The sequence below is a fragment of the Mesoplodon mirus genome (genome assembly GCF_964341445.2).
Source record: "Mesoplodon mirus genome assembly, chromosome: 12".
NCBI lineage: Eukaryota > Metazoa > Chordata > Mammalia > Artiodactyla > Ziphiidae > Mesoplodon > Mesoplodon mirus.
This window is the reverse complement of record NC_138988.1, coordinates 85,349,935-85,421,849: the sequence shown is the minus strand read 5'-3', so window position 1 is coordinate 85,421,849 and position 71,915 is coordinate 85,349,935. Positions and strand designations below refer to the sequence as shown.

At 40.8% G+C, this 71,915-nt stretch overlaps 2 protein-coding genes, 1 long non-coding RNA gene and 1 pseudogene across 10 annotated transcripts; 2 read left to right on the top strand and 2 right to left on the bottom strand.

The window, feature by feature from the left end:
- Window positions 1-13,032: 13,032 nt before the first annotated feature.
- On the bottom strand, window positions 13,033-15,292 carry LOC309813236. Its single transcript, XR_014295459.1, has 3 exons — window positions 15,217-15,292; window positions 14,254-14,332; window positions 13,033-13,306 (listed from the first exon to the last, which is right to left on the bottom strand). It is a non-coding gene; the product is annotated as an uncharacterized lncRNA (long non-coding RNA).
- A 152-nt stretch (window positions 15,293-15,444) lies between these two features.
- Window positions 15,445-18,837, top strand: ABT1 (activator of basal transcription 1). Its single transcript, XM_082637865.1, has 3 exons — window positions 15,445-15,689; window positions 16,369-16,574; window positions 16,731-18,837. Exons 1-3 carry the CDS (start codon window positions 15,449-15,451, stop codon window positions 17,109-17,111), a joined length of 828 nt encoding a protein of 275 aa, XP_082493991.1. The 5' UTR covers window positions 15,445-15,448; the 3' UTR covers window positions 17,112-18,837.
- A 12,758-nt stretch (window positions 18,838-31,595) lies between these two features.
- On the bottom strand, window positions 31,596-46,535 carry ZNF322 (zinc finger protein 322). Of its 7 annotated transcripts, none has more exons than XM_082639330.1 (4): window positions 46,250-46,535; window positions 45,563-45,645; window positions 45,340-45,428; window positions 31,596-35,974 (listed from the first exon to the last, which is right to left on the bottom strand). In XM_082639330.1, exon 4 carries the CDS (start codon window positions 35,790-35,792, stop codon window positions 34,584-34,586), a length of 1,209 nt encoding a protein of 402 aa, XP_082495456.1. In that variant the 5' UTR covers window positions 35,793-35,974; window positions 45,340-45,428; window positions 45,563-45,645; window positions 46,250-46,535; the 3' UTR covers window positions 31,596-34,583. The 7 variants fall into 7 exon arrangements, 6 of the variants coding, with proteins under 6 accessions (XP_082495456.1, XP_082495458.1, XP_082495457.1 ...); XR_014295589.1 differs by lacking the exon at window positions 31,596-35,974 and adding an exon at window positions 40,513-41,249; XM_082639332.1 differs by lacking the exon at window positions 45,340-45,428.
- LOC309814023 (casein kinase II subunit alpha-like) lies at window positions 38,194-40,339 on the top strand (annotated as a pseudogene). The gene has a single exon. The product of its transcript is annotated as a casein kinase II subunit alpha-like (transcript).
- Window positions 46,536-71,915: the final 25,380 nt, after the last annotated feature.

Sequence of the window (71,915 nt, the reverse complement as noted above, 5' to 3'; positions counted from 1 at the left end):
GAAACTTTCCCAGGATCCATTAATGAACGGCTAGCTGAGGTAACTGGTCTGAAAACACTCAAAGGGGAGGAGGGGGTATTGTTGCTGAGCCATGGTACTGAAAAGTAGGACAAATGTTGGGAAAAGGAGGAAGCCTTGTTTGGTGTAGGCGAATCCAGCAGCTCAGATGCACCATACTATTCCTATTATCAGAACATCAAGAACGAGAAAAGTTTCTTGTAAAAGCTTCTAAAAAACGGTGAATGCAAGTGGCCGGTTAGCTCAGTTGGTTAGAGCGTGGTGCTAATAACGCCAAGGTCGCGGGTTCGATCCCCGTACGGGCCACAGTCGCTTTTTGACCACCACTGTAATTTAACCGCAAAATACTTTTACTTTCCATCCGAACTGTCCAATGACAGTCCTACGAGACAGCCTGCGGTACCTCCACAAAAGACATTTTGCCACTTTGCACAAGTCCAAACCATCCTAGGGAGTCCAGAGCACACGTCTCTGAGCAAGACAGATTGCTCAAAATTTTGTCCAAGAGAAGCAGAAAAGCTGCAAGACACCTTAGGAGTTATTAAGTTCATTAGAAGGAAAAACTGTCACCAGTGTGTTTAGTGGCCAAACACTGCCTTCGAAATAGTCTGAAAACATACTGAGGTGCGGGGCAAGTGTGAAAAGGCAGTGTTCATGATCTCCAATTGCTCAGTTGAGGATTTCTATTCGGTTAGATCATCCCTCACATGAAGGGAGGACTCCCATATTGGGAAAAGTGTTTTCTTGTTACTTTGATTTTTTTAGGTAAGAAAGGACTAAGCCCTTTTCCAGAATCTACTTTGCCGTCTGTCACTAACCAGTTGGTCCACGTTGACCGACACCAGCGGACCCTCTGTTTCGTCCACTTCTCGATGTTACGCCTCTTGAATCAGTCTCATTTTCCACCAAAACCGACTTTCTGAACACTAATTATGTATCCCCTTGTTCCTTGTACAACGAATTTTCTTTATTCATTCACGACCTCAGAACTTTATATCCCGTTGAGTGAATTTTCACTATTTTCCGTGGAAAATACTGAGATCAAGCCAAGAGGAGTTAGGGAGCTTGTCAAAAATGCAGCTTATTGGGCCTCACCTCCAGCGACTTTGACTCAGTAGATTTGAGGAAGACTACAGGTTTCTTTATTTTAAATAAACGCCGCGGTTGTTTCTTACAAAGGATGGATCAGCGATCTCTGAGAAATAAGGCTTTATACAGACCAATCTTCGAAGGATTCGGTTGCGGGGAAATCCAGGGAACTTCTGAGCCAAGTCGATCTGGTTTTAAAACTAGGAAGGGAGGGTAGCAGGGAGACAGAAACAAAGAGAAACAGAGGCGGAAAAAAAATATTGTATATCCAAGTACAAAAAAAAAAAAAAAAAAAAAAAAAAACCGGAGAAATATTTAGGAGAAGTAAATATTTAATCTGTTTAGAAAAACCTATATGACAGGTGGCTCGTTGGTCTAGGGGTATGATTCTCGCTTAGGGTGCGAGAGGTCCCGGGTTCAAATCCCGGACGAGCCCAGGTTTTCCTGTCTACACCCGCTATGGAATTTCTTATTAAACTCACTCAAAAGAAATTGGTACATCTGCTGTTAAATTAAACTGCTATATTTTCATGTAGAAATGTGTAGGCTGTATATGCACTTGATTCCTATAAGTAACTAGATAACTCTTCTAATTAAGAGAGACGTACTTTTCAGTTTTGGCTCTTACTCAGTTTTCCATCAGCTCTAAATAGACTCTTGCAAAGGCAAAGGTTTCTGGTTATTCTAGAATTTCGACTCCACGGTTGTGGTCATATGAAATGTATAGGAAACAACATTGTAAAGCAACTATATTCCAATAAAAGTTAATTTTTAAAAATCCAGGTAATAAACATTATATTTTTAAAATTAAAAAAAGTATAGGAAGACGATGGTCATATCTCAATTCAATGTCATCCATCATTCATTCATCACATCAAAAAATGGGTTCAAATGGAAAAATCAAATATTGACCTATAGAGCTGGGGTGCTGGAAACCTTTTTACAAGTTATTTCGGCTTTCCTCGTTGCGTATTCCTCCATCATTCAGGAATAGGGGCTCTGCTTCATTATTGAGAAGGGGCACTTTTTCTCTCTTCCAGGAGCGTACTGTTGGTACACTCTTTAAACAGATATTTGTTTAGCATCTATTATAATCAATGAGCTTTTGCAGTCTGTGGTAAACAAAATACACAAAAATCACTGGATCCTATATTCCAGTGGTTGTCAAATATTTTATATTAAAATGCAATTGCAACACCCCTTCCCGCCTCCCTTTTTTGTGTGTGCAAGCCCTGATTGTGGAGAAGGACAACAAATGAACAAGAACAAGCGGCCTGAAAAGGAGGGAGAAAACCTCAGGGAATTCCTTTAGGACCACATTTACACAGCGTGGCAAGAGGGGCCAGAGTTGACAGGTGATAGAAACAGGAGAGGAATGTCTCAGTGGGTTACAGAGAAGGCCCAGTGCAGTGTTTTGGTTCGAGGACCTGACCTTTGGGACTGAGCTTGGAGCCACATTGGCAACCAGGCCTGGAGCTCTGGGAATGCCAGAGTTGGGCTCACCCTTAGAGCATTCAGAGATTCCGACTCTTGGATTCCGGAAGCATTTTGTGGTCTATCAAGACATGTTGGTGAGAATGAGGCGAAGAGGGAAGATGTAGTGAAAGCGAATGGAATGCATGCCAATAATTTCAGATAATGCTTACATTCTTTGCGTTTCATGTCATCTTATATAACAAAAACAGTAAAAAAAAATCTAGAGTCCTATTAATCCCTGTCAGTCCAAGGAGAATTTTATAGTCTCTTAATTCACTGAGGGAAAACCTGTTTTTCAGGGTGCCCGGCTAGCTCAGTCGGTAGAGCATGAGACTCTTAATCTCAGGGTCGTGGGTTCGAGCCCCACGTTGGGCGAGTAGTCCTTCAACCTTTTGCTCTCAGCTACATTTCTGCACCTTCTTCCAATCTCCAAAACAAAGTGCCTCACCGTTGTCAAACGAGAAATTTTAGAAAGTACTGAATTGTGGAATCCCGGTGACCAGCTGTGGTTTACTGGCTCTGTTGAACTATTCCAGCCAGCTCTGTGATTCCTGCAGCGTTAAGCTTCGTCGCCCCCTGGCGGCAACGCACTTCTCCGGCTTATTAGAGCTTTTGTTTGGATAACTAGAGATACATGGTCTCTGGTAGGGCATTTAGGCTCCTGGGATGATTCTGAAGCACTATCCCCACCGAAAAGGGTTTAGGATGCAGGGATGTTGGAAAAGGTAGTGTGAAGGTGGAGACGATCCAAACAAAGGAAACAGTTTGATGGGCAGAGGCTCAGAAGCAGCAGTGTCCATGGAGAGTTTTGAGAATGGTGACTACTTTCTGGCCCAAGCAAGTGTCATTATGTAATAACGGGAGACAGATTTTCTATTACCACTACCTCATACACCCTTTCAGCTCCTGATCAACCACACCTAAACACCACAATGGACCTCCTTTTAGATAGTGCTATTTCCAACCTTTCTTCCCTTCCTTCGGCAAGTAAAAGAACCACCCAACCCACAACAGGTTGCAACTGCCTACAAAATAAAATCTAAAAGACTTAAGCCTGTTTTTTATAGTCCAAATTGCATTTCTGCCATTCTCTCTTGAATGGGAGTGTGAAGGATAGTCAAGAATAACTTTAAAGTCAGAATACCAGCTTTATAAATTTATACTAAGAAAAAAAACTAAGTGGCCCAGTGTGTTTTTATTTGCCCTCAAATTTGGGAAGGCAAAATTCATACGAAAGGTTGCCTAGTGTATAATCAGAGCAAAACGAGTTAGATGTTAACAATATTTATGTCGCTTTGAAAACCTGATAATGCTGTCTACGCCCATTGAGACCAAGAGTCCCAGAACTATCAATATTGTATTGAAAGAATGCCCACTTCTGAGCATGCTGGAGACAGGACAATTTACCACTCTCCATCCTCCCCCATCCAAACCTTCCTTTTTTCTTTACTCAGGAACCTGAATATTGTTAATATATCCCTTGCTCCATGTGATGTTATATTCAGTTTTAAAACTATTCCGTATTTTACCTATTTAGATGAATAGCACCTATGGTTGGGTACATGAAATCACATGTTTTAAACTAGGTAGACTCCCTACAACTTGGAAGTATTGTCAGTACATACACGATGAAACCGAGAATCATGAGTCAACTTAAAATGGATGGACAAGAAACAACTTTCCTAGAAGAGTACACTGAGCCTTGACTGTTTTCCAGGTCTCAAGACATCTTTCAAATTAATTGATGAACGTATTTTCGTTAAGCACCTTTTCCCTGTTGGATACTTAAAATGAAAACATGCATATAACATGGGCCGTGCCTTCAAGAAGGCTGTCATTTACTTACTGGGTGAATGTAACTGACTCAAGTGAAAATTAAATTCTCAGTTGTATTTTAACTGTCTAGCATTAGGAAATGAAGGCGCTTGGAGTGACTGTTTTAAAAAATAGGTGATGGTGACAGAAACAGAGTTAAGAAATTACCAGTGTTTATCCAGTAAAATCAAGGGAACAGAGGCCCTGTATCTGACTCATATGAATATTCTACTTACTAGAGAGAACAGTCATTGAAGATTTACAGACTACATGTTGTGGGTATTAAGCCCTAAGTCTTATTGTAAAGCCTGAACTCTTGATCACCCAGCAGCCTCAGCTTAATGTTTTGGTTCCCTGGTATGATGAAAACTATAAAGGGATGTCCTAGATAGAGGAACAAGTATTGCTGGTGTTAATAAGCCACATGTCCTGTTGTCAATTAACTTAATGGATTTCTGGTTTGTAAACATTTTTTAGTTGCTTGGAACAGACTGCTTTTTCCCATTCTTATGGCCCTTTGGCTATATTGTTAAAGTTGAGTTGACATACTTAAAAATTGCATTTCTGAACTCAAGGCCTGTGCCAACATCTCCAAGGCCAAGGCCATCTTGAGCTTGGTCCTGAGCACGGTCCTGAACACAAGCTAACATAGACATAACACTTCAACTGCAAAGGAGTCCTTGATTAAAGGTGGTTAAAAAGGGCACAGGTTGGGGGCTGGTGTCTTAGTCTGCTTGGGCTACCAGAACAAAATACCACAGACTGCGTGGCTTAAACTGAAAAATTTTATTTTCTTGCAGTTCTAGAGGCTGAGGAATCCATGATTAAGGCACTAGCTGATTCAATTTCTGGTGAAGCTCTCTTCTTGGCTTGTAGAGGGCTGCATTCTTGCCACATCCTCAGTGGAAGAAAGAGGGAGTGAGCTTCCAGATGTCTCTTCTTTTAAGAACACCAATCCAAACTTAATTACTTCCTTACTCCAAATACTGCCACACTGGGGGGTGGGTGTTAAGGTTTCAACATATAAGTTTGGGGGGGACAATATTCAGTCTACAGTGGGGGGACAAAAAAAGCAAAACACACTACGACATTTTGGAATTCAGGAATTTGACACAGTAAGCTCTCACATATTTGTTGAAAGAATAACTTAGTTGCATTGCCTTTAGGATACTTAATAATCTTTTATATAGATAACATTGTTTAATAAATCTTATCAAATTAACTAAAAAAAAAAACTTAGTGGCTTTTCCTTAGGACAGATAATCTGAAAGCAGAGTCCACAGACTCTCTATTCATAACTAGAGCTTGACTGATACTGGACTGAGCCAGATATGAAAGAAAAGCCAGGTCAGTAATTTGGAGGCTGCCTACAAAAACATGTTAGCCTACAGTTAGGTCTGAACTTGGGAGGACAGTCTCTGGAAGAAAAGCAAAGGCAGACACAACTACAATTTTGTGAATACACAGGTCTGTTCAGAGGTTATCAACGGCAAATTGTATAGTCAGGTGTGCTTCAGGAAGTCTTGGTAGTTGAGAAGAGTAAACAAGAGACAGAAGTCAGGGGCTTAATCCTGTTCCAGAGCAAACTTGGAAAGCTGGGGTCATAGGTAAAGGAAAAAGGAAGTATTCTACACAAGAGTATTATCTGCACCAGCAGCCCAAGGTGACAATAGCTCAGGCATTCCAGAAACAAGCCAGTATTATTTTTTGAACATGAAATAAAGAGGAAAATATATGTATGCCAGAACATATTTTCATAATCAGCTGATTCCAGAGTTCAGAGTCCTAGGACTTTCTCTAAAAGCTAAATGTTTACATTAGTAGAATACACTTTTATTATATAGTATGGTCTAAACTACCAACAAGAGAGGTCCCATTAACTTAAATACCAAGCGTTTTGAGTCAGAGCCTTCAAAGCTAAAAATCTTTACTTCCATGATTGACTCAAACTTACTGTTTGAGCTTTTCAATTTGACACCTTTTGGGGACAGAGTTTATCTTATTTGCCTTTGTGTGTTCCCAGCACTTAGCATGGTGATTGGAATAGTCAGTGCTCAATGCATGTTTGTTAATATTAAAGGTCACTGTTGTGTATATGTTACCGAGTTCAAGTTCGCACTGCTTGCCGCATGACAGGTCAATAAATTGAGAGACAAGTTTTGGGGGCACGGAATAGTGACTTTATTCGGAAAGCCAGGCATCAGATAACATAGTGATTTAGCGTCCCGGAGTACAATCTTATCAGGGGCTGGACGCTAGTTTCTTTTATAGTACAGAGAGAGGGAGGGGATGAGGAAGTAAAGTAAAAAGGCCTTAAGTCTTGCAAAATACCTCCGGGTTTAGGACATCCTTGGGGAGGAGAGGCGTTAATTTCTGCTTTTCTGCAGCCATTCACAGGTGCGCAGGGTCAGAGTGTTTCCCTGTGGGCTGAACAAAGGCACTTTAACATTCAGGCAGAGGGGCAGGGTTCCCCGAGGCAGGCCATTATGTATGCCTATAGCTATAGACCGAACAAAAGCAATGAAAAGCAAAGGTCAAAGTAAAAGAAACAGATCCAACATTGCAGTCAGATTTTGCTCTTCCCTGTTACAGTATTGGGGCAAGGCCGGCGGACCGAGAAGATGGAAGACCAACGTCCTCAAGAACCATCTTGCCTGGGTTTGGATGCTAGTTTCTTTTATGGAAAAAAGAGGGGGAGGTGAGGAGATAAAGTAAAAAAGGCGATAAGTTGTTGCAAATATTTCCGGGTTCTGGCCAGGCACGGGAGGGGATATGTTAATTTCTTCTTTCCTGCAGCCTTTCACAGGGAGGGTAGGTCAGGATGTTTCCCAGGAAGCTAAGCAAGGGTATTTTTAGCTTAACCCCTGAGGCATGGGAGGCAGGGTTCCAAGAGACGGGCCATTATGTATACTTGAAGGCTTAGGCAACGTCCCTCTAGTGATTAATTTATAGCAAAACTAATAGAATGCAAAGGTTAAAGAAAAAGAAACATATCCAGTATGGAGTCATATTTGTTCTTCCCTATTGTGGTAGGATTCGAAATTCATCTCCCACCTGCATGTAAGAATACTGAGGAAGGCGGAAAAGAAAGGAACACCAAAACTTTCCTGCTTCTTATATTTTCACAGTTATATTTTATTGTGTAAATATATGGAAAAGAAGGCTAGATATATATGGAAGAACCAGACGTGATTCTTGACCTACAAGAATTCAAGTTATTCACATACACACACACTCCTCAGAATCCCTCAAATCTGCTGCTTGTTCTTTTCTCAAGGCTCCATAAGGCCTGTCTAGCTTTCTCTCTGTCTGAATCTTCTATAATGTGGAGTGGGAGAAAAGGAAGGAAGGAATGGATCCTTTTTGTAAAAGCGTATTTTTACAAAATGGATAGTACTAAATACATTTATAAAATAGGATAACTTAGTCAATTGGGGTTGGGGAGGAGATAAAATTTTATATTTAATTTATTCAGACTAGCCTCCTCAAAACAGATGTTTCATGAAGACTTGAGGAGCTAAATGGCTAAATTAAGTGATTAGCAACTTGCTTTTAATTCCAATTCAGAAAAAGAAAATCTTGTGCCATAGAGGAGTGAACACTGGTTTCAATGTTCCACTTGCACAAGGGGGATCGTTTGTCCTATGTGTATGGCTCCACTGTATGACAATGTAATGATTTTTAGTGGAACGTGAAGAACAAAGATTCCTGATGTCGGTTGCCACCTCAAGTGGATTTCACTTACATGAGAGTAATAGCCATTCTGAGCTTCAGACTGTCACAGAAAATTAGACTAGACTTACATTTTGTAAAATTAGTGTTTGAATGACATTACTTTCTACCTTGTTAAGATAATTTTAAAAATATTTTAGCGTCCCATCGACAGTTTTTTTCTGAGTTTAGAATTAGTGTGTTCGTCTGGTTTATCTACAGGGACTAAGTGTCAATTAAGAACGTCTTAGTATGGTTTTGAAGAGTTTAACCCTGTGCTTGTTTTCTTCCTCCTCCTCCTTCTGTTAATTATCTGTTAAAATTGCAGATTAAAGTACTTCAAATTCTATCTAAGATTGCTTATTTAAATTCATTCATCACAGTAAAAGACACTCATTGGTAAATTTTTGTCAGTTCCTCATACCTCATTATTTTATTTTCTTTTTTGCAAACCAGTGGGTGCTACCGTTTTCTCCTTGGTCCAGGGCAGTGGTCCTGTGAAGGAGTGCTGGGTTACAAAAAAACGTGGAGGCCACTCGAGCAGACCTAATCAACAGCACTGGTGAATAAAACAAGAAGCAGCAATGGCTCTCCAACCTCACGCAGAGATGGCATGCTCTGTGGGGGAAGCAGCCGCTGTGATTCCTTCGATAGCTCAGTTGGTAGAGCGGAGGACTGTAGTTAGTAACCCGTCACTTAGGTATCCTTAGGTCGCTGGTTCGAATCCGGCTCGAAGGAGTTCACGTTTTCTGTGTGGGTTTTTTTCACCCTCACCCTTAAAAATGTCTATCTCAGGTATATATATCCTTGCTGTGCATCTTTTTAAGACTAATCTCAGTGTGCAACGAATCTAATTTTTTAAATTATTATTCTCCGTAATAATTACTAATACGCGATCAAACTTCAGGCCCATAGTTCATAAAGGTCCCGTGCCGCAAAGAAGTCCCGAGACCCAACCAGACGGATCAGAGGTGGGCCCCTAAGTAAGGGATCCAGTGACAAGTCTCCGCCACCCTACCCGGCATCCCAAGACTAGGGGAGGGGCGGCCTGCTAGGAACATAGCTTACCAACGGTTAGTAACTGGTTGGGCACGGGCGCCCTCTCGTGGTATTAGAGTCCTGAGTCTCTCCGAAGGTTTTTTTCGTTTTTTTCCCAGGTGGACGCGCAACTACTGGCAGTCGCCCACAGACCCTGGGGCACTACTCCCCCTTCTCCGTTTAATTATGTAAAGATGATTCTCAACCCTGGCGCAGAAAAGTGGGTGGATGTCAGAATCACCTGGGACTATTTAACAAAGCGCCTTTAGTTGCGCCACTTTGAAGGTGGGACCCAGGCATTGGTAGTTTTAAAAGCTCCCAGGTGATTTTAATGTGTTGCAAGGTTTGAGAACCACTGCAGAAGAGAAAAAATTTAGAATTAAAAATAATAGACAAGGGGAAAATTGATAGAATTTTCTACCCACTTTGGTCTAAACTGGTAGCTCCCTTGCTCTTTGAAAGCGACTCGAGGGCAAAAGAGTAAACAAGAAAAATTGTCCAATTTTCAAAGATAACATGGGCCTTGGTTGCAAATTTTATTAGATAGTCCTGGACTGAGCTCCTCACCAACGCACCATAGATTCCAACCCAAACAAGTTCTCCACTGCAATTTCCCTCCCATAATTGGGCCATATTCTGCAATATTCCAGTATCAATTGGCAGTAGAGGCCCTACCATCCCCGTAGAAACAGCCAGATGACTCCAAAAGAGGACGAGTGAATGTAAAAAAACCAAACCTCAAACATACCTACATATTTTTGACTCTTCAAAATTTCATTAAGAAATGGAAATTATTTGTTCCAGTTGTAAGAACTTGAGGTGGCCCTCAATAGGTCATACATGTGGGAAATAGATTCTGAGAATAAAAATATAATATTAATGCATAAATAATTGAAGTGTAGATTTGTAAATCCACCTGGCAGAGACCAATATTCAAATCTTCAAAAGGCTAGAGAAATCTCAAAGAACCCAACCTTCCCTATCCTCTCACACTGGAGACAAGGGAGAGGCCATCAATTAGGAAGTGGACCCTTATGTGGTAACGTTGTAGCAAGGTGTTTATTTACAGAAGCATGGAAATAAAGGCCAAAGAATAGGCGGAACATAAAGCTGGAGAATACGGGCATCGATCCCGCTACCTCTCGCATGCTAAGCGAGCGCTCTACCACTTGAGCTAATTCCCCCCCGCTGCTAAATTCTCCTGCCTCCCATACTTTAATATCCGAATGTAATTCAGAACTCGCGGCCACCTTACTTTCTAGCTGGCGTTAGACAATAGGACGTAGTACGTGTTATCAAACAGCCCCTGGGGCGCCACCTATAATCTGTTCTACGGTGCTGGATCCTGTTGAGAAGAAAGACTGCAGAGTGCAGGTGGACCAGGGCGTGGAATCCATAGAAACACCTGTCTTCGAAATTGGGCAAGAGTTTAACACTGGAATCATATCTACGGAAACCGGGGACCGGAAGGAAATTGTAGGTACATCCAGGAGGGCAAATCAAGTTTCTCAGGCAATGAGACTTGGCTTTTGGCCATCCCAATAGTTCCTGCCAATCCCCGCACTCCTAAATTTTCCACCAATTGATTCTGCTAGCACCAGAAACATTCTCCAGAGTTCCTACAAATGTCCCCTAAGATCTGCTTTCTGTCTGGCTTTTCTTATCGACAAAAACCACCGTCGGTGGACACAAGGTCACGAGGGGGCGTGCGTCCCAGTTAATTTCTCCCTTCATTCTGGCTTCGTAGTCCCGATTTCGATCAAGGGTGTACAAGTTATTTTTCTAAGACAAACACTAATAGGAGAAGTGAATATAATCATGGCTGCATGCTTAGATCTGGATTCCTTGCAAAAAAACGAAAGTAGTAGTTGCCTCTTTTTCTTCTGGGCCTGTGGAGTACTAGGTACCAGGTACTGTGCTAGGTGCTCGGTACTTCACAGAGCTAGTTCTTTACAGGAGAACTCTTGAGCATTGCCAGAGACCCATCACTTGCAGGAAAGCCATGTGAAGACCCTTCCCATCAACTGGTTCTTTGTCTGAAATTCCATCGTTAGAAACTTTTTTTGGGGGGGGTTAATGTTATTTTCTAGTGTCAATGAAATTGGGACAAGGTGATGAAATGGAGATGAAACATTTTACTTAAGAAAGTTACTCTATGTCCCTATGCTGTGCAGGCACGCTGCGCAGGCCTTTCCAGGACCCTTTTAATGCCCTTAATGCTTGCTCTTCTCTTTTCTTTTTCATTGCAGTCAGGGCTGACAAAAAAGTGAATAACTTTCTGTGGGAAGAAATCCTCCACCTTCCTGCACCCCCTCCATTTGAGACAAGAGTTCAAAACTCAGATGTTCTAAGTGGGTGTGTAGAAACACACCATTCATCTCAAAACTTGGCTCAAGGTCAGCCTTGCCTTGATTCTCTCCACCGTCTGGGTGTTCTCTCCTTACTTCTCCTTGGACAGAATTTACCCAGCTACGGAAGTCAGTTTGGCCTCCACTCATTTTTTTTTCTCCATTTATTTTCCATGATTCTATTAGGGGTGCAAGTGTGGAACTGGAGTGAAAGAAAGTGGACTAATTCCATAGCTCAGATCCATGGATTAAGCTTTGGGATGACTGACTGAACTGGGAGCAACTGGGGGCTTTCAACCATGAGCTGGGAGTTCTAGTTTCCAATAACATTGGATTAGGTATTAAAATTTCAACAGCTTAGCTTGCACAGAGGTAAAATGAAGATCAAAAATATATCTTAAAATTCACATGGAAGTTTTCCCAGTTGTTAAACTACTGACTCAATTTTAAGCTCACTGTTCTGGACTGCATTGTGTTCTTCCAAAATCCAAATGTGACTGTATTCAAAATTGGAAAGTAATTAAGGTTAATGCAGTCCTTAGGGTGGGGTCCTGATCCCATAGGATTACTATTATCATAATGGGAAACATCAGAGGGTTCTCTCAAGTCAGGAAGAGAGCTCTCACTGGGAATTAAATGGCTGTCATCTTGATCTTGGACATCCCAGCCTCCAGAACTGTGGAGAAAATAAATTTCTGTTATTTAAGCCACCCAGTCTGTGGTATTTTGTCACATCAGCCAGAGCAGACTAAGACACTTATCCTCTTTAATCTACCTTGTGATAAAGGAGGTAGGACTCTGTAAACCACACTGCTGATTTACTACTTGGCTCCATATTAGGCTTTGCCAAAAAGGAAGCTAGAGGGAGAATGCAAGGCTGGAGGAGGAAGAGGAAAGGTGGACTTGTCTTTTCTGTTTCCTTTCGGAGAGCTTCCTATTCCTCTAAGTATCATCCCAGGAAGACTTCTGCATCCCAAGAGACGACAATTCTGTAGCAGCAATTGAATCCAGCACCATGCTGAAATTTTACACTTGTTGGCATCTCTGCTATTTTCCACCTTGTATTCAAGGCACAGATAGGAGGACACTTGACAGTGAAAGAGAAACTCCACGTCCTACAATCTCTCTTCTCCCACTGCTAATTCTCTATTAGGTCAGGAACACTGAAAGTTGCTAGATGATATTTTCTTAGTTTGTCATGGAAAGGGATTTAATTACTGAGTTCAATATTGACTATGTCCTCTCAGTACCCCTAATAGAATGCATTGGCAATTGCCATTTGAAAAAAAAAAAATGGATTTTTTTTAACAATATCATTTTGTAGAAATAAGCACAGATATTTTATAGAGAAATACACTTAATCTTTTCCTTAAGCATATTTCCAAAGAAAGCCTTTTCTCTCCAGATAATTTAGTGTATTCTTCATTTGTGTCTATTTCTGCTTTAGGCACAAGTGTAAGGCAATCTCTGTTGAACCTTGATGTTTGATGATTTTCTTTGAAAAAAGAATATATTTGCATTTAAATTTTTTAGGGGTTTTTGTTTCACTTTAATTGCTCCACAATAATTATGCAATATAATATGAACCACCCAAATTATTTATCCAAGTAAGAAAATTCACACACACACTCCACATATTTCATCATTAGAGCTAGGAATACACACGATTTCCCATTAGATTTTCAGAAAGGAGAATCACAATGATACAAAAATGCACTGGATATTGCTCTGTTCACAACTTTGGGATCCTCTTCAACCCAAATGTCTGTGTTTGCGTAATTATATCATTTATCGAGCCAACCTAGACACTTCTGAGAGAAAAAGGAGAAAGTAATTAGAGGGGACAGCAGGAAATCGGGCGTAATACAGGGAATTCACCCCAGGTATATAATACTTAGGGAGGAGGACATGGGATACCGGTAGGGTTCTTGTTTTGAGATATACACAGAACAATATCCTAACGTCTTAAATGTACAACTCAATGGATTTTACATGTTTATTAAACCCAGGAAACCAACTACCCAGATCATGACATAGAACCCATTCAGTGTCTTAAAAGACTGCTTAAATTTGATTATACTTTCAAAAGTGAATATGAATATTATCAAAGTGGAAACCATCTGGATAGACATTAGGATAGGGATTCTAAAACAAGAGCCATAAGAGGCCCTTCGATAGCTCAGTTGGTAGAGCGGAGGACTGTAGCTGAGAACATCTAGATATCCTTAGGTCGCTGGTTCGAATCCGGCTCGAAGGACAAGAATTTTGAAAATTGTAGACCGAAACAAATCAAACATACACATAGAGTGAGTGAACTCCTTCAGGTCCAAAAGAATAAACTGGACAGTAACTCCGTTTCAAGATAATAGCTCCCTCTTCAACCCATTTAGGAAAACCCTTTCATTTATGGCTCACTTCTGATTGAGAGAGGAGGTGCTAAGCTGATGAAACAGCAGGAGTGTCAAGGGTGATGGTCCTATCTGTATTGTATCCAAGGGAGCAGGATAATGAATTAAAGCACAACTCCTTATTGTTCAAGGGCATTAATTTTTTAGTATACTCCTATAATCACTACCCATATCAGTTTTAGAATATTTCTAGCACCTTCCATGTTTGCTTCTAGTTTTGAAATAAACTTATAGTCAGTCAAAACAAAACTACAGGATTGAGGTAAAGATTATTTAAAGTAGTCTAAAACTATTCAAAGGCCCTTCGATAGCTCAGCTGGTAGAGCGGAGGACTGTAGATGTCTAATTACCGGTCATCCTTAGGTCGCTGGTTCGAATCCGGCTCGAAGGACTTCCCCTTTTTGAAAGGTGGTCATTGACACTGCAGGCCTGGACATGATAGAAAAATTGAACAGTGAACAGTCATTTGTGCTCATATCTTGTAGAAATGAGTGTATAAACAAACAAGCGATCCTCAAGTACGCCCAGGAGCCCGTCAACAAAGGTTGCTTCAGCGAGACAGAAGGTGAGTCAGAGTGTCCTCTTGTGGTGACCATTTCTTCGGTACCTTTAATTCAAAATAACGAGTACGCCATTGAGGCATATTTTTGGGTGGCCTACCCTGGACCCCAACACTGTGAAAACAAGTCCTGGAGAGAATAAAGCTCGCGGTACAGGCAGTCGCCTAAATCAGGGCCACGTATACATTTGACAATAGGTATTTGTAACATAAGTATAAATACGAATCCATGCATCAACACAAATGTAAAACAGGCGCCAAATAAGTTTTAAAAAGAAATAATTGTCAAACATTAAAAATTTTTAGACATTTTATTCACAAAATCAAAATTTAAATTAATATTTTAAACTAAAATTTTTTTAACTAAATGAAAAGGTCACAGATGAAATTTTCAAAAATTAAATCTCAACTAAATTTCCAAAACTTATATTTACAAACTTAAATTACATTTTCACATTTTCAAAACTTCAATTTAAAATATTTAAATCTCTAAGTTAAATTTTGAAAAATTAAAATTTCAAACTTAATTAATTAAAAAATTGAAATTTAAGTAAGCTTTAAAAGTTGAGTCATCCCCCAACCTGAGTCTCACCCGAGTCCATTGGGTAAAATGCTATTTTGACCGCTGGAACACAAAGAAACCTCCCCTCACTCCCAAAATAGTTCTCCAAAATTTCCGGAAGAGCCTGCCTCATCCCGTCCTTTTGCATCTCACCGAGGAGTGCTATAGGGTAAGTTATACTTGCGGCTCTACCTCTCCGGTTCTGCCTCTTCAGCTCAAGTTCTCTCACGCTTTGAATCTCCCGGCAGACGCGGGGCCCACTTCCGCCCTCTTCTCTAGGCCTAGACTCGCGGGCACCGCCCAATCTTGTCCTTTCCTTTGTCGTCACCCGGACCGACACCGCCCCCTCGACACAGGCCGTCGCACACGGTGCGCGTCAGAGGCGCGGCGCTTTACGGCTGCCCTGCTTTACCTATCCGCAAGCATGGAGGCAGAGGGATCCGAGAAGGGAGCCGCTGAGCTGGAGCCTCTGGAAGGGAGTGACCAGAAATCAGAGGCAGAGGAGGAACAGGAGGAATCCGAAGGGGCGGCTGGCGACAGCAAGAAACGGGTAGTGCCAGGTATTGTGTACCTGGGCCACATACCGCCCCGCTTTAGGCCTTTGCACGTACGGAACCTTCTCAGCGCCTACGGCGAGGTCGGGCGCGTTTTTTTCCAGCCGGAAGGTAAGTGCTCAGGCCTTAGCGGTGAGGGTAGGAGGGTGATGCTCGCTGGCAGTGAGCACGCAATGCGTGTTCTGTTGCCTCAGCTGCCTTGGTCCGAGGCGCTGACGGATCCGGGGACCCGCGTCCGGCTTCTTTGATAAATCGGTAGCGTGCATGTCTCTTAGGAGGCGGCGATGGGATGTGGATAGCGCAGTATATACCTCGCTGAGCCTTAGTTCTCGGATAGCTAATTATTGGATTTTAATTTCGGCTCCGCCCACCCTTCTTTCCTGAGCCGAATTTACCAGTTTGTTAAATGGGTACAGCCTGAATTAAAATCTCAGTGGTTTTTCCACAAAACCGAACGTATCTCTTTGTCATCGCGGCCCAGGTCAAGAGAAGGTTTATGATCGGTCGCCCCCAGCTCGCATACAGACAGTAATTGGAATTGGGGTTGGGGGCTTGTGCGGGTTTTAAAGAGAGCGTTTAGGGCAGACCTGATAAAGGAGTTAACATTTGAGGAAAGGATTGAGTTAGACAAGGGGAAAAGGGTGGACTTTGCAGTTATCCGCTTCCGGGCAAAGACCTGGAGGTGGGACTCTGGCCTGAGGGAAGGTTTGGAGAATTCAGCGAATGGGAGGTGCAGTTGAGTGGGTGCTGTATTGGCCTCCTTGACCACTGCTCTGTCTTTGCTTCGCAGACGGGTTCGTGAGGCGCAAGAAGAAGGCAGCGGCAGCCCCCGCTGCGGGAGGAAAAAAGCAGTCCAAGTACAGCAAGGACTACACCGAGGGCTGGGTGGAGTTCCGGGACAAGCGAGTAGCCAAGCGTGTGGCGGCCAGTCTTCACAACACGCCCATGGGCTCCCGCAGGCGCAGCCCCTTCCGTTATGACCTGTGGAACCTCAGGGTGAGGGGATCGGCTTGTCTGCCGCATCGCTCAGCCTTCCGTCTTCCCAGCTCCAGCCGGCGCACCCCTGTCACCTCTTGTTGGCCCTGGCCCCCCCATCTCCTCTCCATCCCAGATCTGCCCTACTCAGATCTTTTCTTGTTTTCCCTTCCGCAGTACCTGCACCGTTTTACCTGGTCCCACCTCAGCGAGCATCTTGCTTTTGAGCGCCAGGTACGCAGGCAGCGCCTGAGGGCTGAGGTTGCCCAGGCCAAGCGTGAGACTGACTTCTATCTTCGAAGTGTGGAGCGTGGACAGCGTTTCCTTGCCACTGATGGGGACTCTACCCGCCCGAACGTCTCCTGGGCCTTTGCCCAGCGTCCTACTGAGCAGGAGCTGAGGGCCCGGAAGGCAGCTCGGCCAGGAGGACGTGAACGGGCTCGCCTGGCTAACGCTCAGGACCAGGCCCGCTCCAACAGAGGGCTTCTTGCCAAGATCTTTGGATCCCCCACCCCCTCAGAGAGCATGGAGGACTCCTTACTGGTCAGGAACTCTTGAGGGGCAGGGAGGCTCCTTCCACCTCCTAGCCCAGCCCAGTGTCCTATCTACCTGATAATGACTACCCAGGCAGACATTTTATTGTGTTTCTCAAACCAGGAGTGAGTGCTCAGACATAAAAGTTTTGAAGGCCTCTCCTCCCCCCTCCAACTGCTGTACATGCTTCACTGAGGCACTTAGTTCTTACTAGCATGATTATGACTACTGCACACGTCTGTTTTGCCTTGTTTGATTCTTGGCTACCTGCCTCCTGCCCACTGGGGCCCTCTAAAAATCCTGCTTTCTGGCCCCAGGAAGAGCTTTTACTTTGAACTAGACTGATAATGGCTAGTCCAGACAGCTGTTTACCCACCACATTACTGGGCATCAGCAACATCCTTTTTATTTAGAAAAGATTAATAGGGACAGGGGTTAATGGGTTAGAGTGGCTTGGGAGCCACCTTCCAAATGTATTTATAGAAAAGAAAAAAATATATATATATATATATATTTTATATGTCTTTGTAGTTTATGTGGGGTGGGGATGGTCATTGGATAAGTTCCAACTTCTATGTCCCATTCACTCACCTTCACTCCATCTCCTGGTCTCAGACCCTCCCACTCCCCTGGAAGTCAACCTGGACCCTTTTCTATGTATCTAATCAATTTCTTAGGCCATGTTATTAATAGTTACCTAATTCAGCGTTTACTAACTCCCTGTATGAGGATATAGAGTGACAGTGGTTCACATGGCCCTTGGTGTAAGTCTTATAGACCAGGGGTCCGCAACCCTTGGGCCTCGGACCGGTATTGGCAGCACAGCAGGAGGTGAGCGGTGGGCAAGCGAGCGAAGCTTCATGTGCCACTCCGCATCACTCGCATTGCCGCCTGAAGCATTCCCGCACCCCACCCGGCCCCTGTTCATGGAAAAATTGTCTTTCACGGAACCGGTCCCTGGTGCCAAAAAGGTTGGGGACCGCTGTTACAGACCACTTAAAAAAAGATAAATGTCTAAGAAATAAATGCATAGAAGTACTACAGGCATTATGGTAGATGTGTATAAGGGGTAGAGTGGGGCCATGGGAAGGCATGGGTGACTCTATCTGGGAAGGGAAGCAATGCTCTCAATGTGGAGCTGATTTCTGATCAGAGGCTTCTGACATGGGTCAGTTTTCACCAAGTTTTTCAGATCATTCCTGAAAAGTGAACAGAAGTCTGAAAGAGCCTAGTGTATTCCTATAACTGAAAACAAAGCTCCACGCATGGAGTGTTGGGTTCAAACCATTGTAAAGGTAGGCAAAGCCTAGGAGGTGTACACATGATGTCCCTCTGGTGCACTTATACATGTTGTCTACGCTTAGACGAGAAAGTTCATAAGCAACATGCAAAGCACCTCTGGAGGTGACAAAGAATCTGTGTAAACCACTAAGGGGAACTGAAAACTGAGGTGTTAACAATAAACAGAAAAATCTACACACAGCCTCATAATAGATTAAAACTCTGGTCAGTACCAGGCTTTTAAACTTACAGGAGGTGTTAGAGTGATAATAATAAATAATTTGAGTTTTGCTTATGCTGTGTTTGTTTTTTGTTTTTTCCCTTCACTGTCATCAGTATAATTATCCATGTGTTCTTTGGATGAAGTGGATTCATCCACTTTGGCTCTAAAATAACTTAGCCATGTTAAGATCTCAGTTTGAGAGGTGCAGTTTATTTGGGAGAATAAAAATGACCATACAATAAAAAATTATGGTCTGCTTGGTGTAACATTTCTCACAATCCATACTCCTCATACCCAGCACACAAACACATCTGTGTAATGTTATACCCTCATCTTAGGAACTTGGTATTGTTTGTGTTCATTTCTTGTGAGTTTGTTCCAAGTGGATTCCTAAGGTCATGATGTCTTCCAAGCGAACCAGGAAGATTGAGTTTCAGAATTTGACAAGTTGTTGTATTCATTTATTCAAAGTTCTGAGTGCCCATTGTCACCTTTGCTAGATAAAGTGAATACTAAGAGGAAGAAACTTCTTAAGTTCTAACAGCTTAGAAAGTAAAACACAGTAGGGCTTAATTTCTTGAATGAATGAAATTCTGTTCCCAGGTTGGCCTCAGATACCAATATTTTCAAGGTCAGCATTTCAGGCTCAAGTTTAAACAGTTCTGCACAAAGAGCTCACATCTGCAGCGAGAAAAGCTGGGTAAGTCACGGAGTGAGGAATGACAATAAGACTAGGTGGAAGGTAATCAGTTTTCCAGAAGCTGTAATCGTGATGTCCTCAATTCTAAGCCCTTTGAAAGCAAGAAAATACTTTTACGCTTACAATTATGTTCCCATTTAAACAGCGCTTAGCTTTTTATGTGAATTAACATTTAATGCACAACCATACAAAATCCTATTATCCCCACATTTCCATCATTAAAACTAGGCTCAGATGTGACATAATTTGCCACTTAATATTTTTCATTACCAACATCTTCCCCAGTTGCTTTCCCAGTGTGTATATGGTAAATGCTTTTTGCATGAATCTCATGTAACATAGAGGGAAGAGTTACAGCAAATATGAATGGATTTATGTAATACCAAGTGTTGCAAACTGGGTGATTTAACTCTCAATCATCCCCTATACGATTAGATTAAGTTATGAACCTATTGTTGCAACGAATACTCTAAATCAGCTTAGTTCCACACCATCCAAGAAGCTGGGACTCTGCATTTGCCACAGAGTAAATTAGTAAAATGAAGGAAGGGATCTGCCTTAAGAGAGTAAGAGGGCTTTTAATAGGGTGTGTCTAGGCATGTGAAATTATTCCTGAAAATGTCCAAAAGTCACAATTAGAGCACTCTTCCTCAGTTTACTTTTCCAAGGTTCCTCATATCTCTGCAAGTTGTCTTGCTGTTATTACAGTAGAGTTGAAGGGAAAACCCCTTTGTGTAAGCCTCAGGGATGTGCCCTGTTCCCACAGGAGAGTTAATGTTTTAGCAGATTGTTTGTGGTCCCTGACTTACAATGGTTTAAACGTATAATTTTTCAACTTTAGGTTAGTGTGAAGGCTGTACACATTCAGTAGAAACTACTTCCAATTTTGAATTTTGATCTTTTCCATGGCTAGTGATAAGTGGTGTGATACTCTCTCCCGGTGCTGGGAAGCCAATCATAAGGATAAACCATTCTGTTTTTCTCTTTCAGTATAGTATTCAATAAATTACATGACATATTCAACACTGTTATGAAATAGGCTGTGTGTTAGATGATTTTGCCCAGCAGTAGGCTAATGGAAGTGTTCTGAGCACATTTAGGGTAGGCTAGATTAAGCTATGCTGTTCAGTAGGTTAGGCATATTAAATGCATTTTCGAATTACAGATATTTTCAACTTCGATGGGTTTATGCAGTGTAACCCCATCATCAATAGAGGAAGATCTGTATTTGATTTCCCAACCTTTAAGAGGGAGTCGCCTCTAATTCCCAGCAAAAGCGGTAATCTCCTTTTTGGTAAATACATCCATCACTCTCAATGGCCACACAAAACTATCTGAGATGCTGACTAATAACTCAACCAGAAGAATGAAATGGAAAGAAATGGGTTAAATTGTGTGCTTTTCTGGGCTCTAATTAAAATATATATATATATATATATATATATATATATATATATATATATATATATATATATATATATATATATATCAACGTCCTGAATACCCCTGAGACTTGAACTAAGCTTCCGTGAAGAGCAATGTAGTTTTTCGGTTTTCCCTGTCTCAGCCTGCCCTCTCAGGCATGAAGACACTCAGGAGAATGCAGAAGAACTTACAAAGGAGCCTGATGCAGGCAGGAACACCAAAGAGTTGTGTCCCAAAACCTTCACTGCAGGGTCAGGGAAGGCAGGCTGGGATTAGCGTGAAAACCACAGGGAAAGGACAAAAGGGGAGGGAGGGACAGGAAAATGTATTTGAGAAGCATGAGAAGCACGTCTTCTAACCAGTTTAGAGGGCCTTCAATGGGTGGCCGCTTCCAGCACGAGGACGCGGCTGCCATGCCCCAGGACTGGTCCTAAGGTGGGCCTGAGAATAACCTGGACTCTGCGTCTGTTCCTGCCCACTCTCCGCCGATGGGCTACTGTATGTGATGAGTTAAGGATATTGAGATAGGAAGATCATCCTGGATTATCTGGATGGGCCCTAAATTTAATTACAAGTGTTCTTATAAGAGGGAGGCAGCAGAGATTTGACACAGAAGAGAAGTCCATATAATAATGGAAGGAGAGGAAAACAGAGTCAGAGACAGAAGATGTTACTTCAGTTTAAGATGGAGGAATGGCCTATGAGCCAAAGAACATAGGAATGAGCTCTAAAAACTGGAAAAGGCAAGGAAAGGGATTCTCCTTTAAAGCCTCTGGAAGGAGAGTGGCCCTGTGAACATCTTGATTTTGGCCCAGTGAAACTTTTGACCTCTGGAACTCTAAGAGAATAAATGTGTTGTTTTAAGCTACCAAGTTTGTGGTAATTGGTTACAGCAGTCACAGGAAACCGAAGCAGACATCTATGATGTTGGTTGGTAACTACTTCAGCAAATTGTAAATATACTTCCATAGTTGCTGTTGAGAAGTCAGCTACAAACCTTTAAAAATACATGGGAGCAGGGGTAAGGGGGATCCAAAACTATTTAGAAAGAGGTTGTTCAGAGTCCAAATACATTAACTGAGCAATAAGTATTAGTTCACTTATGAACTAAGGGTACATGAAGAGTAAACATGTACATGAAGTAAATATGAAGGGTAACATAGTGCAATAAGTGTTGATTTCTGATAGAGCCAGTAAATAAAAAATGAAGGGGAGGCAGAAAATTGTATGATAATCATATAGAAACAGAAATGCATTTTGTTAGATGCAAAACGGCAAGGAAAATAAAGATATTAGGATAAGAGAGAAATTAAATACTTATTCTTCAGAAGAAATTGGCTTTTTCTTGGAAATCAATAGAACATGACATTTATGGTATAGTTTTTTATATAAAGAGAAAATAACCTAATGAAAAATGTCTTGCACTTCTGGGTACACTTTACTATGGCACCATTTGAACATTCTGGGCAGAACTATAAAATGAAGCACTAGTTACCGTGGAATAAAGAAAAAGACAACGGAGTCCAGAGCTATGGTTTTCACTTAATTAAATGTGAAAGTGCCCAAAGATAGAACTTTATTCACCTAAAGGAGTACAAAATAGAAAGAAAACAAGCCCTCGCCTGAGTCCTTTACAAGGAACAACTTGCTTGGCTTGGCTTTCGTGATGGTCATTTGCTTCCTCTCAACTCCTTTTCCAACTTTCTGTTGGAAACCTTGCAACAGATTTTCCCCTAAATGATTTCCACCTCTTCTTTGCTCTTAATGGTGTCTTTCCCATTTAATGTATCTTCATGTATACAGAATCCTTCCAGGGGCTTCTCCATCAAGTGAATTATTAGCGAAAACTCTCTCATTGAACTGAGAGTAAATTCTGTCCGCATGTCTTTCCTTAGATTATGCTCACACTTATTCGGGTCAACAACAGTCCTGCGTCCTGCTCCCCACCCAGTCAATACTCTGATTTTCCTCTCTAAGAATAATATCTATATTATTAAAACTTCTGTTTTTAAAACACACCATTAACATAAGAACAGTGAAAATCAAGAAGTGAAAGAACATTTTTCCAATATATGTACTCAGCAAAGGGTGCATTTCTAAAATATGTCATACAATTTAGACTGAAAACAATAAAATAATATTGTTGGAGAAAATACACACTAGCATCGCTGTCTCTGTGGCGCAATCGGTTAGCGCGTTCAGCTATTAACCGAAAGGTTGGTGGTTCAAGCCCCCCCGGAGACGGATTCTTGGCTATAGAGAACTTCCTTAAGAACTTTCTGCACGTGGCTTACTTTCAAGTTTGTGTCTGACAATATCAAATTCCGATAATTTTTACAAATTACTGTAAATGAAAATCTAACGAACATGTTTCCTCGAGTTGTCTTTGGGATAGGTTCATCGAATATCACACAGGCTTGTGTGATAACTGAGGGGCAGAGTTGGGGAGAATGAATTCTGATCCACAGAATTCAGGGATTGGCTTTGCGGTCAATGACTGAAGTTTTGTAGGGTTTAATAATTGGGAGCTCTTTGCGGTCGGAGAACAGGAGTCTCTACAGTCAGGGTAGAGTTGTCTGCAGAAATCAGTAATTAAGATCTAAAAAGTAAAAACTGGGAGGGAGGTCTCAGGAAGTCACTAATTTAAGGGCATCTGTGGGTGCATGAGGAACCAATTTGGAGACACTCAAATATTTTCATGTCCCTCTGCTCCTTATACAGAGACAGGTGTAGGATTTATGGGCACCTCAGTGAGGAGGTCTAGAGATGGAGAGAGACAGAAGGACATGGTACAAATGACAGACAAGGAGACAGAGGGAGGCAGAGAGCCAGGCGAAAGAGAGTCATGGAGAGATATTGAGAGACCTTCAGAGATGTGGAGAGACAGAGCTTCAGAGACATAGGAGCAGAAACCCAGAGGCAGAGAAAAGAAAGAAAAAAAAAAAAAAGCCTGGGGTCAATGAAGACAGATACAATTTAATTTGAAACTGAGAGAGGCACAGCCTCCCTCCTTAAAACACTGCCCTAGGAATAGGTTCCATCCCCTGATTACAAACCCCCTGCAGCAATATGGTCCTAGCAACCTGTTTAATGCTTGATTAATAGCAGGATCCCCCTTTCCCACCTTCCAGCCCCAGTGGCCTGCCCTTGGCTACTAGTGTGCATCCTTCTCTGCATCATTTCCACTCAAGTCCTGTAAAGAGCAATCTGCTTCACCTATATTGTGTTACAAACTGACAGTTGTGGTTAGGGTACTCATGTTCTACCATTTAAAAACAATCAGAATCACATCTAGTGGAGAATGCATTATTTCTCTAAAGGACAAATGCTGGGCAAGCAAAAACACCACTGACCAGAATATTCAGTTAACCAGGGCACCCTATTCACTGATTCTGCAAGAAAATAAAGAGTTTGAAGTATGTGCCATGTGCTGACAATGGAGCAATGATAACTGTGTGTGACACCTACAGAAAGAGATTGACAAGTGTTACTTTACTGAACATGTTAAGCCCCCTCCATTGGCCTCACAGGTGGTCTGTCTGTTCTGGTTGCCAGCACTGCTCTGATTCCAAAGACAATGCTCGCCTTTGTCGTGCGGTCTGCTGTCGCCCAGTAGTGCTGTGGTAAACATGGAGAGCCTGTGGACTGGTGAGCAGCTTTACTTTGATCAAGTTCTGAAGAAGCCGTGGGAGGCTGTGACAGCATTACTTAAGGATGTGGAGTCCGTGGGAACTGGTGATTTGTGTAGCTGTAAGTTTTAAAAACAGTTAAAAGTCTATTTAGGTAAGTTTGAAAAATCAGCTTTCTGTAATATTTTCTGCTTTAGATGACCAAAAATTGTAAAAATCTTAAGGGTTTAGTCTTATTAGAAGGGAGTATGAAAGTGTAGAGTCATTTTTAAGGGAGGAAGCCTTGAGAACAAGCTTTCATGATCACTAAGTCTGGGACCAAATAAGGAAAAAATGAACATACTCAGCTCTTTACCAAAACTGAAATTTAAAAAATGGAATGCGAGAAATCTCAATACCTCAAACAAGGTGATTTGATGGCAACCTTCACAAGGACAGAGAACTAGAAGATGAATTGACAGCTTTCAATACCAAGTGGCTGAAGCCTTCAACATATATCAGAAATAAGAACACCTTCTGATAGTTTAAAAAAACACTGGTTTGGATAGAAAGACCCACTTTCAGAAAAGTCTCAATCTGCTTTCATAAGAAGCAGAAGAACAGAAGGAAAAACAAAACGTTTGAAACACTGTAATACGTATAAAGTCTTACTGATAAGGAATGTCAGATCAGTCCTCTCAAGAGTAACTTACAGTTGACAGATCTGGCTGCTGTACTTGGAGAAGATAACATGGATGTTGTAAATTGATGGAATTGTCAGAAAAATAAAGAATAAAACAAAGACTAAGTCAGAAAATAGATATTCTTCTGTGTTGCTTTAAAAGAATCATTGAAGAAACTTGTTTATGCTTCTAAATCAAATACTTCTTGAAAAACTCTTAAAGGAGAAAGAAATCAAATGTACTAAATTGGCTGAAAAATAATACAAAAGCACTTTCAGGTCATACTATATATATACAAGCTTGGGAAGAATCTATGCAGACAGGGAATGCTCCATTTGAAAGTGAGTTTCAAAGTCTTCAGGAGAAAGTTAGTGGCATTCAAGAAAATGAAATGCAATTCCAGAGAATATTTGATCTAGAAAGAATTCATTACTTAACATGGAGATGAACATACTCCATGTTGTATGTCTTCATTGGAAAAACATCTATTCAGGTCCTCTACCCATTTTATAATCAGATTGCTTTTTTTCTATTGAGTTATATGAGTTCTTTATATATTTTAGATATTAACCCCTATTAGAATATGATTTGCAAATATTTTCTCCCATTTGGTAGGTTGCCTTTTCATTTTCTTGATGGTTTCCTTAGCTCTGCAGAAGCTTTTTAGTTTGATGTAGTCTCAATTGTTTATTTTTGCCTTTGTTGCCTTATTTTGGTGTCAAATCCAAAAAATCATTGCTAAGACCAATGTCAAGGAGCTTACCTCCAATGTTTTCTACTAGGAGATTTATGGTTTCTGGTTTTAGATTTTAGTCCCTAATCCATATTGAGTTGATTTTTGTGTATGGTATAAGATAGGGGTCCAGTTTCATTCTTTGCATGTGACTGTCCAATTTTCCCAAAACATTTATTGAAGAGACCATCCTATCTCTACTGTGTATTCTTGGCTCCTCTGTCATAAATTACTTGACCATATAGGCATGGGTTTATTTCTGGGCTGTCTGTTCTGTTCCATTGATTTGTGTGTCTGTTTTTATGCCAGTGTCATACTGTTGTGTACATTATAGAACAGTCAAATCATAATGCCTTATATTCACATAATATCTTTAAAAAGAACCCAAGACCTAGACAAGACTAATATTTCTCAACTTTTAAATATGAGATAATTAAGGTAGGCCAAGTTAAGATGAAAATATATCTACTGCTTTGGAAGTATCTAAAATAGTATAGGTTGTCATCCATTTCTGCCTCACTGAAACCATGAAGGTGCTAGAAATTTTGAAATTTAAACTTCTTTTTCCAATCTTACCTTCTGGTGTTTCCCAAGAAGAAACAATAGCACTGACTGAGTAAATAAAAAGGCTTAAATTCCTAGGATTTTTTCCCCTAGTTAAATTTCTTAGTCCACAGGGATTTAGTCTCTTGCCTTTAATTCCACTGGTGAAGTTATCTTCAATTTTTTCCAAGGTCATCAAGGTAATTGCTTCTGTTTCCACCATAAGCTTTGTTTTTGATACCAGGTAGTAGAGAATGATGTTTCTTTCATCATTAATAATACAGACTGCTTGAAATAGTCACCTAATGTCTGGCTTTAACATCTTCACAATTTCTCCTGCCTCTGTCTGAGTGGTTCTCAAACTTAGATACTTACTAGAATCTTTTGAGGAGATGATTCAGAAATGTTTTCTAGTACCTGACCTTTCTGGACTCATTGAATCAGAATCTCTTTGGAAGAAACCAGGCATTGCTATGTTAAAAATCTTCCCAGTTGATTCTATTGTGCAGGCTCTCTTCTTCCAAAGTTAACAATGACATCTTGGTCCCTGGATTTCATTGTTCTCTATCCCATGGAAAAACTTGTTCAATAAGCTTTTTTCGTTCACCCTATTTTGTCAGTTGACCCTTTTAGATTAAGCTACTAATAAGCCTCAAACATGCTTGTTCTTCATTAAACAGCTTTCATATAATGCATAGGCTTGCTGCCAGTGATATTACTTTACTATGGTTAAGAAAAAGAGAATTATTTGCTAACTCAGAGTCTGAGATGATTGCTGAGTTGATGAGGGATATTCCCTTCTGTACCGCCTTTTTTTTTTTTTTTGCGGTATGTGGGTCTCTCACTGTTGTGGCCTCTCCCGTTGCGGAGCACAGGCTCCGGACGCACAGGCCCAGCGGCCATGGCTCACGGGCCCAGCCGCTCCGCGGCATGTGGGATCTTCCCAGACCGGGGCACGAACCCGTTTCTCCTGCCTCGGCAGGCGGACTCTCAACCACTGCGCCACCAGGGAAGCCCTCGGATGTTCAATAATGGCCACACATTGTCTTAAAATAGACATCACCAGTCATTACTGGCCTCTTTTTCCTTATGACAGGAGTGATTCAAATATTGGGCCTTCATTCAAGTCATTACATTCTTAGTTCTTTGTATGGCTCCCACTAAAATTTCCTGCATGACCCTAATTAGAAATCTTTAAAAGCTCAGATTCAAATGCCTGATACTTATCATCAGTTGGACAGTTTGGGGATATGTGTTAGTTCTTCTGATCACCAGGAAATGTGGAGTCCTATCATTTCCATGAGAAGGACCCATGGGAGGAGAAGTTCAGTAAACACTCAGAAGCCCCAGTAACACTATGAGTAAGAATAGTTGGAAAGCTCCTCCCTATAAGTGCCAAATGAGGGATAGATGGAACCTTATCAAAACTCTACCTACCTTATTTCATCTCAGTCCCCAAATCCATTAAGCTACTTTGTAGCTGATTTAGAGTATTGAGCAAGTTGCTGTGTAACTGGGCTTTATGATACCAGATCCAATGGTGCATCAAAGGTCCGTGTTAAATAGAGATGCTCTATGGAGCCTCTGTCAATTCACAGGAAAAGAATACCTGAGAAAAAGCTCCTCACTCTTTACTGGGCTTTGTAGAGACTTAATGCTGCACAATGGGATACAAAGGATGGCCATGTGACCTGAACTTCCTTTTAGATATTGAGTATCGTCTGACTCACAATCCATAATATTGTGCAAGCCCAGTAGAGTCCTTCATCCATGGATATCTTCCATAGTCACTTCCGGTCATCAAAGAACAGATACCTGAGAGCCTTCCAAGGATGTATGAGTTCCATATAAATTCATATTTTGTCCAGATATTTATATTCAGATATTTAGGTTTGAGTAGCTAGAAAGCAATATGAAACACAGTCCAAGTACAGAAAGCACAGTAAACAAAAAACAAGTATGTTCAGTGGATAGCAAGGAAAACTGCCTAACTAGATAAGAGTTTATGGAATATATGAAAATGTTTTCAGTTATAAGTAATAGAAACCCAACTCAATAAGACATAATCAAAAAGGACTTCTTTTTTCTCATATAATTGGAAGGCAGTACCTCACTTCGGCCATGGTTCTTGACCCATCTCTTGGCAATTCTCTCAGCTCTGCTTTCCCCAGAGCCGGATCAACCATGCCGTGGAACGAGTGGGGAGGAGTTTATATAAGATTTTTCCTAATTGGGCCAACATAGTTTATGTGGCCACCTTAGACCCATAATGCTAATCAGGATAATGCTAGGTGTTAAATTAGCTTAAACTTGGGCTCACAAACCAAAGGAAATGGTATTTCATGCTTGAAGTTGCCCTCGATTCATCAAACCACACTCCTGCCGCACAACGGATGAGGGTGAAATGTCGGCTCTAGATTAATTTCAGAAAATATATTTAAAAAGGGATCAAATTTTAGGCTCCTTAAAAGCTAGGTCAGAAAACGTACAGTTGATGCTATACATAATGGAAAGTAATCTATTTAAGGTTGCATAAGACAGTGTAAAAGGCAGGTAAACCTACTGAACTGAGCAGGATGGAGAGAAAGAGAATAAATAGAGATTATTGTAAAAATAAAAACTAATAAGTTTCTGGACTAGAGTGGTTATAGTAAGAATGCAAATGAAGGAATAAGGGTGAGAGACATGAAGAAAGTATAACAGGACCTGGTGACAGTGGAGAGAAAAGAAAGAGTCAAAGATGATACCCTGGCTCAGCAAAGGTGGTGCCATCAATCTTAATGGAAAAATTGGGACATGGGTCAGTGGTTAGAAATGGAAATGAGCTGGATTTTACATGGTTTGAGCCTTTAAGAGAAATGACTCAGGATGCTGGAAAATTAAAATTAGCTCTTATGGGAATGAGAATTTGGAGGTTATTTACATGTGAGTAAAAGACATACAATACAGATGAATATTTTCTAAGAAAAAGCAGGTAATCAGCCCCTATGCTTTATGAGATTAGGAAAAAAGGAGCCAACATAGGCGTCAACAGAAAGAAATGTCAGAAAGACAGGGTGAGAATCAGTACTATACTGTATTGCTAAGGACAAAAAAAAGAGGCAGGCAACTGATGTGCCCTGTTGGAGAGCACATCATCCACTTTGGTTCAAAGGTCGCTCATGATCTTTGAGACAATAGCTAGGTAGGAAATTGTGTAAAGCCAGATTATAGCATGATAGGAAATGAGCACTTAGAAATGGAGGCAGTATAGATTTTAAGCTGGTGAATTCTGGAAGGGGGGAAATTAAGAGAAACACTAGCCTATTAAGGGCAACCTAAAGTTTAAAAAAAAAAGGGGGGGGAATGAAAGGGCATCTATACATATTTGAAGACGAGGGAAAATCTCAATGAAGGAAATAAATGAAAAAATCTAGAGATAAATGAGGAAGGTTTCAGAGGTTGTTGAAGAGAATGTGCTTGGCATGTTAAAGGAGTCAGGACGTTTATTCCTTTGGGAGAAGAAAGGCAGGATAAAGAGATTTGTTTTGAAGTGGTCAGAAGGCCTCTCCTAGAGATTTTTCTCTTGGAGTAGATGATGCTGTGCAGGGGTGGTGGTGGCTGAATAGGGCTGGAGAATGAGGGCTCAAAGTGTGGGCTTATGACACTGACAGAGGAGAGAAGACAGGTCACTGCAGCAGTGACTGTTCCAAACAACTCCCTTATCAGTCCCCTGCTCAGTCAGAAACAACTGATGTGGTTTAAATTGCCTGTTGGTAAATCATGATATGGCCCTACTGCCCCCGAACCAATTGCCCCCATGTCTCCCAAAGCAGCTCCAACTTCCTCCACCTGCAAGACTGAGGCTCCTCATCTAGACGAGATGCTGGATTCAATAGTGAGGAGGTCCACTTAGAATTCCATATAAAAGACTTCTCATTTTCAGATACATTAATGCAAATTTCTGAGCCAGGCAATTAAGACCAAGGTTCCTGGATACAAGAGGGTTGCAGAGAATTTGAAAGTGGGTATAAAAGATAAACAACAGGAGTTACTCCAAGTCTTCTCTTTTCTTCACTAATTACCAATTATTTGATGTTATCAGTTACTACTCAAGAGTTGGATTCCTATACCCCTATTTTTAACGTGTCCTGTGGCAGATGGAAAAAGGATTCTCTCTCCAAGGGTTAACTGCCTTCAGCCTCCCTCACTTTAAAGTCCAAATCTCTGCTTGGGTAATGACACAAACTAATATTTTGGGCATGAAACAAGAAAGCTTCAGTTGCATACAAGTCCTCCCCAGCCCGTCAGGAAGCAATGTGAAGAACTCTTTCAAGAAACTCTTGTGGCATACACGTGTACTGGGAGGCACCTTTCCCTTCCTCTACCCGAGTGTGGCACTATTTCTCTTCTAATTACTTGTAAGGGATGTGACTAGTGTTTTTCCCAGAAATATTTCTCCCCACAGCCCAGCTAAACGTTGGGATGTAGCATCACTTTAAGCGGGGGGATAAGCGTGAAGGCCACAGGCCTTGTTCTAGCCACACCACTTTATGTCAAAAGAAAAAACAAAACTTGAAATTGTACCATTTTCCCTTCCCCTTTTCATCCATCCAAATTGTCTTAACTCTTATTCTTTTCCCACAATGCAATGAGAGCCACTTAAAACGCTGGGACCTATTCTGTGGCAGAGCAAATAGATGTAAACTGGGGCAAACTTCGTAATGGGAGGTACATCAGTGCCACCATTTTTACACCATCTCCTTTGCCCCACTCCAACAAATGATAAGATGAGGTGACAAGAGGTAGAACTGGAGTCATACATGAATTCCACTGGGAATTGAAAATTCAAAATTGTCCTTTATTTTGAGGGTATAGACAGACAGTTTTGTTGTTTCTGAATTTTAGTCCCAAGTACGGTCAGTTTAAGCTATTACTCCTCCCTGTACTCCGTATGTAATGCAATGGGGAGGCTCCAAAAGGATCCAATGCCTACAGCAGAGCAAAGACAATAATTTCTTCCAGGTTTCCATTCATTATTTGCCTTAGCATCAAAAATTCCTGGAATTCTTAAAAAAAAATCTTGGAATTCTAGAGATGGTCCAATGGCTATCATCACCACCAGGCCAAAGGGTCACATGAATATCCACTTTATTCCTTTCTCCCCCAGCTTTACTGAGATATAACTGACAAATAAAATTGTAAGGTAGTTAAAGTGTACACTATGACAGTTTGATATACGTATACACTGTGAAAGGATTCCTGAACATCTGCTTTATTCTAACACAAGTGTAGGGGAAATGCTTTTTCTTAGTACAGTGGAGACAAAAATGGAGTTTTCAGAACAATGTTTTTATTTACGAATTAAGGGAAAACAAAAACATTAAAGCATAGGAATACATTGACTGAATACAAGTGTCTCGTTTGGTCTGAAATCTTGAAAAAGTCACTCTGACTACTTACCTGAGGTAGATTTAGGTTGGCACTGTTTCAAGAGAACCTCCATCCATCCCAGAAGTTACCTTCTAGTTTTGGTTACAGGCTCCCAAGTGGTCCTTTCCAACCTCAGGTTATTCTATATGAGTAATACCAACACCTTTTCCCCCCCATGGTTAAAAGCCCTCAGACCTGTTTCATACCCCCAAAGTTCTCTGTCTGAGGGATGGTCCATTCTTAATTTACTTAAAGACTAGAGACAATTACCAGGAAGATTAGTTGAAAGAAGGGGCAAGTTACTGCCCTGCCAAAGATACAAACTCTGTTCCCTTCTCCAAGTTCTCTCTAATGACTAACAAGTAGCCATAAGGACTAATTTTCATCACCACCAAGCCATACACCCAATACTATTTTAAGAATTACAATTGTCAAACATATACTAGTGATAGGCATGATTTTCACCAAAGAGAAACAAATACATCTTGTGTGTTTTATCACACCGAGCAACTTTTTATGGTATAAGAGCTATTTAGAAAAATTACTAAAATACATCAGATCAAATAAACTTCCAGGACCTGTTTTCTAAAAGAAAGAAAAAAACACCCTAGAATCAGATTCCTTATTATCACTATGAGTTATATCCTCTGACCCTAAGATTATCAAGGTCATCAACCAGCCATCAGGATCAGAGCTGAGAGCCAAACACAAGGTGGCAGTGCAAGAGTTGGCCACCGCCATGAGTCCGAACACCAACGCTCTCTGGAGTTCAGGATTTGCTAAGATAAACCAGAGGAATCAAAATACTTATTCACCAAGTCTACAGTCCCAAATACTGTAGAAGTTTTAAGTATTTATATTAAATGTCATTTTATCTGAGGGAAGGAAAAAACCTCAGAACTGTCCACTTACAGATCCCTGGATTAATTAGAGTATTTCTGGAGAATATTAAAGGTAATCATAATTATCCTGTTAAGTTGGAGGTAAGTGCTTATCCTTAAACCTCTGATGAATCTGCCAACTACTTTCCCCTTCTAGCATTTAGAATGCTACATTACAAGCGAAATATATACCTTATATTGTGGTGATTGTAGTCTTTTCCCTGGGAATAAAAAGTATTCTCTTTCCTTGGCAGAACCGAAGTAAATGAAAGGCATGTCATTATGTGGCTTGATTTGCTATAAACAGCAGGATAACGTAGTGGAAAAAAAACAAACAAACAAAACACCAGCTTCTGAGTCACGATTCTCAAAATCAAAGTCTAGCTTCTCCACTAATAATGCATCATTATGTGTTCTACTCTGTGCCTACTCAGGCTTAAACCTTTCTTTCAGCTTTCTCTTAATTATTTTGCAAGGAGCTGATGAAGATATCTTACCATTGAAAGAAACATGATAAATGAAGTCACAAAAGTATGGGTACTAGCAAAAATCATAACGATTATCCTGGAACGTGCATCTCTGAGTTGAGAAGAAATGAATCTCTAAAGCTGAAACTGCAAATACCAGTAATAATCTGAAAGATTTTAGGGAAAGGAAACTTGTAAGGGTATGCCTCAACTCACAAGTAAATAGCTGAGTATCCTACCTCGTTATGAGGTTGGCCCTCCAAAGGGGAAGCCTTGGGAAGAGTTTTGATCTATGATAACTACTCCCTAGCTGCTTAGTTCTTTACACAACCAGCAAAAGGTTCCCACGCTGCTATCAACACACTAGTCCCCATTCCAGCCAAGACTTACAAAATCGACAAGAGGCAAAGTAAATGTACTTCTTTCCCCCAACAGTAACACAGGCCACACCTTCTCTCTCAAGGTTACAGTCCTTTCCTTTATTGGAGTTCCAAATTTAAAAAACTGAAAGTAAAGCAATCATTAAGTGGTTCAGATAAAAGAAAAGCATCTTTACCTGAGTTTCCCATCAGGCCTACTCTGACCTGCCCTAGCTCCTTGCAGAAAAAGTTTCTGGGTATCTAAAAAAAACAGTTTACATATTGACTCATTAAAAGTCATCTCTACTATATGAGTCAACTATGAGAACAGTTGTTCTCATACCTATTAAATGTACATAGTCCACAGTTAGATCTCTTACTAGAACAAAATTATCTGCAGAGTAGGGTCTTTGGGGCGCAATAAGGTAGGGATTTCCTGCAAGGCTTTTTTTTAGACTCAAGGTTATTTATAGGGTTTTTCACTTATGTGAGTTCCCCAGTATACCACAAAAACCGATCACTGACAGAAGCTTTTCTCATTCAGAGAATTCATAAGGTCTTTCCTCAGATTGGTTTTTTTTTTTGGGGGGGCGGTGCAAACCCAAGAAGGCTCTCCACCTAATGCTTTTGCCACCTTCAAGGCAAATATAGAAATTTTCACCTGTATGGCTTCTCTGATAGGTAAGAAAGTCATAGTTCTGTTAGAAGATTTCTTCACACTTGTGGGGGTCTCTTCCCAGTGGGGCGTTCTGACGTCCAATGAAATGTGCACACTCTCTGAAGCACTGTTGACACAGGGTATTAAAAATGCTGTCCACCAATGTGAATTCTCTTGGAATGAGAAGAGGTGACCATTGCTAGAAAGCTTTCTCACATTCAACAAATCTGTAAGGTTTCCCACCTGTATGAATCCTCTTGTGGGTGATCAGATACAAGCTTGGACTAAAGGTTTTCCCAAACTCAGAGCATTTGTAAGGTTTCACATTGGAGTGGTTGATAAGCTTCTGTAAGGACAGCTCTCTGGGCAAACCATTGCTCAACTTCCTACAATTGCAGATTCTCTGGTCCCCAGTGAAATCTGAGCTCTGAGGAAAGTCTGAGATTTGCTTAGAGTTCTTCATCTTAAGGAGTTCTCTTACATTGTAAATACCTTTTTTATGGCATTATAACTTCTTGTCTGGTCAAGACATTTGTGAGGCTTCTGATGCACGGGGAGGGCTGAGCTCAAGACCTTTTTCACCCACATCACAGATATATGGTTTTTCACCGATGTGGATTGTCTGATGTTGAAGAAGTGCTGAGCTCTGGTGAAAGCTTTTATCACAGACACCGTATTTATAATGCAGCTCCTCTGTCTGAGTTCTCATTTTCTGTTGGGCAACAAAGTCCATGCCCAGGAGGAAGCCACTCTCACATGCAGACCACTGATGTGGTTTCTCTTCCATGTGAATTCTTTGATGCACAATAAGGTCTGAACTACAGTTTAAACTTTTCTCATATTCCAGGCATTTGAAAGTGTGAGTGTGAGTTGCCTGGTGCCTGATTAGGTTGGCGCTCCGAGTAAAACTTCGCATACATTCTAAGCATTTATACGGCTTCTCACCTGTGTGGACTCTCTGGTGTACAATAAGGTCTGATTTCTGGCCAAAGCATTTCTCACAGGCACCACACTTATAGGGCTTCTCCCCAGTATGAACTCTTTTATGAACAATGAAGGCTGAACGGTGTCGGTAACTTTTCTCACACTTATTACATTTGTAGGGCCTTTCACCAGTATGAGTTCTCTGGTGGCTAATAAGATCTGATTTCCCACTAAAAGCTTTTTCACACTCCAGACACTTAAATGGTTTCTCACCTGTGTGAGTTCTTCGGTGTCTTATAAGGTTTGTACTTCGGCTGAAGCATTTGTCACACTCACTACATAGATACGGTTTCTCGCCTGTATGGCTTCGCTGGTGGACAAGCAGATCAGAGCTCTGACCAAAATTCTTGCCACAAATATCACATGTATAGAATTTTTTACCTGCATGTGTTCTCTGGTGTCCTGAAAGGGCTAAGTGGTGCCAAAAGCTCTTCTCACATTTGCTACATTTATAAGGTTTCTCATAATTGTGGATCCTCTGGTGTGAAATAAGATCTGAGCTTTGGATGAAGGTTTTCTCACACATATCACATCTATAAGGTTTCTCCCCTGTATGGGTTCTCTCACACATAATAAGAGCTAAGTTTTCACAGAAATTTTGCTCACGTTCAAGGCACTGGTATATATGATCATCTATTTGAGTAATCTCATGCACATGAATAAAAATCTTTTTACCCTTCTGAGGGCATACATGATATATTTTCCTTTTTTGAGTTCTCTGATTATACCTCTCTTCTGAAGTGTACATTTTCTATGGCTCTCTCCTAGGGAGTTTTCCACTGGTCTTCCTGACCCATCATTTTCTTCACAGTCATTCTCTCGATGAGAACTTGAAAGATACATCTGTTTTAGGCCTTTCAGTCATGAGCAGCTCCTCTCTGCAAGTTTCCAGCATCATATATACTAATTCTTTACTTGGTATCTCCAACCCTGTGAAACAAAGAAGAATTATTATTTATATTCCTTTAACTCAGAAAAAATGCTCAAAATTAAAATTGCTGCAAAAAAGACAGAATTTCTGCATCAAAGTCCACAAGTGCTCTAGGTTTTACAGGGGTTGAAAGCAGTTAGTTTTCCTCTTTACTAGTATAAAACCAATCAGCAACACATACAGGGCAAGTACCAGAAAGAACTGTTTCTTTAATGAGCTCAGGTGATCTCAAAACCAGGATTCCTCCTCTTCCCTTGGTTCAACTGAATAATCAAGACGCCTAATAATTAGTACGCCTTAGTAAGGTTTGGAGGAAAATGGTTAATGATCATTAGAATTCCCAGTGCAAAGACAGAGAAAGTAAGTTTCTATGACTATCATCCTAGCTGTGTGATGTCAGGCAAGTTACTTAATCACTCTGTACGTAGTTTCCTCATCTATAAAATGGATTAATGATGGAAATTACCTCAGATCATTGAGTTGAATAATAAATTAATCACGATCTATCTCATGGTAAGTACTCTGTGTTAGCTATTATAATAACTATTATTATGGCAAAGGGGCCTAAGAGTCTGCTTTGATATGGTCGTATGAGCACAAACCTTGCTCAAAAAGAAAAATCCCAACTTACTGCTGATAAAAAAAAATAGGATGACTTTGCTTCCTATTTTACTGAGAAAAATCTAAGGAAGCCAAAAACCAAAAACATAAAAAAAACACTTCCACATGCTTCCACCACATCAACCAACCTCTTCCAAGGTGGTCATGCACTCTCCATCTTTCCTTCTGTTACCATGGATAACAAACTGCCCCTGCTCAATCTAAGGACAACCTGTCCATTGGTGTACTGGATTCCACCCCTTTTTGCCACAATTCTATCCTCTCTCTCCTGCAATATCAATTTGTTCTTTCCTACTGGATCACACTCATCAGCAAACTAGCTGTTACGTCTCTCCTAAAACCAAAGCACTAACAAGAAACTTCTCTCAACCACCTCACCCTCGAGCTATTGTCTCACTTGTTTCTCTTTACAGCAAAATTCCTCAAAAGAAATCAATCTGTTTATTGTCTTTAATTCTTATCTTCCAAGGTTTCTGAAACATACTCCAATCAAATACCCTCACCACTCCACCAAAACTGCTCCTATTAGAACCTAGCAGTCCCTAGGAAATCTGACTCCTAGTTACCACTCCGACAACACTTCCCCGCTCTTCTCGTGTGTACTGCAAGCTAGTCACCTTGGCCTCCTTGCTGTTGTTCAAACAAGCCAGGTCCATTCCCATTTCAAGGTCTTTGTACTTGTAGTCTCTCCCTGCTAAAGTGCTCTTCCTTTAGATCTTCAAGGCTCCCTCTCTCACCTCACTCAAATCTTTGGTAAACTGTCATAGTCTCAGTAAGGCCTGATTGACCATCCTATTTTAAATTACGACACACCTCCACCCCAGCTGACCCACACATACAACACTCCTTCTCTCCTTTCCTGTTTTATTTTTCTCCATAGAATGTAAGCCCCTAAAGGACAAGGATTTTAGTTCATTTCATTTGCTGCTGTTTCCCTAGCACCTGGGACAGTGCCTGGCACGGAGGAGGTATGTTCACGTATAATGAGGTGCTATGTAGCTGTAAAACTGGATGAAGATAACCTTTATGAATTGATGTGGAGCAATTTCTAGGATAAACCATAAATTTTAGAAAGCAGCGGTGTAAAAAAGTATGCTGCATTTTGTGTAAGAATTAAGTAGAAATAAGAAACTACACATATATCTATTCATTTGGCCAAAAAGAAACTCAGAAAAGAAGAAACTAATGAGTTTGGTTATCATCACAAGGTAGGTGTAAATGGGATCAAAAGGACTGGAAAATGAAATTGGTACCAAAGGGTGGATGGAAAGAGAGTCATACTTCTGTTAGTATATACATTTTTGTAAAACACACATTTTTACTTTTTAAACTGTTACATTTCACATATTCAACAAATACATAAATACATAAATAAATAGAAAAGCTGGGGGAGAAAAAAATTAAAATGGAATACAAATAAAAACAAACAAGTCTGTATTTCAAATTAATAACAAAACCACCCAGGAGGGGGAAAAATAAATAACTTTATAATACAGTATTAGGATTATATAAACGCAAACTAAAGATAAAAAGGACTATAAACAATTACTGAACTCTAATTAGTAGGAGTTTTCCCCCAGAGTGGAAAAGGTTCACTACTTAATGTATAGCCTAGGAATGAACAAATAAATAAATATAACGGCACCCAGATGCTTCACTGTCAGCGAAGGGGGTTACAAACACAGAAAAGGGAAAGGCTACAATGAACTCTGCACCTGTAGTGTTTACCTGGAATTAGAAGTATCAGTATGAGGTCAAGGTTTTTAAGTATATACAGAAAAAATAGAAATGTGTGTATGTGTGAAGGTGGGTGCTTTTTTTTCTACTAATGTCTGGCTGTGAGGTCACAGAAACAATGAAATCCCAGTAGTAATGAGCACACCAAGCACTTAGAGCGTGGTTTCTAAACACCATTTCTCACTGAAAGGAATCAAGGCTCACTGGAGAAATGGCTAATTCCAGGGTTTAGAAAGTACAAGATGAACCTGGAGCATCTTGTTGTGTCAGAAAATAAGGAAGTGCTCAAAAAGTGGTGACAGGGCTTCCCTGGTGGTGCAGTGGTTGAGAGTCTGCCTGCCGATGCAGGGGACATGGGTTCATGCCCTGGTCTGGGAGGGTCCCACATGCCGCAGAGTGGCTGGGCCCGTGAGCCATTGGGCCTGTGCGTCCGGAGCACAGGGAGAGGCCACAGCAGTGAGAGGCCCGCCTACCGCAAAAAAAAAAAAAAAAAAAAGTGGTGACAATATGCCAAGAGGACCCAGGAGCCAGGCTGAAGGGGCTGCCACTATACAAATCAGGAACAAACATCAAAATAAATAATGATAGTGATAAATTAGTAACACAATAAGAATCCATGAATCCATACTCATTTAAAAAGTGAATAAGTGGTCCGCCGCTGCCATATTGTCTGTGTGAAGAGAGGGGAGAGGGTCCGCCGCCACTGCAACTTCCACCACAGTTTGAAGAAAACAGTTCTGAAACAAGCTCTTACCCCCAGCTGCCTCTCAACACAGTGACTGTCATCTCTCCAAACGTCAAGTCCAGCTCTGTCCGCCAACCTGTCTGACATGTCGGGACCCATGCCAAACAGGGCCAGAGTTTACACTGATGCTAATACGCACAGACCCCAAGAGTACTGGGATTACAAGTCACATGTGGTGGAATGGGGAAATCAAGATGACTACCAGCTGGTTAGAAAATTAGGCCGGGGTAAATACAGTGAAGTATTTGAAGTTATCAACATCACAAATAATGAAAAAGTTGTTGTTAAAATTCTCAAGCCAGTAAAGAAGAAGAAAATCAAGCGTGAAATAAAGATTTTGGAGAATTTGTGAAGCGGTCCCAACATCATCACACTGGCAGACATTGTAAAAGACCCTGTGTCACGAACACCTGCCTTGGTTTTTGAACACGTAAACAACACAGATTTCAAGCAATTGTACCAGATGTTAACAGACTATGATATTTGATTTTACATGTATGAGATTCTGAAGGCCCTGGATTATTGTCACAGCATGGGGATTATGCACAGAGATGTAAAGCCCCATAATGTCATGATTGATCATGAGCACAGAAAGCTACAGCTAATAGACTGGGGTTTGGCTGAGTTTTACCATCCTGGCCAAGAACATAACGTCCGAGTTGCTTCCCGATATTTCAAAGGTTCTGAGCTACTTGTAGACTATCAGATGTATGATTATAGTTTGGATATGTGGAGCTTGGGTTGTATGGTGGCAAGTGTGATCTTCCGGAAGGAGCCATTTTTCCATGAACATGACAATTATGATCAGTTGATGAGGACAGCCAAGGTTCTGGGGACAGAAGATTTATATGACTATATTGACAAATACAACATTCAATTAGATCCACGTTTTAACGATATCTTGGGCAGACATTCCTGTAAGCGATGGGAACGCTTTGTCCACAGTGAAAACCAGCACCTTGTCAGCCCTGAGGCCTTGGATTTCTTGGACAAGCTGCTGTGGTACGACCACCAGTCATGGCTCACCGCAAGAGAGGCCATGGAGCACCCCTATTTTTACACTGTTGTGAAGGACCAGGCTCGAATGGGCTCATCTAGCATGCCAGGGGGCAGTATGCCTGTCAGCAGCACCAATATGATGTCAGGGATTTCTTCAGTGCCAACCCTTTCACCCCTTAGACCTCAGGCAGGCTCACCAGTGATTGCTGCTGCCAACCCCCTCGGGATGCCTGTTCCAGCTGCCGCTGGCGCTCAGCAGTAATGGCCCCTTCTGTCTCCTGATGCCTGAGCAGAGGTTGGGGATTCCACTCACTCCCTTGATGCAGCTTGCGCCTGGCGGGGAGGAGTGAAATACTTCCGAAGCACCGTGTCTGAACCGAAGCACCGTGTCTGAACCGTTGCTTGTGGATTTATAGTAGTTCATTCATTAAAAAAAAAAATTACAACAGGCTGATATTCCTTTCTTTCTTTCTTTCTTTTTTTTTAACTCGAACTTTTCATAATTCAGGGGATTCCCTGAAAAATTATCTGCAGGTGGAATATTTCATGGACAAATTTTTTTTCTCCCCTTCCAAATTCAGTTCCTTATCACTAGAGAACAAAGATAAACCAGCCTCAATTCTGGCTGCTGCGTTTGGGTGGAGATTTCTTCCCATGCCCACCATTGCTCCCCTACCATTCCACATTTTGAGGGGTTTGTATTTCACGCTCTCCTCCAGAGATTACAAAAATGTAGCTTCTTGAAGCGAGGTGGGAAGGAAGGAAGAAGGAAGGACCCAACCTATAAGAGCAGTGTACTGCTAGTCACTTATATCACTTTACTCCAAAAGTGCTTCAGTGGGGTTATACTGGTGAATCTAGTGGAAATACGTCTTGCACTGAAATACGTTACACTGAGATGCTGAAAATCTACCCAAAGTGCAGACAGGTCCTGAAAACGTCTGTTCAGTATGAATCATGTCTTATTGATCTAACCTAAATGCAACTCACTTACAATTTAGTTTCAGTTCAGTTTAAAACTTTAATACCGTCCCTCCCAGGCTCCTTACCTCGGTCCTCTCCCCTTTCATCTCCCAACATGCTCTATAGCTGGTAGGAGGGGGAAGGCAAAATCTTTTTCAGTTTTCTTTGACTTGGTCCTTTTGAATTCAGTTAGTTACTGGCTATAATTACTTTTTACAAAAGAAATTGCTTTTTACAAAAGAAAAAAACATTGTCTATGTTGGTTTCATGCTAGCAACTCTTGAAGAGCTAATGAGAGATGTGGCCACTGCATTTTATTTTAAGCTTTCTACCTTCTTTTCCTCCTACCTTCCCCTTCCCTCACATGCCATCCATTGAGCAGACCTGCCCCTCAGTCTTGTAAATGTACCTGAGAGGTAGGAGCAGAGCCACTGTCTTCAGTGAAACTGAAATGGTAGACCTGGAATTGTGGGAAAACTAAACTCTCTTGTTACAGCCCTGCCACCCCTTGCCGTCTGTATATATATAATACTTTGTCCTTCATATGTGAAAGATCCAGTGTTGGAATTCTTTGGTGTAAATAAACATTTGGTTTTATTTATCCAAAAAAAAAGTGAATAAATAGTGAGCGAGAAGGGAAAGTTTTTTCTTATATTAAAAAAGCCAACAATTAAATGTAGAATAAATGATGGAATTAAAAACATCACATGTCCAATGAAGAGTAACAACTGTTTCAGGCAAAAATATAGTGGATGAAAGTTTTATGAGAATCAGGATATTTACACAATCTGAATATATCTCCCCACTAGATATTTAATAATTACAAAGACCAAAAAAGTAACTTCACAGTATAGAAACCTGGAAGACACCACCTTAACCAAATAATCAGAGTTAACACCACCAGTAACAAGATATATAGCTGCCTCCTAATATGATGCAAAGAGAAGAAAAGAACATCACTTCTGTGCTATCTTGCCAAAAATGTATAACCTGAATCTAATTATGAGGAAACATCAGACAAACCCAAATTGAGGAAAATTCTGCCAAATAAATGGCCTAAACTTAAAAAAAAAAAAAAAGTCTAAAGACAAAGTCTGAGGATATGTTCCACAATAAAGACATGACAATTAAATGAAATGGGTGATAGTGGAATGGATCCTGGACAACAAAAAAAACTTATTTTTCTTTTCCTACAAAGGACGTTAGTGGAACAACTGGCTAAACTCCAATAATGTCTGGCGATCAGATAATAGTATTATATGAATGTTAATTTTTTGACTGTGATAACTGTAATGATAATATAAGAGAATAGCCTTGTCTTCAGGGAATAAAACAATTGAGTATTTAGGACAGGCTTTCTCAACTAGAGTTCTGGCAAAGAACAAAGCCCTACAGAAAATGACTTGAGTAACTATTTTTTTCAATTCTCCCAAGGATGGCATGTAGCTAGTAGCACTGAACACACATGGGAGAGAAGTTAATTCATTGCATACCTATTACTTCAGGGCTTAGCATGTCTTAGGACTTTAGGGCTTAATTCTCATAGTTTGAGATGAGGTATTATATTTATAACTTACTCTCAAAAGGTTCAGAAAAAATGTACATATAGGTACATGTATGTATAGAGAAATTAGTATAGACAGACTCATAAAACATAGTAAAAGGTAAACATTTAGGGACTGTGGGTGAAGGGTGTATGCGTATTCTTTATATTATTTTACAACTTTTTTGTAAATCTGAAATTACTTCAAAATTTAAATGTATGTTATTTTGTTTTTTAAGAACATGGGAGCTGAGGGCTTCCCTGGTGGCCCAGTGGTTAAGAGTCCACCTGCCAATGCAGGGGACATGGGTTCGAGCCCTGGTCTGGGAGGATCCCACATGCCATGGAGCAGCTAAGCCCGTGCACCACAACTACTGAGCCTGTGCTCTAGAGCCTGCGAGCCACAACTACTGAGCCCGCATGCCACAACCACTGAAGCCTGCATGCCTAGAGCCTATGCTCCGCAACAGGAGAAGTCACTGCAATGAGAAGCCTGCGCACCACAATGAGAAGCCTGCGCACCACAATGAAGAGTAGACCCCGCTTGCTGCAGCTGGAGAGGGCCAGCGTGCAGCAACGAAGACCCAATGCAGCCAAAAATAAATAAATTAAAAAAAAAATATATATATATATAAATTTTAAAAGAAAGAACATGGGAGCTGAGAGTTGTATATTGTGATAGTTAAAGCTGAATGTTCGAACTCTGGAATCAGATTTTGGCTCAAATTCCCACTGTGCTCTTTTGTAGCTATGAGAACTTGGGTAAGTTACTTCCTTCAGCTTCAAACTTCAATTTCGATAAAATAAGTAAGATACCATTACATGTCTTAAGGAGTTGCCATGGGAACTGAGACACTGTCAATAAAGGACGTGGCTCAATGCCTGGGTCTCAAGAGATGCTCAATAAACAGTAGGTTCTATTATTTTCTTAATTCCATCTTCACAGTCACAAAAACACTAACATTCTTGAGCTCATCCTCTGTGTCTGTCTCTTATGCAAAGCCTTGTTCAAAATCCATTTAAAATAGTTAACTAAATAATAATCAGTTAATGATTAATATGAAGATTAAGCAAAAACCAGAAAAACATTTATAGAGAAATGCTAGGAGGAAAAGGAAGACTTTAGAATCGCAACTAAGTAAAGATATGCATCCATACAGACAAATAGCTACTCTAAGATGGTGGCTGTATGGGAGTTTTGTCTTTTAAAATGTGTATTACTGTTAAGGTCAAAAGGAGAGAGAGTAGAGTGGAAATAAATGATTCTGAGCATGGTCATAGCCTGGTAAATGAATTAGAACATTCCCTAATTTTATCAGCCGAGGGTATCATATTTGCCCTAAATAGCCAACCAACTGTAGGGCACCAAGGAAAGAAATTAAAAATAAGGAAAAAATTAAAAATAAGGAAGTCTTTTAGAGGTCAGCACCTAGAAAATAAAATACAGTCTGGCTGTCAAAATTTAAAGTAATCCATGACACTTCCCTAGTTCAAAATACTGTAACTGCTTCCTACCACTCTAAGAATAAAACCTAGTTTTCACTGCGCTATATAATGCGGTACCTCCCCCTACCTTCAGCCTCACACAACACATCAGAATCTTTACACTTGCTCCTTCTGCCTAGAATGCTCTTCCCCCAAGTAGCTTGCTCCTTTATTTGATCAAGTCTCTGACTGAAAATTATTTCCTCAAAAAGAGGTACACCCTGACTACTTCATCTAAAATAGCTATGTCCCCTTAGCCTGTTTTACAATATTTCTCTTCATAGCACTTATCACCATCCAACTTTGTGGTATATATCTTATATTTGTTAACTTGTTTCTCTCTCCTACTAGAATATAACTTCCATTAGCGTTAGGACTTAGCCTTTTGTTCACTGCAATATTCCTAGCGTCTAGAATACATTTGTTGAATGAATGAAAAATATGAATATCAGAACCAAAAAAGAGCCATCATCCTCTAAGCCTCAGTAGCAATATAACAGGCTAGGCTAGTAGCCCTGGCTGGCGCATCTGGCAAACCCAAATATATACTTCAAGTCTTAGCTTGAGGGTACCCTTCGCTAAGAGGTTTCTCTTACCTCTTCCTAGGAAAAGACTGGTTCTCTCTTCCATGGCTAGGGTCAGAGTGCACAGAATAGGCAAACAGGCTGAGTACAGAACTTCAAAGCCCAAGGCTATCCTTATAGTTAAAGGATGTACGTGACAGTCGACAAAGTGTTATCTGAAAAACTAGATAATGCTTACTGTATCAGGTCCCAGGCTAGGGATTACCTCATTTATTTTTCATTGATTACATGGATTATCTCATTTAATCTTCCCAAGGTTGTAAAATAGGTATGAATACCAATGTTTGCGCCTTACAGGTAGAAAACCTGATGCTTAGGGCAGTTAAATAACTACGAAAGAACTCACAGCTAGTAAGTAGCAGAGCCAGTATCTAAATCTCCATCTTCTGACTCCAGGGCCTGCTTAAGCATTGGGCATACTGCCTTTTGGGGGCTGCAAATCAATCACAAAGGAATTACTAAAAGCCTATTGTAAATAAGCCTGTTGAAAAGGAGTAGAAAATACACTTAAATTGGTAGGACAGCACTCGGTTTTAGCACTCTGCTATCTCAGGAGCTAAGAAAGGGTCATGTATCTTTTTTGCATGTATCTTCTCCCATTCCTCTTTGTCTCCCCCAGTTTCCCTCTCCTCTGGCCTCAAAAATTCACTGTTTATATAGAAACCTACAGCCTGGTATGTTACTTACCATAACAACAAAGACTCAAGACTATCTTCCTTTTGGCTCCAAAAGGTCTCTAGTCCATAACTATTCACAACACCCAATTCTTCCCTCTCCTAGAGGAAAAAAAAATCAATGATGTAGAAATTTATAATTTTTGTGAAATTTGTAACTTTTCTGAGGCTTGAACATCTAAAAATTGGTTCCATTTACTCCCCAGTCTGGTCAGTATCTTTCAACCGTAACTTACCTCTTCCCACCTTTCCTTACATTCTCTTTTCTCTTGCAAGAAGCACCTGCCACTGGTAGCCATCAGTTCCTTCCCAAACAGCTCTAGACAAAACATCGAGAATCCTTCTGGGTAATGACTAACCTTAACTTCATAATAAAGCCCTGAGTCCTGTTCTACTTGTTTCAATTTTTACCTCAACTTCTGAGATCAATGACCCATTCTTCTACCACTATAAACCTCAAGATGCAGTTGATAAGTGCATATGATACAAAGCTATATATAATGCCGGTTTCCAAAAATGGTTATGGAATGATTAAACAAACCAGATTTTTCTGCATACAGATTCGATGCAACATGACGAATCTCTGCCTTAAAGATAGGGGTGGGCGGTGGGTGGAGAACATTCAACGTCCTTGGGTTTTTTTCCCCCCAAAGTGAAAGATACACTTAGATCACTTAGGAAAGTGCCTGGCAGTGTTTACTATTATCTCCAGGAACGATAGTACTAAGCTTCTCTTCCTTCAACTTTTCATTGACCTCCTTTCAGTCGCCGTCAGGGGGGTCCCAGACCTTGCTCTGTTGCGAGGACCAGAGGCTGCTCCTACCAGGCGGAGGCCGAGGGGGTCTCCGGTCCCGCAGAACCCCTCCCCCGATCCCTGGGCCCCGCAGGCCATGCCCCTCCCAGGCCCCGCGGGCCGCGCTTACCACGGCAGCAGCCGGCGCCGCCTCCGCCTGGGACGGCACTTCCGGTTACTCTCCGGACACTCGGGTTTGGGTTTCCCGGCGGCCGCAGGCTCCGGGCGGTAAACCTAAGGGCCCACCTTCGGGAAAAGAAGGAAAGCCAACCTGGGAGGCCGACGAGAACCAGAAGCAGCCCTCTTTGCGTGGCTCGGCGAGGGCAGTTGGGGCCAGGCCATCCAGGGGGCTCTTTAAGGGCCGACAAGGCCGGCTACCCGAGCCCTTTCAGCCTGGCTGGGAAGCGGCCGGCGCAGCCCCGCCCCCTAGAATCACATGATCACCCCCTGTTCAACCACTGGGGCGGTCCACCCCCCCGGCCTCTGGGCCAATAGGGGCCGAGCCTCTGGACCGGGGGCGGGGCCCTGGGGCGCCTGCGCTCCGGAGCCCTTGGTGTTTCGGGGCGGAGCGGTCGACGACTTTATTTAGGGATCCTTTCTGATGCTACTGACGTCTGGGGGTGACGAGAGGACCCCACTACCACGTTGTCTAAGAAGAAGCAGCCCTCTTTATCTTACAGTTTCCGACTTAAGTTCTCTTTCCTGAAGGCTGTTAAAAGAGGACTCGAGGCAGGAGTAGCGTCAGAAGAGATGGATGCCACCGACCCTGTGGAAAACACCCCGAAGGATCTGGAAGAAATGGAGGATACCAAAACACGGTGGAAGCGCTCCGTCACCCAAGATGTGGCCAGAGAGATGAATGAAATGCTTTAAAGGGGGGATAGTGTTGGCTTTGTGTGGGTAGAGAAAACTGCAGAGGAGGATAGGACTGCTCTGATTGTAGGAGGTTTCCCAGTCCTTCCTGATTGTTTATGGGCTGGAATCAACTTAAGTAATCACCTATGTTTGGGTTGGAGCAGAAATGAGATTTCCTTCAGAGAGAAGTAAATATACCTATATCTACATCTCCCCTTGCTCAATTGTTCAATGAAAAAAAAGTTTCCTAAAATCCCTCAGACATCAAAGGGGAAGGATTAGCACTAGGAATATAGAGGACAAAAGGCTGGGTAATGAGACTAAGAACTTGGATTGGGAGAAAAATACTGAGTTTAGGGAGTGGTGAGAGCATCATCAGGGTCATAACAGTCGTTTATTCAAGATTAACTAATCATGTTCCTAATTCTGGAATTCTTCCTCAGAGGAGTTGCAGCTTAGTTTCATGTTTGTTTTTAATGAAAACTTCCAAGTAAGGCCCAAATATTCTATCCAGAGCCTTCTTAATATTTGAAATAAATTTTAATAATTTTAGAGTATGTGATATGTTCCAGACATTGTTCTCATCGTTTTACACGTATTATCCCTTTAACTTGTAACAAAAATTCTATGAGTGATGAATTGGGAGATTGGGATTGACATATATACACTAATATGTATAAAATGGATAACTCATAAGAACCTGATATATAAAAAAATAAATAAAATTCAAAAAAAATTCTATGAGATGTTTATTTATTTTTATCTTAGGAGAAAACTGGTGCAGGAAGAGATTGAGTACCTTGCCCAAAATCACACATTTAGTAACCAGTGAAGCTGAAATATGAACCTTCATACCAGAGCCTGTGCTTGCCATCATTGTACTTATAGGACTGTATCAATAGTGGTGACTGTATAGTGGAAAAGTACTGAGTTCTGATTCCTGCACTGTATATAGGAAGGTTTCAATAACTGTTGAATTGAACTCCAGCTTTTTCTTTAAAGATACATTGACCCAAGCAAAGAGCTCATTTTATTCATTGTTTCATTCACTCAACACATGTTTATTGAGCACTTCCAATTCACCTGACACGATGCTGTGTATTAGGAAGTTAAAGGCAGGAAAGACTCAGTCCCATTCCTCTAACGGTTCACAGCCTGCTATGGAGAGAGCAAGTGGTGTGATAGAGGTAGAAGTTACATAAGGTAGTGTGGGAGCAGAGAGAAGGAGCACTTGTTTGAGAAAGGGTCAGAAATGACTGTAGAGCATGGGGCATGAGGTGAGGCTTGGAATGGAAGCAAGGAGTTGAAGATGGGACTGGAATGGAAGATGGGAAATAGGTCAGAGATGTTTTAATGTGATTTCAGTTAATGGACTTTATCTTGTAAGAAATGGGAATCCATTCATGGGGTAGCTCAATTATCCCCAACCTTAAAATCTTTAGAAGGTTGATTTTATTTTAGTTTTACATATAGAGAGAAGCAAAACAGGAAGCCTGGAGACAAGGATAAAGAATAAGGTAGAGTAGCCAGAAAATTAGGAAAATGAAAAAAAATGGGTCATGGCAACCAAGGGAGGAGAGGTTCAATTAAAAGGTTATTGAGGGCTTCCCGGGTGGCACAGTGGTTGGGGTCCGCCTGCCGATGCAGGGGACATGGGTTCGTGCCCCGGTCCGGGAAGATCCCACATGCCGCGGAGCGGCTGGGCCCGTGAGCCATGGCCGCTGAGTCTGCGTGTCTGGAGCCTGTGCTCCACAACGGGAGAGGCCACAGCAGTGAGAGGCCCGCGTACCGGGGAAAAAAAAAAAAAAAAAAAAAAGGTTATTGAGAGCAATGTCAAATAAAGAGATCAGATGAGATAGCACCAAAGAACATTGGATAAAGTTTACATGAGAATTACTATGTTCTAAGTGCTGTTATAGGCACTTTATAGTATTAGCTCACTTGATCATCCAACAACACCATGTGCTTTAATTCTCACAATAACCCCATATTATAGATGAGAAAGATGAGGTACAAGGAGGATAAGTAATTTGGGCAAAATAATGCAGCTGTTAAGAGGCAGAATGGGGATTTAAACACTGGGGGTCTGGCTTCTGAGTCTGTGCTTGTTACCACTACCCTATCCTGCCTCTCTAAAGAGGCCCTGCGGAGTTTAGAAAATAAAGAGGTTTTCTTTCTTTAGTAAGGGCAGCTTCTGTGGAGTGTGGTGGAAAGGGAAGTAGGGAATGCAGGTAGCATCATCTTTTCTTTCAGAAGCTTGGCTATGAAGAAGAACAAAGAAAGGCCATCTCTAGCATGGAACACAGGACTTAAACAGTGAGCAGGACCTAGGGCTTCAGGGTGGGGAGATTTTAATATGTTGCTAAAGGAAACAAGTTCATAGGATGAGGATTCAGGAAAGGGGTATTTGATGTAGAGAGGCCACTTAGGAGACAGGAGAGGCTGAGGTGTGCAGTACGAAGAGGAAGTAACGTTGAATGGGAGAAGGAATCTGAGATCAGAGCAGGAAAATATATCTGTGTTGCTTTGGTCTTGTTCAGAAACCCTTACTTTTAGAATTTGGAGGGAGGAACCTCAACTGGCCATAGATACTCTATTCATCAGGCTCCCATCTATTCTATTAGTCATTCGCCAGAACCCTGATTCAGAGGAATTTTTCTCACAAGAAGTAATCTTCTGTCTGATTGAATTCAAAGATAAAAATCAGTAATATATTTTTAGAAAATAAATCACCATGTTCATGTTTCAGCAATTCCAGTAGGATAGCATTGTTGTTCTTCACCTCCTGACTTCCCAGGGTATCTCAGATTTTCCCACTGAAGTATAACCAAGCAAGAGGAGAATGGACAAATACCTCAAAGTGGCTTCTCACAGTTGGAAAGTTAATTTGGGTGTCTCATTTTATCTTTAAACCTCATTCAATTTGCATTCGACCCTGTGATCTAGTTGGGCACTGGAAATAGAAAATTAAAAAAAAATTAGTTCCTATCATTAATAAATCATAGTTGAAAAATGAAATAGATATTTGCCTAGTTCAGAGGTGGCAAATCTATGCAGTAAATTACCAGCTTCTTCCCCCATATCCATGGCGCTAACACCAATCAGTTGTGAATTTTCTTTTCCACTTTACAAAAACTTAAGCTCAGGTACCTTCTCAATACAATATCCACTGTCAGTCAATCAGGATGGATTTTGCTTTGCTACCCCTGGACACGAGAAAAGTTTAATTCAATAGCATATGAACTAGAGGAAAGATCTGTACAAAGTACCATAAGAATGTTGAAGGAAGTGGGTTATTCTGTCTGGAGAGATCACAGGAGACTTTACAAAAAGAGATAGGCAGTCTACAGCTGTTATGATTGCTTTGTTCCACAACTCTTCAGAGAGCCAGGTTTCTTCCAGTTCATTGTCCCCTATTCCTTGGAATGTTGCCTTTATCTGGTAGGTAGAATTCTAACCATCACTTTCACATTTTAGACAGAAAGATGGAGGAAGAGACAAAGAAGAAAAGGCAAAGGGCATGTGCCAGCTTTTAGTAAAGGAAGTTTCCAAGAAGCTGCCACACAATCATTCCACCTGCATCTCTTTGGCCAGACCTCAGTCACACTGTCACATGGAGTAGCAAGTACTAATCCTATGGATGAAGGTGAATATGGATATTACATGGGAATCTGGGATGGGGGGAAGGAAGAAGGGAAGTTGCTTTGTTAAATACTGGATTAAATCAAGTGGTCTATTATTCATTTTCTGCATCACTCTTGTAGCTATAACATCCCTCCCCCATAACATGCATGTTCATCTTCTTCCATAGGAATAGAACCCAATAATTTTGGAAAGCATATGGACAGCAGAATAAAAATTAACTCCTTTGCAGCTACAGAGCATAATGAGACAATGATAGTCACTAAATAAGAAGGGTAACAAAGGTAAGGAAATCTGGAGAGAATCAGCTTGAAGAAACAAAAAATGAAGTTGGTAGTATGGAAGGCCCAGTAGGTAAAGAGGGAGTGAATTATGTGAAGAGGGCAGAACTTCGTTTGGGAAATCTGATGAAAAGCCACCAGGGATTTGGCCATATCTGAAGTCTCCTTTTAAAAGAGCTCAAGTGGAGGGAGCTAGCTCAAGTCTGGAGGGGAGAAATAGCAGAGGGAAATTTCTGAGTGTGTCTTGTTTTATCCTGTTAGTGGCTACATTCCTTCCTTACCAGAACATGTTTCTCTCCCAAGGAGAACTCAAGGAACTAAGTTGAGTTTCTGTCTCGTCCTCAACCTCGTGGCTCCCCTCCTGCTGAAATAGACTTCTATCTCCCCTTACTGGGTACAAATCTTGTTCTTAGACACTGACATTTAGCAGTGTCTGGGACATCTGTTTTGAACATGATCTTTGGCTTTCCCCTGGTAAGCAGGATCACTTATCCTTTGCAACCGGGATGGCTAGAGAGAGAGTGGTTACTTTGTCGCAGGCTAGGTCTTTATTAGGTGGGTATTACTGACTCAAGCCTATAGACACAGATGCTTTTTTTTTTTTTTTTTTTTTTTTTTTTTTGCATTACGCGGGCCTCTCACTGTTGTGGCCTCTCCCGTTGCGGAGCACAGGCTCTGGACGCGCAGGCCCAGCGGCCATGGCTCACGGGCCCAGCCGCTCCGCGGCATGTGGGATCCTCCCGGACAGGGGCACGAACCCGCGTCCCCTGCATCGGCAGGCGGACTCTCAACCACTGCGCCACCAGGGAAGCCCGACACAGATGCTTTGATTGCCCTAATTTTCAAAAAAAAGTTCTCCTCCTATACTTGAGGAGGTCTATCGTAAATCTCAAGTATAATCTTCTGCCTCAAGTGTCTTCAGGCTGTTTTTCTAACTTAAAATTTTTTCAAGAAATGGTTGTCACGGTTTTTTTTTTTTTTTTTTTTTGGCATGAGTTTTGATTTAAACAAAACAGAACAAAACAAAACCGAGATGAGCACCTTGCATCAGTCCTCCAGGTAGCCCCCAGACAGGTTAGAACAGACCTATACGATAATTTGAGAACAAGGACTGTTCTGCTTTCTTTGGAATCAGGCACCAGGCTCCCACACTGGGAACACACACTTCTGTCTTTAAGTCTGCTGCTGAGCCAGAGGGGGAGTGGGGCAAGAGCAAGTAAACATGCCACAAAGATTCCTACCATTTTTTGGTTGACTTTTTCTTGATTCAGCTTTCATTGGTTGCTGTAAACTTTGGACTACCTTCCAGAATTCTCATGAAATTAGCTTTCACATTTTCTGCTTGTTTTTAAATGTTTTTGTCAAGGGACAGGAACTTAGAGCTGCCTGCTCTGCTTTCTTGCCCCAAATGTTTTTATAGAGCATCTCAAACTCTTCCAAAGAAATTCTGCAATATTAATTCACAAAACATGTGAACATAATTGAAGAATCCCTCCCCTTCTGCAGGCTGAGGGACAATATTTTTAGGTTAATAAAAACTTTTGTGGTTTTGTTGATGTGTTGTTGATATTGATGTCTGCTGATGTGTTTAAGACAACAGAAACCTTCAAAACAAATATAGAAGAACCTTTGGAATTTGGAGGATAAAGGAAGAAAAAAGAAAAAGAAAAATCAGGTAAAACATAGTAGAGAAATAAGTTAGGATTCAACAGGTTGTTTTGTAAGCTAATACATGGCTCTTCTTTTTAGAGAACAATTATGTATTAACTCAACATCAGCCTAGCCAATAATCTAGGTACCCAGCCTGAACACAATTGGGGCAAACAGTTTTAATTTACGCATTCAGCTAATATGTATCAGACACTAACCGAGGGGCTATGCATGTGATGGACATCATGCCCCAAAATTGCTCTGAATGAAAGAAGTGGCAGTTCTCAAGACAGACATGACTCTAGAATCCTTTGTATTCCCTGAAAGGGGTGTGAGTCCATTCTTTATGGCTCCTGTAACAAATTACCATGTACTTAGTGGATTAAACAACACAAATTTCTTATCTTACAGTCCTGTAGTTCAGAAGTCTAATTCAGGGCACACTGGGTTAAAATCACGGTGTTTTCAGTGCTGCGTTCCTTTCTGGAGAATCTGCTTCCTTGCTCTTTCCAGCTTCTAGGTTTCCTGCAGCTTTTGGCTCATAGCCTTCTTCTTCCATCTCCAAAGCCTGCAATGAAGGACCAATTTCTTCTTATGCTACATCTCTCCAAGCCTTCTGTCATTGCAAAACTCTGACTACAGCCAGAGTCAGGGTCTCCACTCTTAAGGACTCATGTGATTAGATTGGGCTCACCCAGATGATCTCCCCATCTCAAGGCTGTAAACTTCATCACATCTGCAAAGTCCTTTTCGCCATCATGGTAATATATTCACGGGTTCCCCCTGTACTGATTGTTCATGTCAGGGGAGGACTCTAACGACTTGGAGGCTAGCAAAGATCATCATTATTGCCAACCACCAGAAATAGAAGTCCAAACAAGTCTGCTCACTGCATCTTGCTATCAGAGTCACCAGGGAAAACACAACACAGTCAAGCACAGAATGGAACAACACTTTACTTACATAGAGAAGAGACAGAGCAAGGTCAGCTTTAATATGAGGGTCAGTCCCCCATGTCTAGCAGGTCCCCACAGCAGCTATGCACACCCCTCTCATGCCACAGTAGGAGGACCACAACCCCTTTCCCGTGGGGTCTGAAATACTGGAAGCTGGGAGCATGCCTGAGGGTCACTGATGCATGTGCTTAAGCAGAACAAAGGAATACACATTATGAAACAGGGAAATAGATTCCCACATAAGGCAATAAGCCTGGCACAGACTGTGTGGGCTCTTTATCTCTTGGTAAGGATGTGTTCCGGGCACAAGGCCCATTCTTTTTTTTTTTTTTTTTTTTTTTTTTTTGCGGTACGCGGGCCTCTCACTGTTGCGGCCTCTCCCGTTGCGGGGCACAGGCTCCGGACGCGCAGGCTTAGCGGCCATGGCTCACGGGCCCAGCCGCTCCGCGGCATGTGGGGCCTTCCCGGACCGGGGCACGAACCCGTGTCCCCTGCATCGGCAGGCGGACTCTCAACCACTGCGCCACCAGGGAAGCCCACAAGGCCCATTCTTATCTGACCAAGCAGGGGCTGAAAGACTGTGCACACGAGACTGCCTTTCTCAAGAATCCACCCCAAATCTACTGAAACAATAGATAAAGCATACCAAATCTGGTAGGACCCTAGTCTACCTCAAATTTGGAAGCATAACTGGGTCCATTGGGTTCCCTGAACAACCTGTGCAGATGCAGTTCACTGGCAGATACTTTCTGTCCTTTCGAGAGAGCACTTTGCCAGGTTCACTAAGAGGACTACACGCAGGAGTATGACCAGGCTTCCCTGGAGCCTGGTCCTCAACTAGGAACCCCAAATGCCAGGGCTGAGCCAGCTGAAGAGGTCAAAGAATGAGTCTAGGTATGACACCTAAAACACGAGCAAAAAAAAAAAAAAAAAAAAAAGCAAAAGTAAACCCTACAGAATTCAAACCTGCCAGTCCACAACCACAAAAATAATTCCAAGAAATAAATGTCTTTATGTGTGGAAAAAAAGAGCTAGGGCAAGGTTGAAGATAAGGCTCATCTCCTACGTGAGGCCGCTCCTTCAAGACTAGGAAAGGGCTGTTTTATGTAATAGATAGAAAAAACACAGAGTAGCAAGATGAGGAAACAGAGGAATATGTTCTAAAGGAGAAAACAAGATAAAACCTCGGGTCGGGGCGGGGGGACCCAGTAAAAAGGAGATAAGTAATTTACCTGATAAAGAGTTTAAAGTAATAGTCATAAAGATGATCAGCAAACTTGGGAGAAGAATGGATGAACACAATGAAAACCTCAACAAAGACATAGAAAATATAAGAAAGTACCAAACAGAAGTCATAGAGCTGAAGAATGCAATAACTGAGCCGAAAAAGACCCTAGAGGCATTCCACAGCAGATTCTTTTTCTGGAGCTCATAGTCCTTTGCTCCCTCTGGTGTTTATCTGTGGTGTTGCAGGTTCTGTGGAGCTGCAACAAGCTGCCAAACTCTCCGGTGTTCTCTGTGGCCCCAGGCCTCCGAAGTATGATGGTCCCTTGTCAGTGCTCGTAATCACGTGAGACAGAAACTAGTCCCTTGGGCAGCCTCCCCTGCAACCCCCGAAAACCAAAATGTTGGGCATATGTTCCATTCTTTCCTTTCCTTCCCAAGAGGGAAACAATAATTTGGGCATTTTCTCCTGATCTTACTGGGCTCTGTCAGCTTGGAGGAAAGTCTACAGTGGGTAGAATGCAATGGTTTTATTTATTCGTTTCAATGTAGCCATTCTTGGCTTTGCAGTACTTGGGGTACTGCAACTTCTCAACTGGTTTCTGGGGCTCTCATAAAAGCTTTTTGGACCATATATTGATGTTAAGTTGGTGTCTCTGTCAGGGAACAAGGCTTTCTATTTTGCCATCTTGCTGATGTCACCCCTTGCCAGCATTATAATTTAAAGCTCTAGAATTTATATTTGCTATTCATTTGAGGAGGCTGCTTCTGATGGTAATATAATCTGGGGAGGTTTTGTTACTTTCTTCTATATGGATTTCATTTTAAGCAATAAGTTAATGCTCTTTAGTATTCAAACATTTCTAACTCTTGACTATGCCTCCATCAGTTCCTTTCTGCTGATTATCAGGGATGGTCATCTGACTGAACACTGGCATGTTCATTGACAATTGTGATAACTTCTGTCTACAGGAGAGGAGGTTGGGTGTGGGATCCACAATGAAAAACTGAACACATACTACATGAGAATTTTTTACCTATTACTTCAAGATTTATAGGAAAGAAAAGATTCAAGAAGTCCAATTCATCAAAAGCTGGAAATATAAAAAGAAATTCATAGCCAGTTACATCATAGTGAAACTGTAAAAGAAAAAGACGAGAGCAAGAAGAAGGAGGAGGAGGAGGGGGGAGGGGGATGAGGGGAGAGGGGGAGGGGGAAAAAGAAAGGATCTCAATGGCCCTAGAGACTAATGATAATCCTCAAAAAATAGAAAAGAGACTGCCTGCAAAGGCGACACTGTTAGCTACAAAATAGCTTATTAGAATTTTCAAATTGAAGAAATAAAATTACTCTTCAACTAAAATTTTATTTAGTGAATCTATTTTTGAAAAACATTAGTGACATAAAGATACCAGAAGACAAAAGAAAATTTGAGAGTTTATCCCACAAGTGATCCTCAATAAAGGAGATCTCAAGAATATACTATAGAAAGAAGGAAATTTTCACAGAAATATTCTTCAGCAAATATTTTCAGAGACATTGTTCTGGACTTTTTGGACCAATCAGTAAACAAAAATGACAAAGAATTTACATTCTATTAGATTTGCAATGCAAATCATGGTGAGAAAACGCATAGACAAGTATCAAGGAGAATTGCCTATTGCTGGTTGTTCAACCCAAGTGTAGTGCAGAAGGCATCCACTTAATTAAGAAGGGGGCTGCAAGCACAGTGTCGGAGCCCCAGTGAGATGAAGAGGGTAGCTCAGCATGAGGTGTTGGAGCCTAATTAGCAGGAGGGATGTGTCTGTGGGAAGCAGGAGCCCAGCCAGTGGCGTCAGATCCTGAGCAGGGTGAGGAGAGCATCCGTACAGTACAAAGAAATGGCAATGGAAATAGAATTTATGAAAAGGATTTTGGAGTGAGCTGTTGGTATGCTATTATTTCTGCACATTCCCTACACATGATGCAGATTGCGGTGTCTCTGCCCTTTTACTAAATCTGCACAAGAGAGGTGTCAGCAAGGCCAGTCAATGGCATCAAAATATGGGAGACATGGTGGAGAGGGGCATGGGTAATATAAAGGCAAGAGATGGGCAGCTTGACTGCCTGAAGTTGCTCTTTTCTTGGGATTGGCCTGTAGTTCCAGAGCTTATCAGGGACAACCAGGCATGGGCATTTCCCACAAAACATGTGTGGGAAGCAGGAGAGAGGGAGCAATGTCAAGGGACCAACTTAAAGCCAGTACAAGTGGGCTGAGTGAAGAAAAGAAAGCAGCTTAGGAAAAAAGAATCAGGAGAAACTTTGAGTTTCACAGCTGCTGAAAAGGAAGTCACAAGGAAGGAAGTGGAGGAGAATACGTCATCATCAGGGGAAATGCAAAAGAGAACCCACAATCTTGTGTGTTGTTCAAAGAAGAATTATTCATATTTAAAATCTGAACAACCAGAGAGGGTCACACTAATGACATCACCATTTAAGTAAGAATTTTATTGTACCCCCATCCCCTTAATCTCACCTCTCTCTGCCTTAATTCATCCCTCCACTACACTCAAACTTGGAAGGGTCAAAGCCTTAGTTAACAAGATGGCAGGGGAAGGGTAGGAGTTCAGGGAAGCAAAGAGAGATGAAATATTTTCCCTAGCAGTTATTCAAGTAGCCATGACTCAACATCCCCAGTGGGTGAAGGGAGAAGTTTTATCTTTATGTCAAGTTTGCATTTTAGAGTGTTACATGGAGCTTAGCACTTTAATTTTGGGACTGAGATGGTATTAGTCAGGATAAGTCATAAAACTTCATATGGAGGTAGGAAAAGAATGCATCCAGTGAATAAAAATAAAATGAGAATGGAAGACCTAAATATATCTTCTGTATTATTCTCTCCCAGAGATTGGTCATTTTCATGTCACAGAATTTGGAGAGGTCCAATTGATAAAGTTATATGGCTATCCATTAATCAGTTTTGTTATTATTACTATCATACCAAAAAATGACATCTCAGATATCTAAGAGGCAGTGCTCCATTTGGGTTATTCTAAACACATGGCAGATACAACAATGTTTATAATGTAAAGCTACTTGACATTTTCAATTTCTGAGTATTGGTGTAAATATAATTTTTGTTTAGAGATGTCAAATAAAATAAAAAGCCATGAATTTCATGTGTCCCAACTACTTGCACTTTTGGAATAATATCTTGTTCTAGCCAATAACTCCCACTTATTTGTCTTTAACATGCCACAACATAAAAACTGTTTAAAACCAGAGCAAGAAGTAGATAATTCCTGGTTTATTGTCAGCTGTTCCCTATTTGCATTTGTGCTATATATTTTGAGACACAAATGTGTATTTTTTCTCATCTTATGTCCCTATTCAAATTTAAATAGAGATGTGTAGCAATGTAGAAAGTAGTTATAGCCAGGATCCCCACAACCATCACCCCAAAGATCTAAGAGGGTCTGAAAATGATCTGAAGAGAAATGTAGCATGGAAGAAGAGGTTTTGTAAAAGAAGCATAATGGACTAGACTTTGAAACAAGAGTGGAAGAACTTCCCTAATTAAGAGAAAATGATTCACCCAATTATGGAGGAAGAGAAGAACATCCCAAGTACCTACAAGCATTTTGACATGCAGACCCATTACTGGCATTGACCAAGACAAATGACAAGAGTTCACCAACGAAAGAGTTCATTAGAAAAGATACTCTTAACATTAGAAAAACTCCTGAGACTATGGCATAAATCATCCCATGACATGGATGCTACAGAGCTTCCAGGTAAAGGAACCAGGTAGGTAGAAACAGAAACAGGGTTAGCATTACTTTCCTCCCTCTTTTCCTGGGACCTGCATTGGATCCTGTAAGCTTGGCAAGAACCTGAGTGAATAAGAAGATAACAACTGACTACCTTCAGAATCAGGACTCAGAGTCAGGAATTTCTTTAGGCAATATAAATATTGGGTTGGCCAAAAAGTTCATTTGGTTTTCCGTAAGATGTCTCTAGTAGCGCTTAGTTGTCTTTAACTTCATTCGAAACAATTTTGTTAGATTGTATTGTGACAGTTGTCTTATCGGTGTGCATTTAAAGAAAAACTTATCAAAACTGGTGAATTTTTGTATAGCCATTTTAATATTAAAGATGGAAGAAAAAAAGCAACATTGTTGGCATATTATGCTTTATTATTTCAAGAAAGGGAAAAACACAACTGAAACACGCAAAAAAGATTTGTGCAGTGTATGAAGAAGGTGCTGTGACTGATCGAGCATGTCAAAAGTGGGTTGCAAAGCTTCGTGCTGGAGATTTCTCACTGAATGATGCTCCACAGTCGGGTAGACCAGTTGAAGTTGATAGCAGTCAAACTGAGACATTAATTGAGAACAATCAACATTACACAACTCAGGAGATAGCCGACATACTCAAAATATCCAAATCAAGTGCTGAAAATCATTTGCACCAGCTTGGTTATGTCCATCGCTTTGACGTTTGGGTTCTACATAAGTTAAGTGGAAAATAACCTTCTTGACCATATTTCCTCATGCAAGTCTCTACTTAAACGTAACAAAAACGTTCTGTTTTTCAAACAAATTGTCACGGGTGATGAAAAGTGGATACTGTACAATAATGTGGAACGGAAGTGATCGTGGGGCAAGCGAAATGAACCACCACCAACCACACCAAAGGCCGGTCTTCATCCAAAGAAGGTGATGTTGTGTATATGGTGGGATTGGAAGGGAGTCCTCTATTATGAGCTCCTTCCAGAAAACCAAATGATTAATTCCAACAAGTACTGCTCCCAGTTAGACCAACTGAAAGAAGCATTTGATGGAAAGCATCCAGTATTAGTCAACAGAAAATGCGTAATCTGCCATCAGGATAACACAAGACTGCATGTTTCTTTGATGACCAGGCAAAAACTGTTACAGCTTGGCTAGGAAGTTCTGATTCATCCTCATATTCACCAGACATTACACGTTTGGGTTTCCATTTATTCCTTTACAAAATTTTCTTAAGGGAAAAAATTTCAATTCCCTGGAAGATTGTAAAAGGCACCTGGAACAGTTCTTTGCTCAAAAAGATAAAAAATTTTGGGAAGATGGAATTATGAAGTTGCCTGGAAAATGGCAGAAGGTAGTGGAATAAAACAGTGAATACGTTGTTCAATAAAGTTCTTGGTGAAAATGAAAAATGTGTCTTTTATTTTTACTTAAAGATCAAAGGAAATATTTGGCCAACTCGATAATTAGTCTATGAATATGTCAGGTTTTGGAGTGTAGCTCCATTTGGCTGCACTTCCTTATGGATAGAGTGACTGCTAGATGGAAGATATTAATGAAAGACAGGGCACATTCATACTGAATACCGTAACAGCAAAAACCATAAGATGGTTACTGAAAAGGAGTCATGGATTCCAGAAAAAAACAGTCAAGATCATATAAGAATGGAAGTATCAAGAATTGGCCTTAGAGAATGAAGATGAGGAGAAATCACGGATGTGTGAACCAGGCATGGAAGTGGGAATTCCTCTATGAGAAAAAGTGTATGGCCTTTCTAATTGAGGGGGCTTTAAAATACTCATGAAGGGAAGTAGTGACAGCAAAGGCTGAAAACTTGGAGTTGAAAATATAAAAAATCTGAGCGTGTTATGGGCTGAATTTTGTCCCTCCAAATTCATATGTTGAAAGCCTAGCATGTGGTACCTCAGAACAGGACTGTATTTGGAGACAGGGCCTTTAAGGAGGTGGTTAGATTACAATGAGGTCATTAGAGTGGGCCCTAATCCAAACTGACTGGTGTCCTTATAAGAAGGGACAATTAGGACACAAAGAGAGAGATACTGGACATGTGCCCAGAGGAAAGACCATGTGAGGACACAGCAAGAAGGTGACCATCTGCAAGTCAAGGGGCCTGAGAAGAAATCAGACCTGCCGACATCTTGATTTTGAACTTGTAGCCTCTGAACTGTGAGAAAAATTTCTGTTGTTTAAGCTACCCAGTCTGTGGTAGGTATTTTGTTATGGCATCTCTAGCAAATTAATACAGAGCAGAAGGGCTACATTATCAAAATGAAATATTTAAGAGGCTGTTTTTAGCTGAGAGAATGAGGAAGTTTGAGAGTATGAGAAGGGGGCCTTTGTTTATCCTGTCAGCTCCTGAGGTCAGGGTTGCCCAATTGCCTCTGACTCCCCAAGCCTGGCACAGAACACGTCCTCAATAATTATGAGTAGAATGAATGATGGAATGAAAAGAAAGAAGATTCAAGAGAGGTTTTGTAAAAAATAATCTAGTGTAGTAATTCTCAGGCTTTCTGGTGTCAGGACTCATCACACTCTTCAAAACTTTATAATGAAACCCAAAGATCTTTGTGAATTTTATCTGTCAATATTTATTATGTTAAGATTTAAAATGTTTATTTGATTTTTAAAGTAACATGATCAACCTATTAGATGTTATCATAAGTAATATAGTTTTATGGAAAATAACTATATAATTTTAAACTCTCTTTATGACTGGCTTAATAGAAGACAGATTTTTATATCTGCTTCCACATTAAAAATCTTGAGATATAATGTTTTGTTTCAAGCATATGAAGAAAGTTTGGCTTCATACAGATATGCTGTTAGAAAAGGAAAGAGTATTTCAATAGGCTTTTCAGGTAATTGTGGACATCTTTCTTTGATTTTACACCAATACTTGACAGGCAGTACCTTCTTTAGGGTTGGTCGTAAAGTAGAATCTGACGCCTTATTGCTGACTTTGAATGGATCTTTTACCCATGTGTGACTTGGTAACAACTTGGTTATATTGGTCCACTGAGATATATAGTTCTTCCAAATGTTGAAACGTTTCAGTATACAGTATCAAACAAACAGAAAAGAACATTCATTGATACCATCACTAATCTCATTAGAAACATCTCTAAATATTGGGAAGCTGCAAATTCATGAAGTTTCCTAAATGCTAATTTTCACTTGCAGGCTAATATTTTATCATTGCAAACAAATTCTATCAGTTATTTTCTTTGAAGTGACAGGCTGAATTTTTTTATTCTTGAGAAAATGCCTGAATATGTCATAGTTTTGTCTGTTACTTCTTTCAAATAAAAGTGGTGTTCCCTGAAAAAAAAAAAACCCATAACTAGAACAGTTCACAACTCAAAAGTCACCCAAGTGCTTTTCTTAGAGATAATCGTTCTACTGTGGTGCACAGCTGAAGGGCCTTTTCTGCACTTCTCATTTATTCACACAAATTATTAAAAAGACATGTACTTAAGGGTGAGAGTTAGTAAATATTTTTTACTGCTCCATCAAGGATATTCTTAAGTAAAATACTTTTTTCTTTCTGAGTGTGTGTCAGATAGACACAGTGGCTGCTAGCACAGCTTGATGTCACCGCCTTGATCCATAGCAGGCACCAGAAGCTTTATGCGCTGCTGTTTTTGCACCATCGGATTTTTTTTTCATAGCAAATAAGCCTTGATAATTATGAAAAAATTGTTGGCCTCACAGATAACGCTGAAAGTGTCTCAGAACCCCCATGGGTCTGGACACCACACTTTGAGAACTGACAGTCTAAGGTATTTGTCAGGATTTGAGGGACAAAAGGTCAAGACTGTCTTGGACGTTTTGAACTCAGGTGCCAGGCACATGGCAGGCTGTGAATTAATGTCTGTTGAATGGACTGAAGAGTTCACAATTCTATAAATATTTGTGTAACGAGTGAATGTGGTGATGTGGGGAAGAATGGTGGAAAGAACATAATCTAGAGTGAAGAAAGCACACTTTTTGGAATCAGCAAAATCTGCTTTCAACATCTGGCTTTGCCATTTAGCAGCTGTGAATCTGATTCTACTGAGCCTCAGTTTCATCAGTAAAATGTGGATAATGATATATAGATTTATGGCAAAAAATTAAATTGGACTAAATGAAATTGAATGAATAGAATCTTTAATAGGATTTTTGGTACATAGAAGTGAAGAAAACATGCAGACTTACAAAGTCAGTTTGTGATATACTGAGGGGAACATCTCAGGCAACATAGGTGGAAATGTAGGTTTAAATTAAGACACGTAAGTGTAGACTGCAGATATGTTTGGGAGCTATGCATTCATCCAACTACTATTTGGTGAGAGTCTACTATTCCAACAGAGGAGACTATGGATGGTAAAAAATCGACTGATAACTGAGGGAACGACAATCCAGTTGATTAGAAAATAAGGACAGCATCAACCAGAGGTCAGGCACAATTGTTCAGTGGATACACTAGTTTCCAGGTATGAAGCTCTCTGGAGCGCGGGGCTAGAAAGGAATCTAGGTATTTGGAAATATCTTGGATAACCAGTAACTCTGGACCAAGAAAACTGAAAATCCAGAAAGTAGTCCGTTTCGAAGGAAAGAAATTAGATAATTCCTTTATAGTCTGGCAAAGTATGCTACATCAACGCCTTCTTAGCGCAGTGGGCAGCGCGTCAGTCTCATAATCTGAAGGTCCTGAGTTCGAGCCTCAGAGAAGGCAGCCTTCTTTTTCTTCGGCGTGTTCGTTTTCTTTGTTTTTGCACTAATTTACCTATGGGACGTAGTTTCTTCTGCTCTGAAGTATCAAGAAGTGAGATTGTATCAGAGCCAGAGTTTTCCTACAATAACCGTTCGGGTCCCAGCAGACGTGCGCTCGCCGCTCCGCGCAATGGCTGTTTCCCGAGGGGTTCTGGAGACGCTCTGCCTTGAGGGCGGTGACGCTTGGGACTCCAGACTAGTCCTGAAAAACCATGCGGGGCATAAAACTTCTAGTGCCGAAATAACCACGTGCTCAAAATAGCCAATAGCGCAGAAATTGTACTTCACTAACTTCGCTGGCTGGTGCCTGCAGGGTCCTCGCCCGCGGTCTTCGGCTGTGCATCTCCTTGCCCAAGATCTTGGTCGGTAACAGCAACTTCCCAGATGACTACAGCTCAATACAGATATAGAAAACATTGACTTTTTTTTGGGGGGGGGGCAGTGTCTTAAACAATTTTTTTTATGAGCCCGTAGAGGACAGGGAAATATTGGAAATATTGGAAGTGTAGTAAATCGGATCTTTCTGATTTTTTTCCTCGTATGGTTCCACACATGACAGGGCTGGCGATGTCTTAACTGACACTCCAACTTTGTAGCCGGTGGAGGAAAACAGTGGAAGAGAGATGGGGTATCTCTCGGAGCAGGCAGAGATAGATGCTCAAAGAGGAAGAAGGTCTGTGCGAGGCTGGGCTGGTCATTTTCCATCACAGCATTGCGCGGTGCTGTATGTCGGGTGGGTCCTCATCCCCGTGTTATAGAAGCCGAGAGAAGTTAATTTTAATGGTGAAAAGTTAATTAAATGGCCAATGACGGGGACCTAGAGAAGCTAGATTACGAGAGAACTTGCGCGTCTAAGGTCTCCTAGTAGATGCCGGTTGGGGAGGGGATGGCAAAGAGCCAGAGGGTCGGGCAAAAGAAGGTTCTGACGCCCAGTGGAATTTATAGAAAATGAATTCATGCAGGAGGAGGGGGAAGAAAGAGAGTGTTGGGAAGTCTGTCCTTAACGAGATGCTTACCCATCTGCCTAGGACCCCATGATTACCGTCCCTGCCTCTGTATTTCAACTGTAACGCCGGTCCTGAGCAATAACTTTAGAAACCCTTCAAAATCATTAAAGGAAACAAAGAGGCCATTCTCATGTGCTACACACAAAACCTGGATAGTTTTTCCTCTTTTGCTTTAGAGGTTCCTGGAGATAGACATAGATATGCAAAAACTTCACAGCAGAGAATACTGAGAAGCAATTCCGTCAGCATATTTATTTTTATTACAGTCTGACATGTCTAGACTGTCAGAATTATTAAAAAATAAACATACTGGGGGTGGTGGTGGGATGAATTGGGAGATTGGGACTGACATATATACACTAATATGTATAAAATGGATAAATAATAAAAAATAAATATACTGACTATAAGAAACTCACGTAATATAGTTACTAATAAGTTTGCATACAGATTTACTATTTAGTAATTTATTAATAGTTTGTTTCCCTTTTTTTTTTTTTTTTTTTTTTTTTTGTGGTTCAGGCCTCTCACTGTTGTGGCCTTTCCCGTTGCAGAGCACAGGCTCCAGACGCGCAGGCTCAGCGGCCATGGCTCACGGGCCCAGCCGCTCCGCGGCATGTGGGATTTTCTCGGACCGGGGCACGAACACGTGTGCCCTGTATCGGCAGGCGGACCCTCAACCACTGCGCCACCAGGGAAGCCCTGTCCCATTGTTTTTCATATTTCTTTGTTCCTCTTACTTCCTACCTTCATTTGACTTATTTAAACATTGTTAGTAGGTGGTCTAGTGATTACCCTATACATCCTTAACATCTCACAGCATACTTAGAATCAATAAATTACCATTCAAATTGAGTATAGAAACCTATACCACCATTATGTACCTTTGCCATAAGCCCTTTTGTTATGTATATAGTACATGTAGATATAATGAAACTCTATGAGACAATGTTGTAATTTTCACTTTCAATCATCAAACATACTTTAAAGAACTCAAGAGAATAACAGTCTGTCATTTTTACCCAGATCTTTCCTAGCTTTGCTATTGTTCAATCATGCTGTCCCAAGTGTCCTTCTGTTATCATTTTTCTTGTCTCACACTTTACTTTTTTTCTAGCACTTCTGCTGGCAATGGATTATCTCAGTTTACCTTCAAATCAAAATGTATTTTTCACCTCTTTGTCTGAACAATATTTTCGCTATATCAGCATTCTGGTCTATTCTTTCAACATTTAAAAAAGTCATGTCATTTCTTTATGGCCTCTGTGGTTCTGATGAGAACAGATAGAAGTTTCCCTTTAGTTTTCCTCAGGTTGCTTTCAAGGAGTTTTTATTTTTTCCCTTTGGTTTTCAGCAGTTTAATAGTAATATGTCTGGGTGTGGATTTATAGGAGTATATCCTGCTTCAAGTTTACTGAACGTTTTGAATCTGGTTTAGGTCTTTTGCCAAATTTGGAAAGTTTTCCAATTTGGAAATTCAAAAAAAATTTCCCCCTTTTTCAAGGTCCTCTCTCTCCTCTTGTTTTATGTCTCCAATGATGTGAATATAAGATCTTTGTTATTTTCCAATTTGTCCCTGAAGCACCAGCCATCTTTTAAAATATACTTTTCACTCTGTCGTTTAGACTGGATAGTTACTATTGTCTATCTTCACATTCACTGACTTTTTCTCAGTCATTGTCTGCTATTAGGACAATCCATTGAGGCATTGTTGTTTATAATTTTGGTTAATACATTTTCAGTTCTGAAGTTTCAATTTGGACTTATATGTCCCATTTTTTTGCTAAGACTTTCTAACATTCAATTCATTTCAAACAGTTCTCACCCCTAATTCTCAGAGCACTGAATAAACACTACTTCAAAGTATTTATTAGAAGATTTCAACATCTGTGTCATCTCAGTATTGATATCTGTTGATTCTCTTTTCCAAGTCAGTTAACCAATTTTCCTAGTTCTTCATTTGCTGAATAATGTTGGATTATAACCTGGCCATTTTTGCATCAGACTTTGTGTCTTGTTCAAATTTTATGGAGAATATTGCTACTCTTGTTTTTGCAGTCAATTGACTGCCTTGTGTTAAAGTTCCAAGTACCGACCAGCCTTCTGTGTGCTGTGGTTTCATAGTCCAATCCATTTCCAAAGCCTTTCTGACGCTATTTGGAGATCTCTGGAGTGTGTGCAATCCAGTGACCAATGTGGACTTGGGCAGTGCGCTATCACTTCAGTTCTCAAAGTTTATGTTGTTTAGGACCTGAGTCACTTATACATAGATCATGGGTTCATCCAGAAGCTCACTAATAACTTCACGTGTTTGCTTTCCACAGTGTCTTTCTTGATATTTTCTGGTTACTTGGGGCACTCAGTTTCAGTCCCTGATGAGAAAGCTGCGGCTTTATTGAACCCCGCTCTGTCCTGAGCTTCTCAGGACTGTGCCGCCTTATGGCCAAGTTGCAGGAAGGAACAGGAATAAACAGACGCATTGGGCATATCCCTTGAGATGACCAGCTATTCTGAAGAAACAGAATTCAAATTATAGGTTGAAAATATCTGTACATACCGAAGGCCAGTAGATCCAGCGCTGCCCTGCCTTGTCCTTGCCCAAAGAAGGGTCCAAAGTGTCTAATTTTCTCATTTCTTACTACAGGTTGGAAGACTGGCGCTCCTCGGTAGAAAGAGTAAAACCTGGAGGATGTGGACATTGATCCCACTACTTCTTGCATGCTAAGTGAGCGCTCTACCACTTGGGCTAATCCCCCTACACCAAGCTCACTCTCTCTCTCTCTTTCAGCCCCTCTCCCCACTTCTTCCTTCAGTTTTTCAGAGTACTTCATTATTCGCTCTTTTGGGAGGCCCAAACATCAGGAAATGTCAAGGCTATTAATGCGAAACCAGAATTTAGACTAAGGGCACATCTTCTTAAAGATGCCCCAAAGCAAGAGCGCGGTTGGTACCTATTCCTCTGCTAAGAAAAGAAAGTAGCCATGGGAAAAGTTTGATACCCCCAAAGTTCACTTTTCAGATTTTCTGGGACAGAAGAGAACACGTCTCACTTGAGAGGAGTCACCCAGAACAGTTGGCTAATGCGACAAGACTATCTCAGGATGATTATCTGTGTCTTGAAAAGGAGACCGAAACAACAAACCAAAAGAAGTTGGATGATCACTTGTTCCTTTTAGGGCAGGTGGTACACTGATTTTTCCCAGATGGTGGAGGGCAAAAGAAACACCAGTTGTTTCCGCTCGGTTTCGAACCGAGGACCTCTCGCGTGTTAGGCGAGCGTGATAACCACTACACTACGGAAACTCATGCTGTATGTTTTTCCCGGCGTATTTATTCAATTCTTTCTGAGGCGGGGCATGAAAGGTTTCACATCTACATCGTGTGAGAGAATAACCCAAAACTACAAACTATTACAAGCAGGACCCATCGGAAATAAGAAGCAAGATCATATCAGAGAGAAGAAATAAAATATGGACATTGAGGGGTGAAGATGAAGAGTGAACAGGGTGGAAGGAACAGGCATGGAGGTAGGAATTCCTGTGTTCAGAAATTACCTGTTTAGTTGGAGTAGAGTGGAGTGTGTGTGTAAAATAGACAAGGAGGGAAACAGTGAATGAAATGCCTGGACACATGAAGATACATTGGGGAGAAAATGGTGGAGGCTTAAGAACCTTTGAAAAAAAATCCAGGCACATGGCTTTAAAATCAAAACATTTTATGAAACGCTTTTATTTTGAATGCCAAATAGGTAGCAAACGGAGAAACTAGAATTAGAGAGAGAGAAAAAGAAGTTATAAGATATTAAAGAATCGAGGTTTATTCTTTTAGCTCCTGAGATTAGCAGTAACATGAGTCTTTCTGCATCTCCAGCCCAGTACGCTGTCTGGTACAGAATACATTCTCCATAAACATAGAATGGATAAAGTCATAGATGCATGAGAGGAAAGAGAAAGATTCTGGAGAGGCTGTCCAGGAAGGATCTACAGTATTTGAGTACGTGTCAAGACACTGGATGTAGAGATTTTGAAGGAGAAGACAGTGTCGAAGCCATGTATAGAATACTTGAACCTGGGTGGTAGACACAAGTGATTTTGAATTAATATCTGATGCATGGAAGATTAAATCCACTCATTTATAAGTATTTGTTTTAATAATGAATTAATGAATGCATTGGTCTGGAGAAAAAGTGATAAGACTATGCACAGGGCTAAAGGAAAAGCCTACATTTTAATATAGGAGAAAAAAAATCAGTTTTCCACCTCCGGTTTTGCTCCATACATCCATTCGAACTGAGAAAAAAATGGTTCAACTAATCTGGGCTTCAATTTTATCTGTAAAGTGGGAATAATGATATTTGGATGAACTGCAAAGCCTAAATCAAACAACTTGCATAAAATTAATAAACATTTAGTACAATTTTTAGCATATGGTGCTGAAAAAAGATTTTTTTTTCATTCTTTCGTAGCCTGTATTCCAAGTCCCCAGTGGTGGTCATCCTTCTCTCAAAGGCTCAGAGAGGCAACAAATGGAAAGAGGTAATTCCCTCGTAACCACTGTGGTGCTTTCTCCAGCCTGAAGATGCCTCCCTTCCTTGAGCCCTTAAGGGGAAGAAACAGCATGGTCTGATCTTCAGGAAGCAATCTCTAGACAAGCTAACTTTCAGAAATCCATCTCTGGGTGTCATTTTGGTAACATGTGTATAAGAAGTAAAACAGAACATCACTTCTTTTTCACACTTTAAAAGAAAATCAACTGGGCAAAGTTGGAATCCTACAACCCATAATCATATATGTCACCATACTGTCACTGGTTCCCCAAAGAATAAAGTGGTTTCAAGATATTTTATTATCCTGAAAAGGCTACTACACTGTCTACACTGTCAGCATTCCAGATGTGACCACTGTCTCCGCTTTCTCCCTCCAGCTTCCAAGCTCAAGAATGTCAAAGAGTTATAGTTTACCTAGTGTAAGAACCCTCACAAACCTCATTAATCAAATCCTCAAGGTCCTTGGATCCTGCCACTCTAGAAGAAGGAGAAGATGGAGGGATATAGCTCCATGAGGAAGGGAATTTGGGGGGTTTATTCACTCTTGAATCACTGCACTGAGAAGAGTACACTAACAAGAATTATTTGGTGCATGATTAAAAGAATAAATGATTTTACGCATCCTCATTGCTTAACTGCTCTTAGGCGACCTTCACAGCACCAATCTGGAAGAGAAATTTCCCTGGCTTCTTCCATCAGAGGGAGAAGAAAACACAAAAATATGATATAGCTTGTATTTTCTGGTGTGATCTAAATTACTTCACCAATGATTTTACAGAAGTTACGAGGAAGTGCAACAAACTTGAAATCTGGTTTCACCCTCCTGAGCAAAAGTTGGATCATTTATCAAAGCTTATCTGACAGCATTTGATCATTTTACTTTGTTCTTTTGTTTGTTTGTTTTTTGTTTTGGTGCAGTCTACATACCTTTTCTTTTTAGCAACATAAGACAGGTGAACTACCCTGTCCTCTCTTAGGCTCGAACTCAGGACCATCATATTATGAGACTGACACACTGCCAACTGTACTAAGAAGGAACACGGGCTTAAATTCCCACATTCTACTTAAAATATGAAATAATATTTTCCAGGCATGTCTATCAGTTTCCAGCCTTTAAAGAATGTAATCAATGTTCTTTGAAAATCATTCCTTATAAGCACCTAAGCACCTGACGGATTCTACATTCTAAAACGGAGGAGCCCACACCTTTCCAGCATAGACCCAGAGGTCTTGGACACTCTGGACAGCAAGACCAGGAAAAATCATACCTGTCTTTTGCTGCTCTTTTCCCCTCTTGTGTTCCAGAGATTTACCTCTTCCCTCCCTCAGAGATCCCAGCCCCTCTTACACTTTCCTTGGTACCTTATGTTAAAAAGAAACTTAGGAGGTACCCAGTTAATATTAGTTCACTGACTGAGTGAATGAATACTTCTCAAATTTGTCTACAGTTCATACTTCTGTCTCATTCTACATCTCCACTTGCATTGACACAACTGGAGACATTCTCTTTACAAAAACCACAAACTGAGCTTAACAAAAAACCTCCCTGTTTTTTTTTTTTCAGCCTTTTGTGCCATTAATTAGACTAAGAGATTTATGGAGATTATTTTGTATATTTCAATTGAATTTTGACAACAACTATGTATCATAATTTGCATGTTCCAGATATGTTGGCAGCTCAGAGAAATTAAGTAATATTTCTTCTAAGCAGTAAAGCCTGAATTGAGAAACACATTATTAGATTCCAAATTGTGATCTTTTTTTTCTGCTCCAGCTCACGATCTCTCGGCCTGTTCTTCACCACAGTAGCCCATTGATGTATTCCTTAACTATCTAATTCCCAGCCTCCACTGTGCTGGCCTTTTGGGCTTAGCCTTCCAAGTCAACTTTGGCCCATTCTCTTCCTTCAAAACCCACATCCCTGAACATTATCAACAAATCTGAACATTATTTCATGAAGCTCTCTTGAATCTATCCCTTTCTTTCCATTCAGTCAGTACATATTCACTGGGGAGCTGCTCTGTGCAGGGCAGTAGGCTCAGGTGGTTCAGAAGGAATCTGACCACCCAGACCTCTGGAGCTAGAAGGATATATAGAGACAAGGGACAATCCACTTCCGGTTTCACACTTTCAGTCTCCCTGGCATTTACAGCTAGATAACGCTTTTAAAAATATTTATTTTCATAATGTCCCTCGACTTCACTCTGACCATTATTGATTTCTTAGTTTTGATATGATCTTGCTTTTCTCTCAACTCTTTGGCCCTTCTTTCTACCTACATTGCGATTTTGCTCTATAAGGTCAATTAGATCCATTGGTGGACGGTATTGTTTAGTTAACTACTAGATCTGACATTAATGAGAGAGAAGTGTTGACATCTACAATGATAACTGTGGATTCCTCTATTTTTCTTTTCAAGTTTATCAACTTCGGTTTATGAATTTTGAAGCTTGGTGGTCAGGGGCATATACACTTAAGATAGTTTATTTCATTGGTGAGCTGACACCTTACCATTATGTAACTTCTCACTTAATAACTGGAAATTTGAAATCCACTGTGTCTGATATTAATATATCCACTTCGGCTCTTTTTGATTAATGCTTGTGTGGTGTCTCTTTTCCCATTCTTTACTATCAATCTCCTGTGTAACTTTAATCTTGTTTATAACATTTAATCTCACATATTAACATCTTTGAAAAGAGTTCCTTAAGGTCAGCATATTTATTTTTAGTATATTCTGACAATCTCTGATTTTTATGGATGTGTCTAGAAGATGTATATTTAATGTTATTATTGGTAAATTTGCATATAGATTTACTATTTAATAGTTTATTAATGGTTTGTTCCCTTATTTTTTATTCTTTGTTTCTTTTCCTACCTTCTTTCAGCTTATTTAAACATTGCCCGTAGCTGCTCTAGTGATTACTCTGTACATCCTTAATACTTCACAGTATATTTAGAATCAATAAATTACTCTTCAAGTTGAATTTAGAAAACTCACTGCCATTTAGTCCCTTTACCATAATCATTTTATGTCATGTATATAGTACATGTAGATACAATGAAAACTCCATGGGACAATGTTGTA

Coding starts and splice junctions, on each gene's coding strand:
- ABT1 (XM_082637865.1), top strand. CDS start 15,449: ATGGAGGCAGAGGGATCCGAGAAGGGAGCCGCTGAGCTGGAGCCTCTG. Junction 15,690..16,368: donor CGTTTTTTTCCAGCCGGAAG/GTAAGTGCTCAG, acceptor TTTGCTTCGCAG/ACGGGTTCGTGAGGCGCAAG. Junction 16,575..16,730: donor ATGACCTGTGGAACCTCAGG/GTGAGGGGATCG, acceptor TCCCTTCCGCAG/TACCTGCACCGTTTTACCTG.
- ZNF322 (XM_082639330.1), bottom strand. CDS start 35,792: ATGTACACTTCAGAAGAGAGGTATAATCAGAGAACTCAAAAAAGGAAA.